At 40.7% G+C, this 72,089-nt stretch overlaps 3 protein-coding genes across 3 annotated transcripts; all 3 read left to right on the top strand.

Annotated features, from left to right (window-relative positions):
- The first annotated feature begins 16,704 nt into the window (after window positions 1–16,704).
- On the top strand, window positions 16,705–19,205 carry LOC104111602 (uncharacterized). The gene is made up of 2 exons (XM_009621336.4): window positions 16,705–17,306; window positions 18,506–19,205. The coding sequence occupies exons 1-2, from the start codon at window positions 16,838–16,840 to the stop codon at window positions 18,994–18,996; spliced, it is 960 nt and encodes a 319-aa protein (XP_009619631.1). The 5' UTR covers window positions 16,705–16,837; the 3' UTR covers window positions 18,997–19,205.
- A 17,266-nt stretch (window positions 19,206–36,471) lies between these two features.
- Window positions 36,472–36,897, top strand: LOC138894754 (uncharacterized). Its single transcript, XM_070179481.1, has one exon. The coding sequence runs from the start codon at window positions 36,472–36,474 to the stop codon at window positions 36,895–36,897; it is 426 nt and encodes a 141-aa protein (XP_070035582.1).
- Window positions 36,898–52,499: 15,602 nt separating this feature from the next.
- Window positions 52,500–53,330, top strand: LOC138894753 (uncharacterized). Its single transcript, XM_070179480.1, has one exon. It carries the CDS (start codon window positions 52,500–52,502, stop codon window positions 53,328–53,330), a length of 831 nt encoding a protein of 276 aa, XP_070035581.1.
- The last annotated feature ends 18,759 nt before the right edge of the window (window positions 53,331–72,089 follow it).

The raw sequence follows: 72,089 nt of genomic DNA, 5'->3' as shown, positions 1-72,089 counted from the left end.
GATGCCCTCTACGAGTTCCATCAAGAGCGAGGACACAAAATCGAAGATTGCATTGCCCTAAGACAGGAGGTCGTAAACATGTTGCGACAGGGACACCTCAAAGAATTGTTGAGCGATCGGGGAAGGACCAACTTTTCCAAAGGATGTGAACAACATCAAGGGCCGCAAAAACTGCCCTCATAAGCCCGCACCATCCACATGATCATTGGTGGCGGGGACACCACCGCCATCAATAATGTGAAGTTTACCATAACCCACAAGCTCAAGCGGTCAAACACCCACGAACGGTATGATGAACTCGAAGAAAGTATCATCTTCGATAAGTTAGATACCAACGGTTTGGTTTTCCCTCACTATGACACTTTCGTTACTTTACGAATTTTATATACCGACGTAAGATGGATTATGGTAGATGATGGGAGCAGCGCGTGTATTATCCATCCTTGAGTACTTGTACAAATGAAACTCGAGGACAAGATAGTGCCACGCTGCATCACACTAACTAGCTTTAACAATACAGTTGAGCGAACATCTGGCGAGATCACACTCCCCGTCCTGGTAGGAGGCGTCACTCTGGAGACCATATTCCACATCATGGATCAGGACACGGCATACAACGCCATAATAGGGTGACCATGGATAGACACCATGAGAGCTATCCCCTCCAGCTTGTACCAAGTTATTAAATTCCCAACTCCATGGGGCATATTCAGTATACGGGGGGAGCAACGCACATCCCAGGAGTTATACCGCATCGCCCTCGACTGCACGGCCACCCAACAATCAAAGGATAAAGAAAAAAAGGCATAGCAATCAACCAGGTCAAGGTCGGTATGTGATGACAGCGAGGACGTCATCAGGGACCTCGATATGGTCGAGGCCGCAGGATCGACCATAGAGGACCTAGAGCCCGTTCAATTAGACAGCAACAACCACAGCAAGAAAGCTTACATCGGTTGCAAACTTCAGGAACTGGGTAAGTTTCGTGAATTTTTAACTGCTAATGCGGACTTGTTTGCTTTTAGCCACGCATAAATTCCAGGTATCCCAAAGGAGATTGCCATGATACAAATTGAACGTCGACCCACTCTACCCCCTAGTGAGGCAGGTTAGGCGTAAGTTCAACTCCGTAATTAATGACGCAGTGCGCGAAGAAGTGGAAAATTGTTGGAAAATGGCTCCGTCAGAGAGTCGAAGTACCCCCAATAGGTCGCCAACGTAGTCATGGTGAAAAAGAAGAACGGCAAGTGGTGGATGTGCCTAGATTTCACTGACCTGAACAAAGCTTGCCTCAAGGATTCATTTCAATTACCTCATATTGACCAACGCATCGACGCAACGGTCGGACATGAGCTACTAAGTTTCTTGGATGCCTATTCGGGCTATAATCATATCCTCATGGAGAAGGAGGACCAGGAAAAGACCACTTTCATCACACACCAAGGGACATACTGCTACAGGGTCATGCCTTTCAGACTGAAAAATGCGGGGGCAACTTACCAAAGGTTGGTGACGAAGATGTTCAAAGAACAACTCGAAAAAATGATGAAAGTCTACATCGACGACATGTTGGTCAAATCCAAAAGGAAAGAAGATCACATCGACCAACTGAGAAAAGCTTTCGGCATACTCAGGCAATATGGCATGAAACTGAACCCCAAAAACTGCGCACTCGGCGTGGCCTCAGGAACATTCTTGGGTTTCCTAGTGTCGCAACGAGGTATAGAGATCAATCCCGACCAAATCAAGTCCATCGAAGGGATACCAGAGCACTTGACTACCAAAAAGCAGGTTCAGAGGTTGATTGGCCGTATCGTCGCCCTTTCGAGGTTCATCTCACGATCCTCTTATAGGTGCCATAAGTTCTTCGGCGTTCTCAAAAAATAGAGCGGTCTCCAATGGACCCCCTAAGTATGTCCAAGCCCTGAAGGAGTTAAAGGTGTACCTTTCCTCGCCACCGTTGCTCTCAAAACCATAACCGGGACAACCCCTCCTCGTCTACCTCACCGTGTTGAAGTAGCTGTGAGTGCAGTCCTGGTCCAAGAAAATAAAGGTACGCAATCCCCCATCTATTACATTAGCAAAACACTAGTCGATGCCGAGACAAGATACCCCCATCTTTAAAAACTGGCTCTGGCCTAAGTCGTAGCTTCACGAAAGCTTAGACTGTATTTCAATGCCACCCCATCTCGGTCGTCATAACCTTTCCCTTAAGGAGCATTTTACATAAACCCGAGCTATCATACAGGTTAGCCAAATGGGCCATCGAACTAAGCAAGCATGACATTACATATCGACCGCGAACGGCGATAAAGTCATCGGTCCTCGCAGACTTCGTCACCGACTTCAGTGCAAAAATAATGCCCGAAGTAAAAAAAGAGGTTGTCCACGCTTCTCCCCAAACACGAGACCTCTGGGTCCTGTACAGGCGAAGCGATTCACCAGTCCATAAGATGCCCGTACACGACTAACAATGAGGCCGAGTATGAGGCAGTAATTGCAGGACTAAAATTAGCACTCAAATACGGGGCGAAGCGGCTAGATTGCGTTGCGATTCTCAATTCATGGTCAACCAAGTCAAAGGGGCTTTCCAAATTAAGAATCAAAGGTTACAAAAGTACCAGACCGAAATCTGCAAGCTGCTACCCGAATTAGACGAATATCAGCTCGACCAGATCCCCTGAGCACAGAACACCGAGGCGGACGACCTCACCAAGTTAGCTGCAGCCATAAAGAACATTACAACCGGAAAAAGAAATGTGGTCCACCTCCTCAACTCGTCGATAGACCAAATCAAGGTAAGAACCATAAACCTGACTTGGGATTGGTGCAACCATATTATTACATATTTGCAAGACGACATACTCCCCAATGATAAAAAAAGAGGCCAAAAAGCTGTGAATGCAAACAGCCAGATCATCCACAACAACCTATACAAAATGACATACGGCGGCCCTATAGCAAAATGCTAGGCCCAAATCAGATGTGGCACGTCCTTGAAGAAGTACACAAAGGCCACTGCGGAGCTCACTCCGGCTATCGAGCTCTAGTCAGATGCCTCATACGGGCAGGGTATTACGTGCCCACCATGAAAAAGGAGGCCAAGGACTTCGTGAAAAAATGCGAGCAATGCCAGAAGTACGCCCTAATGATCCACCAAGCAGGCGAACACCTACACTCAGTAATTTCCCCTTGGCCGTTCATCAAACGGGGATGGATATCATGGGTCCCCTCCCGGCAGGACAAGGTAACGTACAATTTCTCTTGGTTTTATTTGACTATTTCTCTAAATGGGTGGAACCAGGAGTATTCGCCCAAATACGCGAACAGGAAGTGATCACCTTCATATGGAAAAACATCAAATGTTGTTTTGGTCTCCCCAAAGAAATCAGTTGCGATAACGGACCCCAATTTGCAAGAAAGAAGGTCGTCGACCTTTTAGAAAAATGGCACATTAAAAGGATTCTCTCAACTCCTTACCACCCCGCGGGCAACGGGCAAGTGGAATCCTCCAACAAGTCAATACTGAATATCATGAAGAAGAAACTCGAAGACGCCAAGGGACTGTGGCCGAAAATATTACCAGAAGTACTTTGGGCCTACCGAACAACGCCAAAGACGAGCACAAGAGAAATACCATACTCTTTAGTCTATGGGACTGCTATAGTAATACCGGTCGAGGTCGGGGAGCCCAGCCTAAGATAATCCCGCGAAAGCGGACCCCAGAACAATGACAGTAGAATGCAGGAACTCGACGAACTCAAGGAACGAAGAGATATGGCCTACATGAGAATGGTCGCTCAAAAGCAACAAGCAGAACGCTACTATAACAAAAAGGCAAAGATTAGACCACTCAAAGTCGGGGACTACGTGCTTAAAGCCAAAACACAAGTAAGCAAAGACCCGCGGGAAGGCAAACTAGGAACAAACTGGGATGGCCCCTACAAAATCACGGCAGAAGCAAACAAAGGGTCGTTCACACTAGAAACAATGGAAGGAAAGAGACTACCAAACAACTGGAATATTATACACCTCAAGTACTTCAACTTTTAAAGGATGAGGTCCTCAAAGCTGCACTCTTTTTCCCTCACTCAAATTTTGTCCCAATTGGGTTTTCTCGGGGAGGTTTTTAATGAGGCTATGACGGGGATACTTCAAGATTGAAGTACGCACAGACGAAAGCACTGGATGGGCTAGTTCATTGCTCGATCTCTCACTATTTTTCCAGTTCGACCAATGAAGGGACTAGATAGACCGGGACTGGGACTGAACTGCCAGCAAGCGCCCGAAAAATATGTAAATCTCTCCAAGTATATGAACAAAGCATAAATACATGAAGTTTATTATTGCTCTCCCCAAGCACAGGTTACATTCGACCCCGTTCGAATTAACACCTACTCGGCCCACGGCCTTAACTAAATGAAAGTTACATTCGACCTCGTTCGAATTAACACCTACTCGGCCCACGGCCTTAACTAAATGAAGGTTACATGTGACCTCATTCGAATTAACACCTACTCAGCCCACGTCCTTAACTAAATGAAGGTTACATTCGACCTCGCTCGAATTAACATCTACTCGGCCCACGACCTTAAATAAACATGCGATGTGTTCAACCTCATTCTAACCAACACCTACTGGCCCTCGTCCACAATCAAATCTAGGCTTTGTTTCCACCTCGTTCAACCTACTCGAACAAAGTTGTTATGACCAAGGCAACCAGGCACCAAAATCAAAAAAGCATACAAACCCGAACAGAAAAAAAAAAAGAATCAGGTATGAATAACATAACTAATATTTCATACTTAGAATATTTTTTACAAAGGCTCAAATACACGCCTAAAGAAATACACACAAATCTACAACCAAACAAAATAAGAGAAGGAAAAGCAACTAATCGCTGCCTGGCCCAGCAGCACCACCATCTTGATTGCCCAGGCCATCTCTATCTACCTCTTTTCCATCGCCATAGTCAGTGGGATACTTATCCTCGTACCAGGCATCCTGGTCTATCCGATCCACGCCCACATCCTCTTCGTCATCACTGGCCTCTGGTGTAGCGGATCATAGCCACAAGCAAACCGAGCTTTATGTGCCTTAGCACGAGCATCCTTGAAGTCGGCCTCTGAAATAGCTCCCGCCCCTATCAGATCCCTAAATATATCCATATGGGCCTCGAAGTGAATCCATTACTCATACAAATCCCGTGGAACATCAGGAAAAATAGAAGTACGGGAAGAGGACAGTTGAGCCGATAACTGTGCCTTCTCTGAGCCTGGCCGTCTCCAAATCAATCTCCCGCTCAGAACAGAGAATGCGGATCATGAACTCCAAAGCCTTCGCTTTCCTCACAGCAGACAACTAGGCCAACTCCGCCTTCTCTAAACCTGCTGCCTTCTCAGCGACCTCGTCACTCAAAGCGTCCGCTTTGAGTTGATACTCCTCGAGCTCGGCGCGCAATGAGACCACTTGGGCTTGAAGGTCGGCACATTGGGCCTCGACCCCCATGCTCACCTCAAACTCCTCTTTTTCCCTTAATGCCCCTCAAGAATGCTACATTTTCCGATGACTCATACTAACTCGTCATTCTTCTCCTTCGAATCATCTCGAAGAGCCTGAAAGTTGTCGCTCTCACCGAACCGCCTGCAGATATCACGATGCTTGTTACGGTATTCGTGATATTTCCTCTCCATCTTCTAAAAAATAGCCTTACACCTCTCCTCTCGTCGTGGACTCTCAATCTCCAAAATCACAGTCTGAAAGAAAGAGAAACAGAAAACGAAGAGTAAGAACGAAACTTTGAACTCGCCATACAAAAACAAAGAGGAATCGAAATACTTACCCTAAGAAAGAGGCCGGCTATGCTCCTAGAAATAGTGGAATCCTTCAATGTTTCGAGGGTTTTGCCCTCCTCATCAGAACAAAGGGGACCAAGAGAAGGGACTACGTCCTCCGTGTCTACCAGCAAATCCTGATCCATGGGGATCATAATAGTCCGTGTGGTCCTCTCCAACCTCACCTATAGTCGAGTAATTCCTTCCCAATCATCCTCACCTCCTCGATATCCATGTCGGAGCCCGTCTCGTAACCTTCCTCGGCTACGCATTTTCCTTTTAAGTCAGTTCTCGAAGAAAGATCCTCGATCGGTCGCGAGGCCGATGGCTCGTCCTACCGCAAGTCGTTAGGGACTCTCACCGATGGACCTTCAAATCCCATCACGGTCTCACAGAGAGATGTACCCACTTCGGATTCAGATGATGGCAGAATCATAGGCGGTAATTCGGCGTCATCTTCAAGCTCTATGGTCGCCGTCTCTCGAATGACGAAATCCTTCATCACTGATCTCCTCTTGCGGGGAAGCAAGTTACCTCCACTCGGTGATGATTCCCCTTCATCGTCCTTGTATATTAGATGATGGAAAGGGGCAGTTGGAAGTCATGTTGTAGGTGTACTCGATGACCGGGCAGACCTAGCCGCGGCAGAGGAATGAACAAAAGCAGACAATCGGGCGGGTCTGGTCGTGGTCATAATGGGAACAGACCCCGAAGAAGAAGTTGCCTTCCTCTTATGAAATGCAGGAGGAGGGGATTTTGGTCTATTCGAAGGTTATCAGGATGGAAAAGGAAAGAATAAAAGATTGTCACTTACTACATAAAACTACAACGAGCAAGTGACCGTGAGGTCAAAACAGTATAGATGAAATAATGCATAGGTGAACTCACCGGTCGCGGAAGGCGCGGGCCCGAACTTCTTGAGAAAGGTCGGCCATTCACGAACCCCCACTGTGTAAGGCAGAATCTAGCTGACCCAGTCATGAATGTCCCCGACCAAAGGAGGGGGCTTAGTCTCGGTTGCATGAATAAGGGACGGAATGTTATACCATGACTAAAACAAGCAAAACAAACGCTCGACTAAGAAAGAGATACTTATGGGCGTAATTCTAAGTCTCAGGGAATCTGCGTCCTCGGTTTTGATAAATAAGTAGTTAAGCCAGAACTAGCGATTTGCCTTATCGTCCATCTTCACCACCAGGCATTTACTTCCTCGGTGGCGAAGATACAGCATCGTCCCCCTATAGAAACTAGGGGGAAGAGATGCATCAGGTGGCGAAGTGTGAACTCGACCCCGGCCAGTTCTGCGAATTTTGTTAACATGCGGATGAGCTTGTAGATGTATGGAGAAAGTTGGGCCGGGCAAACACCGTAAAAATGAAAAACTTCCTCCGCCAATGAGAGAAGAGGAAAGGAATAGCCAACATAGAAAGGATACGCGTAGAACGCGGGGTGGTGTACTTATACCATATCGCGCTCTACTAGGATCAGATCGATATGGGTAGGAATCTTGAACCTCACCCTAAACTCAGCAAGATCGATCTCTTTCATCGTTGATTCTGGGACCTCAGGGTCGTCCTCGGGCATCTTCAAAAATTCGGACCTAATTTTTTCACTACGAGGGATTATTTCCTCCACCGTAGGGAAATTCTCATCTTTAATGGCAACAGAAACGCCATCATCATGAGGAGGCATATGCATCGCCAACAGGATAGGGTCAGATGCCGCGCCGGAACCAGAAGGTACGTTAACCATACTTTCGAGAAAAGATGTTTTAAGTACGAAAGGGTTAGGAGCAACTGGAATCACCAAAATCAGGGGAGTGGATACGCAACAACGAAGCAGAGAGAAAACAGGGATACAATGTGAAGAATAGAGAAGAAGACACAGGGATTCGATATTAAGAGTATGCAAAACACAAACGAGCGATCTCGCATCCTTATTTATAAGAGTTCAAGCGCCAGGACCGAGAAATCAGGCCATCATTACCCAGCGCATGTATCAAAATGGCAGAGGCACGAGAAACAATGCAAAGCATTGGGAAAATGCGCCATAGTGACTCATGATCTCATGATGTCATTCTGAAATGATGCGACCCTAAAGGTTGTGGCTCACAAAAGGTCATATCGTCACCTCGTCTGAAACGCCACTAGACTTGCTCGCCCGATTTTACCAACCATGATAAGCAGAGTCCGCTCATCAAGGCCACCTGGGATTGGCCTTAATAAGTAGAGGGACTAACTGTATAGGCCAAAATCTGCGCTAAGGATATTTAGCGTAATATGGCATTAAGGAAAGAGTCGGTCGAGGTGTACCAGGATGCAGTAAAGCCACTGGCCGAGGTGTCAACCCCGAGCTATAGTCGAGATATCGACAAGAGCCATAATATAGATGTCGATAAGGGTCGAGGTCGAGGCTGAATATTGATGATAGGAGTTGTAACGGCTAGTTTGTCATGGTAGGATATTAAAATAAAATATTCTAGTGGATATTCTCTGTACTTGTACTATTAGGGTTTCTTTGGAAAATATCTCATATATATAGAGAGAAGAGATAATAATAGGGGCATGTAAGATTCATTTGATAAGAACACTTTTCAGTAGAAGATTCTCTCCCACATATAAAAATACAAAGATTGTCTTTTGACAAAGATTTTTGCTCATATCCCACATCTTCCCACCAGATCCGAGGATTGTTCAAACAAATCTTGGACCTTTTTGTCACTCATCAGTGTTAGGAGAAATATTCGCTCAATCCATCTATTATTGGATGAATCATTCTCCTTATTTACTTGAATGTCATTTATTGCTATTTATTGTCAGTTACATCTCCTTTATTGCTCATAAAGAGTTGCGCGAGATGGTTTATATACTATTATTTTCTTTGCAACTAATGTTGTGACTATGTTTCTTATAAGGGGGTCTATTAATAGTATCTCTACCTTTATAAGGTAGGGCAAAAACTGCATACACACTTAGGAGTGTTCACAAAAACCCGAAAAATCGAACCAAACCGAAAAATCAATCAAACCGATCAAAAAAACCCAACACTTTTTTGGTTTGGTTTGGTTTTAAATTTTAAAATTATTATCGGTGTGTTGTCGATCACATGTATAATTAGGATGCTACATGGGCATTTAGGAATAATACCCTTCTTTCATGTTCTTGATCGTGCGATAAAGATTGTTCCTCCTTTAACTCCTGAGTTGCTCTAATTTTCAGTACATGGCACCTAAGAAGAAGGCAAGAACTAGCCAAAGAGCCAATGTCACCCCAGGAGTGACAGTTGATCGTATAATTGATGATGCGGGTGAGCACCTGAGGAGTGAGAATATTCCTCCAGTTACTACACTGCCTGACTCTAATACAACTGATCAGACCGCACATGTCCCTACACCTACTGAAGGTGCAACAGTTCCTCCAACTGATATACCAGTTCCACCTCCAGTACCAGCTTCCGATTCTGGTGTTTCTGATGTTGATCTTAGGGGAGCCATACAGATGTTGGCTCAAATAGTGGCTTCCCAGACCCAGAGGTCAAATGTTGCACCCACTCCTTCCAGTCAGCTAGGGGATTCTATTGGTTCCAGGGTGAACAGGTTTCTCCAATTAGATCCTCCAGTGTTTACGGGAACTAACCCAGAGGAAGATCCCCAGGATTTCATTGATGAGATGCACAAGACTCTCCGAGTCATGCGTTCTACTGAGACAGAGGCAGTGAAATTGTCCTCCTACCGCCTAAAAGAGGTGGCATATTCTTGGTTTGAACTATGGGAGGAGTCCCGTGGAGAAGGGAGCTCTCCGGCGAGGTGGGATGAGTTTGTCGATGCCTTCATTGATCATTTCTTACCTGCCGAGACTAAGGCAGCCCGTGTTGCTGAGTTTGAGAACCTAAGGCAAGGTAGCCTGAGTGTGTGGGATTACCATATGAGATTCATGTACCTGTCTAAATATGCTATTTACATGTTGCCCACTATGGAAGCTAGAGTTAGCCGATTTGTACAGGGCCTTAGTCCCTTGGTAATTAATAAGGCTGCTACAGCTGCCTTGAATTCTGATATGAACTATGGAAAGATTGTGGCATTCGCTCATTCAGGATGGCTTAGATTTTGCACTGCAAGGAAATGAGAAGATGCCGGATAAAATGACGGACGAGGAGTTTGCCCAGTCAGGGCAACAGGGGATCCAATCAGTAGGGTCATCATGGTGGTAGAATCCAGTAGCAGAGGAAGCCCCCATGCCCTAGGTGTGGAAAGATACACCTAGGAATATGCTACATAGACTTACCCATATGCTACGGATGCAGATTGAGGGGTCACATTCAGAGGGATTGTCGTTCGTCCCGCCAGGGTACGGGTAGGGGCATAGCACAGCCATCTAATTCTGCAGCTACTACATCCGCAGCACCTCCTCCAACTCGAGGCACTCCAACACCCCCAGGGCGTGGTGCAGCTAGGGGTGGAGCACAGAGTTTGGGAGGATCTGGCCGTTTCTATGCTATGAGGGGTCGCCAGAATTTAGAGACTTCTCCAGATATTGTCACAAGTGTATTGACTGTCCAATCTCATGAAGTATATGCTCTTATTGATCCCGGTTCCACTTTGTCATATGTCACGCCTTATGTTGCTATGAAATTTGGGATAGAACCAGAATAGCTTTATTAGCCGTTCTCCGTATCTACTCCGGTTGGTAAGTCTATTTTAGCCACACGGGTTTATAGGGATTGTGTTGTTACGTTTTGTGGTCGGGGCACCGTGGCCGATCTTATTGAATTGAGAATGGTCGATTTTGATGTGATAATGGGGATGGATTGGCTTTATTCATGTTTTGCCAAGCTTGATTGCCGAACCAAAACTGTTAGGTTCGAATTTCCATGAGCCAGTTATTGAGTGGAAAGGTGATGATGTAGTGCCGAAGGGTAGGTTTATTTCTTACCTCAAGGCCACGAAAATGATCAACAAGGGATGTATTTACCATTTGGTCCGGGTTACGGACATCGATACTGAGGCACCTACACTTGAGTCTGTGCCTGTTGTGAATGAATTTCTGGGAGTCTTTCCGGATGAACTCCCTGGGATCCCACCAGACAGGGAGATTGATTTTGGGATTGATGTGATGCCAGACACACATCCTATATCTATTCCACCCTACAGAATGGCACCGGCAGAATTGAAGGAGCTAAAGGAACAGCTGAGAGATTTGTTAGAAAAGGGTTTTATCCGGCCAAGTGTGTCGCCTTGGGGCGCGCCGATCCTTTTTGTAATAAAGAAAGATGGGTCACTGAGAATGTGTATTGACTATCGGCAACTTAATAAGGTCACAATCAAGAATAAGTACCCACTGTCAAGGATAGATGACTTGTTTGATCAATTGCAAGGTGCCGGGTACTTCTCCAAGATTGATTTAAGATCCGGGTATCACCAATTGAAGATCAGGGAGCGGGATATTCCGAAAACATCTTTTAGGACCCGGTATAGGCATTTTGAATTTCTAGTGATGTATTTTGGGCTAAAAAAAATACCCCAGCAGCCTTCATGGATCTTATGAATCGAGTTTTTAAGCCATTCCTCGACGCTTTTATGATAGTGTTTATTGACGATATTCTTGTATATTCACGAAGTCGAGAAGACCATGTCGATCATCCTAGGGTAGTTCTGCAAACCCTACATCAGCATCAGTTATATGCAAAGTTTTCAAAGTGTGAATTTTGGCTTGAATCAGTCATATTCTTGGGTCATGTAGTTTCTAGTGAGGGAATTAAGGTTGATCCTCAGAAAATTTCAGCTGTGAAGAATTGGTCGAGGCTTATAACTCCAACAGAAATTCGCAGTTTCTTAGGCTTAGCTAGATATTACAGAAAGTTTGTTGAGCTATTTTCTACTCTTGCCTCTCCATTGACTCAATTGACGCAGAAGGCAATTAAATTCCAATGGTCAGATTGACTACGGCGCCGGTGTTGATTCTACCAGAGGGTATAGATGATTTGTAGTACATTGTGATGCTTCAAGAATCGGGCTTAGGTGTATATTAATGCAACATGGGAAAGTTATAGCTTATGCTTCTAGGCAACTAAAGAATCATGAAAAAAACTATCCAACACATGATTTAGAACTTGCGGCAGTGGTATTTACATTAAAAATTTGGCGTCATTATTTATATGGGGTCCATGTTGATATATTCACGGACCATAAGAGCCTTCAATATATTTTTAAGCAGAAGGAATTGAATCTGAGGCAGAGAAGATGGCTTGAGTTACTCAAGGACTATGATATTGATATTCTATATCATCCGGGAAAGGCCAATGTTGTGGCTGATGCTATTAGCCGGAAATCTATGGGTAGTTTGGCTCACTTAGAGGCATATCAGAGGCCATTAGCCAAGGAAGTTCACCGATTGGCTAGTTTGGGAGTTCGTCTTGTGGACTCTAGTGAAGGAGGGTAATTGTGCAAAATAGGGCTGAATCATCGCTTGTTGTGGAAGTCAAAGAGAAGCACTACAACGGTCCATTGTTGGTGCAGTTAAAAGAGGGGATTCATAAACATAAGACCATGGCCTTTTCTCTTGGCATGGATGATGGTACACTAAGGTACCAAGGGCGACTATGTGTTCCAAATGTGGATGGTCTTCGGGAAAGAATTATGACTGAAGCTCACACTTCTAGGTATTCCGTGCGCCCAGGTTCTACGAAAATGTATCATGATCTTAAGGAAGTCTATTGGTGGAATGATATGAAGAGGAATGTGGCGAATTTTGTGGCAAGATGTCCAAATTGTCAGCAAGTGAAGACCGAACACCAAAGGCCCGGTGGGTTGGCACAGAACATAAAAATTCCAATGTGGAAGTGAAAAATGATTAATATGGACTTTGTGGTAGGATTCTCACGCACTCCGCACAAGTTTGACTCAATTTGGGTGATTATGGATCGACTCACGAAATCAGCACACTTTTTGTCGGTTAAGTTTACCGACACAGCAGAGTAGTATGCTCAGTTGTATATCAAAGAAATAGTCAGGTTACATGGCACCCCAATTTTTATCATTTCTGATCGGGGAGCACAATTCACTGCTAATTTTTGGAAGAAATTTCAGCAAGGTTTGGGTACTCAAGTGAATCTTAGTACAGCCTTTCACCCGCAGACTAACGGGCAGGTAGAGCTGACTATTCAGATGCTTGAGGATATGTTGTGTGCTTGTGTTCTAGACTTCAAAGGTAGCTGGGATGATCATTTACCACTCATAGAATTTGTATATAACAATATCTATCATGCTAGCATTCAAATGGCACCATTCGAGGCTTTATATGGTAGGAGATGCAGATCTCCCATTGGGTGGTTCGAAATTTGGGAAGAAGATTTGATAGGGCTAAACCTTGTGCATCAGGCTATGGAAAAAGTTAAAGTCATTAAGGAGCGGTTGAAGACTTCTCAGAGTCGTCAGAAATCCTATTCGGATGTTCGTCGTAGGGATTTGGAGTTCAAAGAAGATAATTGGGTGTTCTTGAAAATTTCCCCCATGAAGGGTGTAATGCGGTTTGGTAAGAAAGGAAAATTGAGTCCGAGGTATGTCGGACCATACAAAATCATTCAGAGGATCGGTGAGGTGGCGTACAAGCTTGAGCTACCACCTAATATGTCATTAGTACACCCGATGTTTCATGTGTCTATGTTGAAGAAAGTAGTTGGAGATCTGACACTCATTGTTCCGGTCGCAACTATTGAGGTAAATGAGAGATTGACTTACGAAGAGATTCTGATTTCTATTATTGATCGGCAAGTCCGAAAATTGAGAAACAAAGAAATTGCCTCAGTGAAAGTGTTGTAGCAAAACCAACAGGTTGAAGAGGCTACTTGGGAGGGCGAGGAAGAAATGAAGAAAAAGTATCCTTATTTGTTTGAATGACCATGTATTTATAAAGTTGTGATCTATGAAAAATTCTAAGATTTGCTTTCTATAAATTATGTATGATTTGTACATTTGATGTTAAGGGTGTACCGTGCTGGTAATATAATTGCTTGTGAGGCCACAGTTGGTGTTGTTTTGTATTATGTTACGTCGTTGGCATACGTATATGTTGTTAGGATATATTTTTGGGGCTCTCTGACAGGTGGATAGGTCTAGTTATAAGGAAAACTCTGGCGAAATTTTTGAAAATCTTGGGAGTTAGTCAAATTTGGGGCTGCTCGAATGTGGTATGAAATAAACTGAGTTGCATAAGATGCTAATGACGGATTTTTACCCTCATTCGAGGACGAATGATCCTAAGCGGGGGAGAATGTAACACCCCGAAAAATTTCGAAGTACTTAAGTGTAAAGCCCGGTAAAATATGCAAAGAAAATAATATTTTATGGTGCCGGACTAGACTTATGTGTTTGAGGATTGTAGAAATTCTTAGCGGCGAGCTTGCGAGCAGCGGCTCGGACTTTTTGGGTTGAAAAATGCACCGAAAAGTAAAAGAAAATTTTTGGCCAAAATGTGCATTTCTGCGGTCCATTATGCGACCGCAGAATCACTCTATGGACCGCATAATGACCGCAGAGTGAGGCAGTTAATTGGGTCAGTTGGAAGTATTTATGCAGTCGACTATAAGACCGCATAAATGTTATGCGGTGCATTATGCGATCGCATAATAGTTATGCGGACCGCATAGTCACCGCATACACAGACAGCTTTTTTGATCATTTTATCAGTAATTATGCGACCGATATGCGGTCCGCATATCCATTATGCGGTCGCATATGCGACCGCAGAACTGTTCCGGAGCTCCATTTTTAGTTTTTTCAAACCCGATCCTATTTCGTTAAATACACTTTTTGGGCCATTTTTGAGACATAATATGATATTTTAGAGTGAGAGAGAGTGTCCTAGAGTGAGAAAGTATTCTTCAATAATTTTTCTTCAATTCTTGCTCAAGTTTTGGAAGATTAAGAAGGGAAGCTCACTAGGTCTTCATCCTAGAGGTAAGATTCTACACCTTAAACCCTAATTTCGAAATCATCTGAAAATGGATAATTAGCAAGATAATATTTGGGCATGAGAGCTGATTATTTTACATACATGTGATATCAAAGGGTGTAGAAAGATTGTTGAGCTAAAAATGGTAAATATTGGGTTGTGGGATGATGAAATCCTCCATAAAAGAACCTTGAAACCTTAATGCACATCTAGTGTTTGATAAAATGCACAAATGAGCTCGAACCATGATCATCTTCTTAATTTTGATTCAATTTGTTATATTTCTAAAATAGATTGAAGTTCCTAAGAATTCCGGAACATTTAGAGTGTAAGGAAGCTCAAGTGAGGTGTGTTGGCTAAACTCTTCTCTTAGAATTGAATCCCACGATATTCATGTAAATTATGTAAGTCCCGAGTGGTTCATTATAAAACTGGCTATTTCGAGTAAGATTGGGTTGAAAGATATATGTTCAACAAGCATCCCAAATGCTTTATTCATGTTATGTTACTAAGTGAGGATGTGTTAAAAATACGGGTTGTGCATTAATAATATTTCGACTTTAAGTCAAGTTCAAATGAAGGCTATTATGTCAAATTTTGTGAAATATCTCTATGTGCCTTAGACTCTAAATTGCTCACATGTGTATTACACACCTTGATTTGAATTGTATTTATTGTTGATGATGATAATGATATTTGAAATTGATAAGGTGAGCATGAAATACTGAATATGGTCAACGTGCCAAGAATGATCTTATAATTATGGTCATTAGTTCCAATAAAATGAAAAGATATGAAAGTAATATGAAATGCGATGATTGATATAAAAAGGTTTATGTCTCAAATAAGACGGCCTAACCGGTCAGGTCACGATCGGATACCATGCCGCACATATGGTGGTGATTGTGCTGGAAATTGTAATAGAAATGATAATTGTGGTTAATGTCCCTAATGGATAACATAAATCCGTGCTAAAGACAGTGGTATTGATATTGAGAGAAATTATGGTTGATGTCTCTAATGAGATGGCCTAGCCGATCGGGTCGTGATCGAACTCCGTGCTAAGAGTACGGTGGTACCGGTTTTGTGAATAATGGTATTGTGGACAATGGTATATCGATACTAAAAATCTCCCAATGTGAGATATGAAAATTAATTTTAACACTGTCTTGATCCTAAATTGAGGTTTGATGTTGATTAAGGCTTTCATTCATATTATGATAATTTTGTTTGTATTATTTGCCATTCTATTGAGAGGCTATTTAGTTATATATACTAGTGCTATTCGACAGTACTAACGTCCCTTTGTCGGGGGCGCTGCATCTTTCAATGGATGCAGGTGGTTCCACAGCAGGAGATATTGGTCAGTGATAGCAGTGCACCTTCTTCCCAGCTGACTTGGTGAGCCCCACTTCATTCCGGGGTCATGAATTTTTTGTACTTTGTGTATTCTGTTTGAGGTATAGTCGGGGCCTTGTTGCTGGCATTATCATTGTACTCTTCTTTATCTATAGAGGCTCTGTAGACATAGTGTGGGTTGTGTATTGGTACTGGGAAGGACAAACTATGCTATGTTGTGGTTGTATTACTTGTCCATTTGAGACTTTAAAAATGGTGAAACTTATGGTAAAAAATTGGTAATTGCAGACATGACCACTTTATTGTTTAATTAAGGAAAACATATATTCTCTTTATTCATAAATGATTTTGGGTAGAAAAAATCTAATAGACTTGCTCGGTCGGGTTCACTCGATTGAGCGCCGATCGCGCTCCTCGGTTTTAGGGTTTGACAACTTGGTATCGATCAAATTTGGATATCTTATTTATGACGAGACCGAATTTGATATTCATTGATCGCCTTTAGTACCTTTTCTTTTCTCTTTGTATAAAATTTTAGAGCTTTACATTTATATACAATCGTGTAACCGACTAGTCAAAACTCAAAAGCTCTAGACTCATAAACTAAACAAGCATCATTATAAAATCGAACTAACAAAATGGGTAACACTTGCTGCGAGTCATTCATCAATCTTCCGGAATTTTGAAGTTTGTAGAATGGAAATTAAAGGCACAGATGGGTCCAAAACCCTACTGAAACCCGGTTCGACGAGAGAGTTCGGTAGAGGGCTTGGGTTTACCGCCGACGACCGAACCGTTTCTCGCCGTCAAATCTCGTTCCAACTCCAAACCTCTTCAGACCAAGAAGATAAAACTAAGGTTAGTTTTGAAGTTGTCGGAAGGAACCCCATTTGGGTATACAGCAACAAGGATGGTAAAGTTAGAACCTTTAGGAATTTTGAAAGAGGCGAAATGGAGAACGGTAACATGTTCTGTGTATCGGCAAACAAACCCATTTGGTTCACCTTGAAAAGAATCGATTTTGACAATGAAGATCAAAGGGTTATTAAGAAAGAGTTGGAAATGGAGACCCAATTGGCTGAAAGCCTTCAGAGTAGTTCATGTCCTGTAGGGGTTGAATTAGACATCGAGAATATTGATATTTCGGGCATTGACCCTGTTCAAGGTTTGATTTTCCCGCTATTTGTTCCTTTGCCTCTGCAATTCCAATGCTCCATTGATTTTCCAGTTGCTTCACTTTTATCGTAATCCATTTAATTCTTTTTACCGACAAACCTGTGCCAACAGAACAGAAGAAAAGAAGAGATTTCAAGTTTTTAGTGAATTGAAAATATTCAATCAATTCAATTAACTACCATCAATCTGTAACTAGTTGGCTATTCGATGAATCATCTGCATCCATTTTGTTCCGTTGATTTAGTCAGAGCCTTATCTTAGTAGATAGGCGGGAGTGTCTCCTTTACATGTCGGGAGCATTAGTATTAGTCTTGTATTTTCGTACCTTCTTATCCGTAGATTTCTTTTACTATATATCGGTCATTTCGCTTCGATTATTCTATCACCTTGTCACGTTATCACCTTATCTTGCTATTGTTACTACTTATTGTGTCTGCCTCTTTTTAATTTTTTCCTTGAACCGGGGCTCTATCGAAAACAGTCTCTCGGGTAAGGTCTGTGTACGCTCTACCCAGACCCCAGTTTGTAGGATTACACTAGGTTTGTTGTTGTTGTTGATTTAGTCTGAGCCTTAGAGGATTCATTGTAATTTAATTATTTGGCTGAATAGAAATTTTTATAGTTGATTTTACAAACCCAATTTGTTCGTCTTGAAAAGAATTTTTTTATGGCGCCTAAGATAAACGTGGTACGAAGTATGAGTTGGTAATAGAGACCCATTTTGCTGAAACCTTCAGAGTAGTTGCCGTCCAATAGAGAATTGGATTTGAGTTCCACCTTGTTGAAATTTCTGTCGTTTACCCTGTTCTTGTGCATTGGTCAATCCCACTCAGGGGCGTAGCTACCTTTGGTGAAGGGGTTCAATTGAATCCCGGTAAAAACAGAAATTTTTTGTATATATAAACCGTTGAGTCTCCTTGACATACTTTCATCTCTTATTTATGACATTCTTAGATTTTTTTGAATCCCTTTATTCAAAATTCAGACTCCACCACTGACTGTTGTTGTGTGCATCATCTGTGCTCATTCTGCTCTTTTGATTCAGTCAGAGAGATTCATTGTAAATTAACTATATTTACATTGTCTGGTTGACTACTTAATATAATTCTCTTGTTTTTGACTTAAGCTAGATTTTACTATCTTCGGAGGAATCTCCTGCTTTCTAAGCTTGTATTTTGCTAAATGCAGAGTTTGGTTTTCTGGTGATGGGGCATGAATTTGATGGTTATCCGAAGAGAATGATTCGGGAGATAAAGAACTGGGATTGGCTTATCGAGGAGGAAGGAGCAGAGAGCGATGCTGATGAGGGGTCTGATAGAAAAGGCGGAAAGGGTGCAAGGAGAAAACGGAAGAAAAAAGGCGAGGGAGACGATGAAGAGTGGACTGGCGAAAGTGAAGATGAGAAAGAGCTGCTCACGAGATCTAAGAAGCTTCAGGGACCTAAATACGTGACAAGGTCCAAGGACAAGTCTAATGCGAAAAAGAAGAAACGTTCTCCACAACAGAAAACTAGACCTTCGGAGGAAGAATATGAGGAAGAAGAAGAAGAAGAAGATGAGGAAGATGAAACTCTGGGGGGTTTCATTGTAGACGATGTAGAAGAAGAGGCGGAAGTTGGTGATGAAAAAGAAGAGGAGGAATTTGATGCCGATGAAGATGATGAAGAGTTAGAAGATTGATGTTCCTCGCAAAACGAATTATACCCTTGATGGTTTTTGCTAGCAATTGTATGTAGTGTACGTTGTAATTATCGTTTGGAGGGTCAATCATTTGTCAAATCTTGAATTCTACTTGTAGTTTTACATTTATTGTCATTGTACACGATAATGTAGTTCTTGAAGCAGAATTTTGCTAGTTCTCTCTACTGAACCTACTGTTGTTGCTACTACACTCTTCTGAGTCTTTTAATTGCGGTGCTCTCTAAGAAACTTAGGTATATGACTAGGGGTGACAAACTGACGGGTCGGATATGAGCGGGTTGAAAATGGATAATATGAAAAAGGATAAAATATTCGACCTGGTCCATGTTTAATACGGATAGAAAATGAGTTAACCGACGGATAATATGGATCGATGACTTCTTGAATATGATCACTTTTGGGAGAATTTTTAGTGTCTCAAACTTGAGTTGATTATTCATTTTTAAGTGAATAATATGGACTTTACCCATATTTGACCCACTTTTAAAAATTCATTATTCAACTCATTTTTATTGGATAATATACACGGATTTTTTTAAAGTCATTTTGCCACCAATGTATATGACTATAAATCACAACTTGTTGGTAGATGAAATGTCATTAATATTTCTTAAACGGAAAAGGTCCAAATATGTCTTTGTACTATACGAAATTGAGCACATTTGCCATTCGTTAATACTTTAGCTCAAGAATGCCCTTACCGTCACATAGTTGGTTCATATATGCCCTTAGAGTCACACAGTTGGCCCATATATGCCCTTTTCGAAAAGGAATCCACCCAAACTAATTAACTCTTTTGTTCATTGTATTAAAGTGTATTACAAACAATATTTCATTTTTATTAGTATATATTTTTCTTTACCTTTCTCTTTTCTTTCTTCTTTTTTCTTTTCTTCTCTTTTTTTTTTCTTTTTCTTTCTCCCTTATCCGATGTCCTGCATTGTTGATGTCTTTTTCATTCTCGTCACCAATTTCACTTGACAAAACTCATGAATTCCAATTACTAAGAAAATTCTCTCATAAGGTAATCAAGTTCCAATTTCAATGGTCCTCTAAATAAACGAAATTAAATTGTTTCAAAAATTATGATTTAAACTTTAAAATAATAAAAACATCTCAACCTTTAACAATACTCAAAAGACCAAAATATTTAAATTATTTTCAGAAAGATAATTTAATGATTAAAAGCCCATAGTTCAAGTTCTAGTATTATAAATTTGAGTTGTTAGTCTTTTTCATCTTTTTCCAGCTGGACATTTTCTATTTTTTTTATTAACTATGTAAATTAGGGGTGTACATGGACCGGGTTGGTTCGGTTTTTATCCAAACCAAATCAAATCAATTATATCGATTTGGATTGGTTCAGTTTTATTGGATATTTCGGGTTTTTTGTTACATAAATATTATTTCAATCTTACTTTGTTAAATTTTTTATAATTAAATATATGTTTAGTAAAAATTAAAAAATTGACAAACATATGATCTATTAAAATATTCTTATGGGAGAATTTTCTTATTAATTGGAATTCATGAGTTTTGTCAAGCGAAATTGGTGACGAAAATGGAGAAGACATCAACAATGGAGGAAATCGGATAAGGGAGAAAGAAAAGGGGGGGAAAAAAGAAGAGAAAAGTAAAGAAAAAAATGTACTAATAAAAAGGAAATAGTGTTTGTAATACACTTTAATACAATTAACGAAAGAGCTAATTAGTTTGGGTAGATTCCGTTTCGAAAAGGGCATATATAGGCCAACTGTGTAACTATAAGGGCATATATGGACCAACTATGTGACGGTAAGGGCATTCTTGAACTAAAGTATTAACGAAGGGCAAATGTGCTCAATTTATATAGTACAAGGACATATTTGGACCTTTTCTGTTTTTTAAATGTTTTGTGGTATTGGTGTTCAAGATTACTGGATAGATCGGTGCACTAAGCTCCCACTATGCGCAGGGTCCGGGGAAGGGCCGAACCACAAGGGTCTATCGTACGCAGTCTTAACTTGCATTTCTGCAAGAGGTTGTTTCCACGGCTCGAACCCGTGACTTCCTAGTCTCATGACAGCAACTTTACCAGTTACGCCAAGACTTCCCTTCCATATTCCAGATTACTACTACTATATATTAATTCATAGTATCAACCTATCAGTGAGTTAATTCTCATAATATGGAGTCAGAGAATTTTTGCTGGCAAAAGGCATCTTGTTTTCATCTCTCTAAATCACTTAATCATTACTAATTGATATATTTTGGTGGAAAGTCCCACTATGGATAAGTTTTCACCAACTAAATTTGTCTGAAAAACAAAAAAGAGAACTCATCCGGTTACTTTTACTGCTTGTTTGGATAGTAGTTATTAATTGTATTGTATCGTATTATTACTTTAAATATAATATTTATTTTGATTGTTACTTAAATTTTATTATAACGTATCATTAAATCCATCATTACATAACGACGAAATGTGTCACTTTATGTAACGACCGATTTGGTGTAGACACATCGTTACCTTATCTTTTTTTTCTCAATTTCACCCTTCATTATTATTAAACTAGTGAAGTAGCCTGCGCTTCGCGCTGTTGTAAAAGATATTAGTAATTAATTAGTCATTGATATTGCTATAACTATATTTGAGATGGAATATATGAAAATTTTCATGATATGTTAATTAATTTTATATAATTTATTATGTTACAAATACTAATATTTTTATTAGATATAGAACTTAGATGTACCCGCATTTCTCATTAGCATATTTTAAAAAAAAGATAAAATAAAAAGAATGTGTGCCTACGTATGTGCAACTTTAATACATGAATCTTATTGTACTTGTTATTAACTATATGTGTATAGGTATTTTGATATATTTGCTTCATTTAGATTAGATGATAGAACTTTTGGCTTTTCTAAAATAGTTCTATTCAAATAACATGAAATGAAATGGGAAGCAAAAATATCTAAAACTGAAAGAACAGCAATCAAAAGAAATAAGTGGCTAGTGGGACGCAAGGAGCGGTGTCGCTCCATTGAATTGCATTTATGTCACCTGTCCCTTTTCTTTCGCTTTTTCCTGTTTGTTCTTTTTTGTTTTATGACCTTTCCTATTTCTTAGTTAAACATTTCTTGTTAATACTTCCAACCACCAATCGGAAACGGGGTTAATTTCATAGAATTTTATCAATATATCATTTATTTCACAAAAGTAACTTATTTATTTTTTATCACTTAAAAGTCACTCAACTTTATCTTTGTAACTTAAAAGTCATTCTAGTTCAAAACCTATAAAATATCCAATAAAAAATATGACATGGTATTACATTTAATTAAAAAATCTAACAATAATGCCACATAAACTTAAATAGACCATATCTAAGTTAGACTCATTTTTTCATCAACCAGATTTGACCTATAACCAAAATGGGTTATTAATATTTGAACAATTAACTGGACTAACACTTTGATTTTGTGGTTAATTTGTAGAAAAAAAGTCTAAGAAATTTAAGAAAAATTAGGTCTTTTGAATTTATCTTTAAGTTTTGGTTGTACATTTACGGTCAATGACATAATACGTTGTCTTTTTCTTTTATCCAAACTATCGTTATAGGCTGTCTACGATTGCGGTGTGCAGTGACAACTTCTACTATGCAATTTCATTGTGGGTGTTTCTTACTGAGCAGTATTTTTGTTTGTTAGTATTGCTTAATAAGCAATATTTTGACTTTAATGAAATAGTAATTTGTGAAAATAAGTTCTTATTAGCTTGTTGTTCTTGTATGTTAGTGGTACATTTATATGTTATGTGAGATTGATATGGTACTATTTTTTAACTTCATGAAAAATTATAAAATGATATGAAGGATGCAAAAACTAGTTATGTGCTAGTTCTGTTCATATTTTTAATGAAATTATAGGTGGTGGCATTAAGGTTATTACGTAACAAATAAAGTAAGATATTTTTAGCACAAAATAATCGTTCTCTTCTTTTCTTTCTAATGTTCAAATATTAATAACCCATTTTGGTTATAGGTCAAATCGAGCTGATGAAGAAATGAGTCTAACTTAAATATGGTCTATTTAAGCTTATGTGGCATTATTATTAGATTTTTTAATTAAATATAATGTCATGTCATATTTTTTATTGGATATTTTATAGGTTTTGAACTAGAATGACTTTTAAGTTACAAAGGTAAAGTTGAGTGACTTTAAGTGATGAAAAATAGATAAGTGACTTTTGTGAAATAAATGATAAGTTGGATGACCATCAGTGAAATTAACCCTCGGAACCGGTATAAAGTAGTGATACTTGTTTACCCGAAAAAAGGATAGAGTTGAATTTATACGCAGTTCCGAGGATATGTGGCGTAACTTGATACAAAATGCAAGGATAAATAAAATGTAAATGTAGATTAGAGAGAATGCAATCTAGATAAGGTTATCAAGAACAATGAACCTTAGGATTCGACAAATAGAATCAATCTAAGAGCGATTCTTTACTATAGAAGAATATAGTACTTTTATTACAATGTAAGTCTCAGAAAACTTGTCCTACAGAAATGATAACCAAGTCCTTTTGTAGTGGAGGAATTCGGCTCCAAGCATAATAAAATAAACATTCAGTGGGAGACCCATGATAAGTCAGCTTTTTCATAATTTCTGCCAAGATTCTCTAGTGGGATTGCAACGGCTTTTGTCTGCGAGCTCGATCTTGCTTAGAATCCTCGATTTTGGTTTGAGCTTGATTTCAGCTCGAACTTGTGATCTTGGTTCGAGCCCGATCCTGGTTCGAGCCCTCAAATTGATTCCAGGTCAATGTTGGTTGGTCTCTGGATTATCAGCACGATAGGTCTACCCTGCATCATGGTTCGATTCTTATTCGAGTTTGATTATGATATCGATCTCGACATGGACCGGCTTCCCCGGATTCGAGGTTAGTTTGTCCCCCCTTCGGGATCTTACTTCGATACATCACCCTTCGAACTCTATCGGACATGCCAAGGCTGAAATCTATTTCGACCGTATACAGATAGTCCCCTCGTTTCTCAGAAAGAATATGGCGAGAAACGATATGATTTTCAATAGCTCGATCGGATTATATCTTGTCGTTTCCATCGGGTTCGACCATGACGCATCTGGTAGCTGTCCCGTCGGTTTAGTCTTTCAAGGCATTTAATGCATGTTAGGCGGTGGTCGGCCACTGTTGATACTAAACCGCCATCGCTTGAACCTATAAATAACCCTTTCTTTTATCTTTTACCATTTTTACATCTTCTATCTTCCAAAATTTCCTAAGTTCTTCTTCGTACTCTCCAACTTACCAGTAAAGCTGTGATTTCTTTCCGCAAAAACCCCTCTTCAATTCTACCAAATCTCTGTCACTTTCTTCTATTCCTTACTTTTGAATTCAAAAATGGCGAAAACATCGCAAACCATTCCTCAGAAAAAGAAGGCTTTATCTTCACAGTGTGTCGCCGATGAGACACCGGCAGAACCACGGCCTGAGGAGTGTGTTCCCGGAGCGTGCGTCCTTACTTCAGATTTTAAGGTTGATAAAGGTTCATCGGTCCCTGGCCGGTGTGAGCCGGTATCGAGGTACATGTGTTCGATAATCGAGAAGCACCTCGATCTGTTAAAGAAGGATTGCAATTGGAGTGAAAAAGAAGTAATAATACCTACCCCTAACGAAGATATCACTTCTTACGTGAAAGGGTTTTTAAATGTATATACTTACCCTTTCACTTTGGGTCCCCTCGATTCCGTCATTATTGACTTTTGTCGACAATATCAGGTAACCCTAGGCCAAGTCCATCCTTCTTTGTGGAGGATCGTTATCCTGATCCGATATTTTGTGAGCAAAATTGAGGGGATGTCATTCACCCTCGATCATCTTATCCGGTTGTACCGTCCCCGACTTTTTGGAGGAGAGTTAATAAAACTCCAGCGTCGGGCTACCAAGGCCCTGTTCTCGAGTATTGACGAGGACAGGGACCGGGGTTGGATGGGCAGGTTCGTTCGAGTAAGGACTTCGGACCTGATTCCGACTGAAAAGATGCCCTTTCCCGAGGAGTGGAATATGAAACGTAAGTGTGATCTTGCTGTTGCTTCTATTTTGTTCTTCCATTTATTCTCTTATCGACACTCCTCCTTTTGTGATGTAGCTGTTCCCTGGATGCCCAGAGCGGTTCCCGATCTCAAGAACTGGGTACGATCTCTTGTTTCGACCTCCATATACATCGAGCGCTCATGGCGTGATTTGTCAAAGGGTTGGTGGGAGGCCAAAAATCACGGTAAGCTCATTTCTCGGACTCTGATGATCTGAACGAGGCATTTCTCAAAATATGTTTTATAAGGTTTCCCATATGCAAGTTTGGGTAAAGACGCGGTCTTGAGGCCCCTATCCAATGAGGAGGATGTTTCGACTTCTGTCCCAAAGCCGGTGAAGGAAAATAAAAGGAAGAGAGCCTCGGTTCCCGAATATCCAAAACCGAAGAAGAGGACGACTCGTAACCCGAACAAGAATGTCATTCCTTTGACCGTGGAATCCGTTCTGCGTCTAAGGGATGAAGATGAAGAAGAAGAAGAAGAAGAGAACAATGAGTCCGCGCTGGCGGTCCGAACGAAGAGAGCCACCGATGCCTCATTGCCGGCTGGATCGATGATGCTCTATGAGGCTCCGCCGCGAACTAAAGATATACCGGAGAAAGATTTAGGTAGAGTCCCCAAACTATCGGATGTCGAAGATGCCTCTCATCGGAGTCAACCGGCAGGAGATACGATCGAAGAGCCCCTCGAACCCCTCCGAGCCGAGGGGAACGCTCCAAGCGAGTCATTTGGGGCAGCAACGATCGAGGATTCGCCTACCTTTCCTGCTTTTTCCGCAGGGGTGATTCGGGAAGCTCAAGATCTGAGAGCCCTCGATCTAGACATGCCTCACGATGAAGAAGATCCGTTTCGTGACCTGTTTACCGGTATTGAGGACGTTGCCGGTGCCGGTGATGAATCGGATCTTTTTCACAGATTGCGGCAGGCTTTGAATCAGGTGAGCCTTTAAAATTATTTTGTCGGTACTATCTTTATGTTCGTTTTTCGTTAACTTCGCTTCTTGTTTCTTTATAGGCAGTGGTAGTCCATCGAGAACAATGTTCTCGTTCCCAGAATGAGCTGCATAGATACGCGGCCGACCTACACCGTGCTACTGACGAGAGGAACTCCCTTAGACTTTCCTTAGGGCAGAGAGAAGAGGAAATAAAAGACCTCCGAGCTGAGCTGGCCAGGGTTTATCGAGATCAGAATGATTTGTCTGAGTAGGTAATGATGCTTTTGAAAGCCTACAATACGTTCCATATTTGGTGACAAATGAAGTCTTTTCCTAGTCTTTTAGGTTCATTTGGATTTGATTATACCCGAAATAGGCATCGAGAAAAGTGAGGATCTCGTGGCCGGCCATGGCATCGATCATGCGATCGATATTGGGCAGCGAAAAGGAATCTTTGGGGCATGCTTTGTTCAAATCCTTATAGTCCACGCACATTCTAAGTTAGTTCCCTTTTTTAGGTACTACAACTATGTTGGCTAACCATTCGGGATATTTCACCTCCTGAATGGACCCTACTTTGAGAAGCTTGGTTACCTCGTCCTTTATGAATACGTACTTTCTATCGGACTGGGGTCTTCTCTTTTACTTCACCGGTCTGAACCTGGGGTCCAAACTTAGCTGATGCATCGTTATGTCAGACGGGATACCTGTTACATCTAAATGGGACCAGGCAAAACAATCGATGTTATCGATAAGAAATTGAACGAGTTTCTTCCTGAGTTCAGGGCTCAACCCCGTTCCCAAGTATACCTTTCGCTCGGGCCAGTGCTCGATTAATATGACTTGCTCTAGCTCCTCGATCGTCGATTTTGTGGCGTCGGAGTCATCGGGAATCACGAAAGATCGAGGGACCCTTTGATCACCATCCTCTTCGATTTTCTGGTTGTCTGGCTGGGTTGAAGCCGATGTCTGTGATTGCTATTTGGTGTCCCGTTCTCCTTTTGGGCCTGATCCTTTTATCGGCAAAAGTGAGGACACTGGTTTAGCTTCGTCGACGGCGAACATTTCTTTCGCGGCTGGTTGTTCTCCGTACACCGTTTTGACACCTCCCGACGTCGGGAATTTGAGGGCCTGGTATAGGGTCGAAGGCACAACTCTCATGTTGTGGATCCATGGCCTTCCGAAAAGGGCGTTATATCTCATATCTCCTTCGATCACGTGAAACTTTATTTCCTGGATGGTTCCGGCCACGTTTATTGGTAGGACTATCTCACCTTTGGTGGTTTTCGCATGCCATATTGAACCCGTTTAGGACCAGAGTTGCGGGTACGATCTGATCCTGTAGGCCGAGCTGCTCCACTACCTTCAATCGGATGATGTTGGCCGAGCTACCTGGATCGATTAACACACGCTTAATTTTAGTTTTATTCACGAGTACGGATATTACCAATGCGTCATTGTGAGATTGAATGACCCCCTCTGCATCTTCTTCATCAAAGGACAGAGTCCCCATGGGTGCGTAATCTTGAGTCCGAGATCGCTTTTCCCTCACCATCGATGTTTTAGTGCGTTTAAGCATTGGTCCTTGAGGGGTATCGATTTCGCCGATGATCATGTGGATGACGTGCTGCGGTTCTTCTTGCTCGTTTTGCTTGCTGAAATCCCTACTTCTAAAATGGCTCTTTCCCTATCACTCAGAAACTCCCGAAGGTGCCCTTTGTTAAATAAGCGAGTTATTTCCTCTCTTAGTTGCTTGCAATCTTCCGTTCTGTGGCCATGGGTACCATGATATTCGCACGTTTGATTGGGATTTCTTCGGGCAGGATCGGTCTGCATTGGTCGAAGCCATTTAGTGTCTTTGATGCGTCCGATGGCTGACACGAGAGCGGATGCACCAATGCTGAAGTTATATTCTGACAATCGAGGTGCTTCTATAGGATCGGCATATTTATCGAAGCCGCTCTTACTCATAAGCCCCTGAGAATTTTATCCTCGATCAATCCTTCGATTGTTCCGAACTGCGTTGCGTGCTGAACCGTTGTTCACCCGATCTGCGACGTACGGTCGATATCAGTGTTTGTTTGACCTTTGTTCTCTATCGATCTGCTTTTGATTAATAACTGTCCTATTATGATGAACGGGTCCGTACGGGCTCCCGACTGATCATCCTCGACCCTAATTTTCGATTGATATCGGTTGTGCACATCTGCCCAAGTTACCGCTGGATACTCGATCAAATTTTGTTTCAGCCGATGTGATGCTGTGACCGGGGGTAATTCCATGTGTTCCATTTGAAATCGGGATACGAATTTCCTCAGCATTTCATCCTGTCTTTGCTTTACTTTGAAGAGGTCTGATTTCCTCGTTGCAACCTTTATGGCACCAGCATGTGCCTTTACGAATGAATCTGCTAACATGGCAAAAAAATCGATGGAATTCGGCGGTAAATTGTGGTACCAGATCATAGCTCCTTTCAAGAGGGTCTCCCCGAACTTTTTTAACAGCACGGATTCGATCTCATCGTCTTCCAAATCGTTGCCTTTTATGGCACATGTGTAAGAGGTGACATGTTCGTTAGGATCGGTCGTACCGTTATATTTGGGAATTTCGGGCATACAGAATTTTTTGGGGATTGGCTTCGGTGCCGCACTCGACAGAAAAGGCTTTTGTATGAACTTTTTCGAATCAAGCCTTTTTATCATTGGTGGAGCCCCCAGGATTTGGTCGACCTTGGCATTTTATATTTTCACCCTCTTGTCGTTGGCTTCGACTCATTTTGTCAGTTTTTCGAGCAATTTAGTAATTCCGGGAGTAGTCCCCGATTCTTGCTCGTTAGATTTCACTATGGCAGGCTCTGTTCTGGGGGTGACTTCTCGAAGTGGATTGGAAACCGGCCTGCTTTGTGCGCGAGTTTGGCTCTATAGCTGAGCTATAGCTACTTGTTGGGCTTGCAGCATCTCGAAGATCATACGTAAGCTGGCCCCGATTTCCCTTGGGTTTTGGGTGTCTCGGGCTACGGATCGAGTACCGCCCTGAATGCTTCTTTCCGGTTCAGAACGCTGGTTCGCCTCCAAAGCTATTTGTGAATTGACATCCAATGGTATTTCGACTCGAATTTCGGGTACTTCGATTCGAGCCTCGAGTGCCAAGTTGTTGGTTTCATCTTGAAGGCCGACTTCGTAATCGATCGGTGAAGCCATTCGATCAGTGATTATTCGTAGCTGACCCGAAATTCAAGATATTTTCGGAAATAAGTGCAAAGCACAATGGCGTGTTTTTTCAGATTTGTATCAAATGACCACTGTTATCCTCGGCCCCATGGTGGGCACCAAACTGTTTACCCAAAAAATGGATAGAGTTGAATTTATACGTAGTTCCGAGGATATGTGGCATAACTTGATACAAAATGCAAGGATAAATAAAATATAAATATAGATTGGAGAGAATGCAATCTAGATAAGGTTATCAAGAACAATGAAACTTAGGATTCGACAAATAGAATCAATCTAAGAAACTGAAAGAGCGCTTCTTTACTGTAGAAGAATATAGTACTTTTATTACAATGTAAGTCTCAGAAAACTTGTCCTGCAGAAATGATAACCAAGCCCTTTTGTAGTGGAGGGATTCGGCTCCAAGCATAATAAAATAAACATTCAGTGGGAGACCCATGATAAGTCATCTTTTCCATAATTTCTGCCAAGATTCTCTCTAGTGGGATTGCAACGGCTTTTGTCTGCGAGCTCGATCTTGCTTAGAATCCTCGATTTTGGTTTGAGCTTGATTTTGGCTCGAACTTGTGATCTTGGTTCGAACCCGATCCTGGTTCGAGCCCTCGAATTGATTCCAGGTCAATGTTGGTTGGTCTCTGGATTATCAGCACAATAGGTCTACCATGCATCATGGTTCGATTCTTATTCGAGTTTGATTATGATATCGATCTCGACACGGACCGGCCTCCCCGGGTTCGAGGTTAGTTCGTCCCCCCTTCGGAATTTTACTTCGATACATCACCCTTCGAACTCTATCGGACATGCCAAGGCTGAAATCTATTTCGACCGTATACAATACTAAAATGGCAATTAAAATGCCACCGTTGAATTTAAATCACCTATCAAGAGTGAATGTAGGTTAATCATGATATATCAAGTGCTATATTCGCGCACCAAGCAAATTAAGATAATTAAGATAAATATTAAAAATAATGGGTATGATAGCAAACATATTAAGGTTGCTACACGAGATCACTCACCATGTAAGATACTTTTGCTAGTCTCAACAGATCTAAGGAATTACTTTTGCCACTAAATCAGGTCATAATTCAAAAATTCAAACTTTGTAGCTATTTTGTTAGTTTATTGTGGGCATAGGAAGGTGCCACATCATCTTTCATATTCCCATCTCTATATAGATATATGTAATTATGGCCAATATTTTGGCTAATGGAGTCTATCTCACAAAAGCATAAATATTTTTGCCATGTATAGTCTTTGTTGACAATATTCTTTGGGACCCAAAAATATTGCATTGTGTGGTGGACATCATTTGCACAAGTTGTATCTCTTCTTTTACACCTAAGAGGCCAAGACTTTTTTGCCTATAAAAGGGAAGACCATTAGTTCATTTTAGACACACCAACAAGACTTGAGTCTTCATTTCTTTTTTCTTCCTTTCCTCCTTTATTAAGAGTATTTTGTAGGAGAGTTAAGTATTGGGAAGCACTTGTGTGAACTCTTTCTTTGGAGTGATATTGTGAGGTTATTCTCTTAGGGTATTTGGGATTAATTAGAGTATTTACTCTAATTTTGTACTCTCTTTTGTACTCTTATTGGTATAGTAAAATTGCTCCTCTCCGCTTGTGGACGTAGGTCACTTTGACCAAACCACGTTAAATTTGTGTCTTCTTTATATGTTTTAATTGCCGTTGTTATCAACTTCCATTGTCTTTGTTATTTTCATTATACCGTTGTTTGGCTAAATTTTGCACTACCCAATTTCCCGATCCTACCAAATTTGTATCAGAGCTGGATCTAACCGGGTTAGTTTCAATAGCCAAAATGACTCTAACAAAGACCTATGTCGAGAATTTTGACTGAAGTGCAAACTTCGGAATGTGGCAATTAAAGATGGAAGCTATCCTAATTCAGGATGGCTTATACTTGGCGTTGCAAGGAAAGGAGAAGAAGCCAGATAAAATGATGGATGAGGATTTTGTCGTCATAGACAAAAGGGCAAAAGCAGGTATCATTTCAAATCTCTCAAATGAGGTTTTACGTGAAGTTTCTGTAGAAACCACAACCAAAGGCATATGGAAAAAATTGAAAACCTTATATATGAAGAGGAGGGTGAAAAATAGACTTTACCTGAAGCAGAAACTTTATACAATTCGTATGGGTGAAGGTACCTCTATTCTCTCTCATCTTGACACCTTTGATTCCATTCTTATGGATTTGAGTAATATAGATGTTGAAATTAAAGATGAGGTTCAGGCCATATTCTTGCTTTGTTCTCTACCCACGTCTTTTAAGCATATAAGAGATACTATGCTTTATGCAAAGGATAATATCTCTTATAAGGATATTAAATCTATCTTAAAATCAAAAGAACATATAGATAGTGATATTACTGGGAAAGCTAGTGGAACTCAAGCGGAAGTTGGTTTGTTTGTTAGGGGCAAATCCGACTCCATATCTAGATACAATAATTTAGAGTGTCACTATTGTCATAAGAAATGTCACATTATCTCCGAATGCTATAAGCTGAAAAATAAAGAAAAGCATAAGGAAAGAAAAAATGAGCACAAAAATACTGACACTGCCGAAGCAAGTGTAGCTGCTGATGAGACTGAGGGAACTATTTTTTTAGCAACTAATAATAGTTTTAAATCTAACAATGAGTGGATTTTAGATTCGGGTTATTCTTATCATATGTGTCCCAATCAAAATTTATTTACCACATATGAATCTATTGGAGGTGGAGTTGTCTTGATGGGCAACAAAGCTGCCTGTAAAATTTTTGAAAAAGGTACAGTCCGAATCAAAATGCACGATAGTGCGGTGATTTCTCACTGATGTTAGACATGTTCCTGACTTGAAGAAAAATCCCATCTTTTTAGGCACTCTAGAATCTCTTGGGTGCAAGTACACAGGTGAAGGTGAAGTTCTGAAAGTTTCTCATGGTGCTCTTGTGATCATGAAAGCACACAGATCTAGTTCGTTGTATGCTTTATTGGACTCCACTGTTATAGGCCCTACTACAGTTTTGGTATCAGACAACTTGTCTGATTTTGATGGCATTAAATTTTGACATATGCCCATTGGGGCTTTTGCGGAGAAGTTGGAGCATTTTTATAATATCAGCCAAAATTAGGCCAAGGTGGAGATTTGTAATTATGGCCAATATTTTGGCTAATGGAGTCCATCTCACATAAGCATAAATATCTTTGCCAAGTGTAGACTTTGTTGGCAATATTCTTTGGGACCCAAAAATATTGTATTGTGTGGCGGACATCATTTGCACAAGTTGTATCTCTTATTTTACACCTAAGAGGCCAAGACTTTTTTTGCCTATAAAAGGGAAGACTATTAGTTCATTTTAGACACACCAACAAGACTTGAGTCTTCATTTCTTTTTTCTTCCTTTCCTCCTTTATTAAGAGTGTTTTGTATGAGAGTTAAGTATTGGGAAGCACTTGTGTGAACCCTTTCTTTGGAGTGATCTTGTGAGGTTATTCTCTTAGGGTATTTGGGATTAATTAGAGTATTTACTCTAATTTTGTACTCTTATTGGTATAGTGAAATTGCTCCTCTCCGCTTGTGGACGTAGGTCACTTTGACTGAACCACGTTAAATTTATGTCTTCTTTATATGCTTTAATTGCCGTTGTTATAAACTTTCTTTGTCTTTGTTATTGTCATTATACCGTTGTTTGGCTAAATTTCGCACTACCCGGGTTCCCGATCCTAACAATATATATAGATTTTATTTTCCTACTGGAATAGTGAGCTTAGGAAGATGAAGGTCCTTGTAAAATCTGTTACAAAAGATATTTAAAGTGTAAATATTTGGGAATTAAAGAGACAACCTTTGACATTCTAACGTATCACATTAATGGGGGAAAAAAGGAAAAGGGGTAAAGAATAGGGATTAATCTGTTAACAAACTTAAGTAGTTGTTTACCCAAAAAATGGATAGAGTTGAATTTATATGCAGTTCCGAGGATATGTGGCGTAACTTAACACAAAATGTAAGGATCAATAGAAATGTAAATATAGATTGCAGAGAATACAAAATAGATAAGGTTGTCAGGAACAATGAATCTTAGGATTCAACAAATAGAATCAATGTAAGAAATCTAAAAGAACAATTCTTTACTGTAGAAGAATACAGCACTTTTATAACAATGTAAGCCTTAGAAAAACTTGTCCTACAGAAATAGTAACCAAGCCATTTTATAGTGGAGGGATTTGGCTCTAAGCGTAATAAAATAAATATTCAGTGGGATACCCATGATAAGTCATCTTTTCCATAATTTATGCCAAGATTCTCTCTAGTGGGATTGCAATGACTTTTGTCTGCGAGCTCGATCTTGCTTAGAACCCTCGATTTTGGTTTGAGCTTGATTTTGGTTCGAACTCGTGATCTTGGTTCGAGCCCGATCCTGGCTCAAGCCCTCGAATTGATTTGAGGTCAATGTTGGTTGGTCTCTGGATTATCAGCATGATAGATCTACTCTGCATCATGGTTCGATTTTGATTCGAGCTCGATAATGATATCGAACTCGACACGGATCGGCCTCCCCATGTTCGAGGTTAGTTTGTTCCACCTCCGGGATCTTACTTTGATAAATCATCGTTCGAATTCGATCGGACGTGCTAAGACCGAAATCTATTTCGACCGTATATAGATAGTCCCTTCGTTTCTCAGAAAGAATGTGGCAAGAAACGATATGATTTTTTAACAACTCGATCAGATTATATCCTGTCATTTCCATCGGGTTCGACCATGACGCATCTGGTAGTTGTCCCATCGGTTTAGCCTTTCAAGGCATTTAATGCATGTCAGGCGGTGATCGGCCACTGTTGATACTGAACCGCCATCGCTTGAACCTATAAATAACCCTTTCTTTTATCTTTTACCATTTTTACATCTTCTATCTTCCAAATTTCCCAAGTTCTTCTTCGTACTCTCCAACTTACCAGTAAATCTGTGATTTCTTTAGGCAAAATCCCTCTTCAATTCTACCAAATCTTTGTCACTTTCTTCTACTCCTCACCTTTGAATTCAAAAATGGCAAAAACATCGCAAACCATTCCTCAGAAAGAGAAGGCTTCATCTTCACAGTATGCCGCCGATGAGACACCGGCAGAACCACGGCTTGAGGAGTGTGTTCCCAGGGCGTGTGTACTTACTTCAGATTTTAAGGTCGATAAAGGTTCATCGGTCCCTAGCCGATGTGAGTCGGTATCGAGGTACATGTGTTCGATAACCGAGAAGCACCTCGAACAGCTAAAGAAGGATTGTAATTGGGGTGAGAAAGAAACAATAATTCCTACGTCCGACGAAGATATCACTTCTTACGTGAAAGGGTTTTTGCATGTGTATACTTACCCTTTCACTTTGGGTCCCCTTGATTCCGTTATTATTGACTTCTGTCGACAATACCAGGTAACCCTAGGCCAGGTCCATCCTTCTTTGTGGCGGATCGTTATCCTGATTCGATATTTTGTGAGCAAGATCGAGGGGATGTCGTTCACCCTCGATCATCTTATCCGATTGTACCATCCTTGACTTTTTCGAGGAGGGTTAATAAAACTCCAGTGTCGGGCTACCAAGGCTCTGTTCTCGAGTATTGACGAGGACAGGGACCGCGGTTGGATGGGCAGGTTCGTTCGAGTAATGACTTCAGACCTGATTCCGACTGAAAAGATGCCCTTTTCCTGAGGAGTGGAATATGAAACGTAAGTGTGATCTTGCTGTCACTTCTATTTTCTTCTTTCATTTATTCTCTCATCGACACTCCTTTTTATTTTTGATGTAGCAGTTACCTGGATGCCCGGAGCGATTCTCGATCTCAAGAATTGGGTACGAGCCCTTGTTTCGACCTCCACATATGCCAAGCGCTCATGGCGTGATTTGTCAAAGGGTCGGTGGGAGGCCAAAAATTACGGTAAGCTCATTTCTCGGACTCTTTGATGATCCGAACGAGGTGGTTTTCAAAATATTTTATTAAGGTTTTCCATATGCAGGTTTGGGTAAAGATGCGGTTTTGAGGCCCTTGTCCAATGAGGAGGAAATTTGGGCCTCTATCCCAAAGCCGGTGAAGGAAAATAAAAGAAAAAGAGCCTCGGTTCCCAAAGATCTAAAATCGAAGAAGAGGACAGCTCGTAAGCCGAACAAGAATGTCATCCATTTGACCGTGGAATCCATTCTGTGTCTAAGGGATGAAGATGAAGAAGAATAAGAAGAAGAAGAAGAAGAAGAGAACGATGAGTCCGCGCTGGCGGTCCGAACGAAGAGAACCACCGATGCCTCATCGCCGGCTGGATCGATGATGCTCCATGAGGCTCTGCCTCGAACTGAAGATATACCGGAGAAAGATTCGGGTAGAGTCCCCGAACTATCGTATATCGAAGACGCATCTCATCGGAGTCAACCGGCAGGGGATATGACCAAAGAGTCCCTCGAACCCCTTCGAACCGAGGAGAACGCTCTAGGCGATTCATTTGGGGCAGCAGCAATCGAGGATTCACCTACCTTTCCCGTTTTTTACGCAGGGGTGATTCAGGAAGCTCAAGCTCTGGGAGCCCTCGATCTAGACAGGCCTCACGATGAAGAAGATCCCTTTCGTGACTTGTTTACCGGTATTGAGGACGTTGTCGGTGCTGGTGATGAATTAGATCTTTTTCACGGATTGCGGCAGGCTTTGAATCAGGTGAGCTTTTAAAATTATTTTCTCGGTACTATCTTTATGTTCGTTTTTCATTAACTCCGCTTCTTGTTTCTTTGTAGGCAATAGCAGTTCATCGAGATCAATGTTCTTGATCCCAGAATGAGCTGCATCGATACGCGGCCGACCTACAATGGGCTACTGACAAGAGGAACTCCCTTAGACTTTCCCTAGGGCAGAGAGAAGAGGAAATAAAAGACATCCGAGCTGAGCTGGCCAAGGCTTATCGAGATCAGACCGATTTGTCTGAGCAGGTAATGATGCTTATGAAAGCCTATGGGCTTGATACCGGAATGATAGCTAACATTTTGGTCTCACAGCTGCAGCAAAAAATCGAGATGATCGGGAAGCTTCGTAAGGAGGTCGACGTGATAAGAACGGAGTCTTTACGGTGGGAAGAAGGTATGGACCGCTTTGCTACAGAAAAAGAGACTGCTCAAGCCTAGTTATCATCGTCCGAAACCCAACTTCAGAAAATGAAGGAAAAAGGCCTGGTTCAAGTAAGAAGAATTGAGGATCTTGAGGCTCGGTTGGCCTCTGTACTTGCCAAGGCTAAATCCGATGCCGAAAAGGCAAAGGCCGATGCGGATGCGCTCGTGGCCGTCTATCGGGCCGATGCTGAAGCTGCCCAAGTCCAGGCAAGAGAGGCAGCTGAGTCCGCCGATATTCGAGCGTATTGGGTTACCGAACTTGCTAAATGCCGATCCAGAAGGGAAACACTCGAGGAGATCCATGCTCATGGCTTCGATCTCGCTGAAGAGATAAAAAGGGCCAAAGAACTCGAAGCCAACGCTGAAGCTCTGGTTTCTGATGGCGATGACGATAACGATGGGAGCAAGAGCGGATCCAAAAATGGGGGGGAGCCTGATAAAGAAGAGACCGCTCTTGACCGAGAAATTTAGTTCTTAGTTTTTACGTTTGTAATCACCCATGCAGATAAATTTGTATATAGACATATCCCCATTTTTGCCGACTTGCTTCTGTTTTTGTTTCCTGTCTTGTGAGGACTTTATTCACGCCTTATGAATGTTTTCACAATGATTTAAACAACTTAATCAAATTTGGACTCTGTAGCCTCTGTAACCGAGCGAGCGCTTACTCAAACTTGGAGCGATGTAGCCCTTAGGCTTATTAGTTGTCAATGGTTCGATCTTGAAGAAATATAGCCCGTAGGCGTAATGGTCGAGTGAGTGCTTGCTCAAACTTGAAATAAAAGTAGCCCGTAGGCTTAATCGAATGAATGATTCGAACTCGAAGTAATGTAGCCCGTAGGCGTAATGGTCGAGTGAATATTTGCTCGAACTCGAAATAAAAGTAGCCTGCAGGCTTAGTCGAGTGATTGATTCAAACTCGAAGTAATGTAGCCCGTAGGCGTAGTGGTCGAGTGAGTGTTTGCTCGAACTCAAAATAAAAATAGCCCGTAGGCGTAATGGTCGAGTGAGTGTTTGCTCGAACTCAAAATAAAAATAGCCCGTAGGCTTAGTCGAGTGAATGATTCAAACTCGAAGTAGTGTAGCCCGTAGGCGTAATGGTCGAGTGAGTGTTTGCTCGAACTCGAAATAAAAATAGCTCGTAGGCTTAATGGTCGAGTGAGTGTTTGCTCGAACTCGAAATAAAAATAGCCCGTAGGCTTAGTCGAGTGAATGATTCAAACTCGAAGTAGTGTAGCCCGTAGGCGTAATGGTCGAGTGAGTGTTTGCTCGAACTCGAAATAAAAGTAGCTCGTAGGCTTAGTGGTCGAGTTTGTCTTAATTCTGATTGCATAATAAATCTCAAAATAGAGGAATTTTCCTAGGATATAAGAAGCCGATAAAGAAGAGAACTTTCTTCGCACGTTATTACACGCCTGGGTTCGGGCCAATCTATATGAGCATGGTTCGCTTCGACCATTTGGCTTTTACAATTTTTCCTATTGGAACCCTGTTGTTATGAAATAACTTTCTTACGAGGCCTCGGATATTATTGTAAATGCTGCACGATCAATGGTTGCCTCATTAAAAATCTTGCTGAAAAACCCATTTGGGATAAAACCGGTCTAAGGGAAAAAGAGTGCAACGCGTGCTTTCAAGAGAGAGAGCCATCTTAGCCCTTGTTCGGACTTCTGCAAGGGTCAGTTTTGAGATATAAACGAATATGGAAAGGTTGTACCTTAGCAATAGTACCGTTTTAGATGTGATACATTCCAGCTGCTTGATAGTTGTTTGCCGTTTATAATGCCGAGCATGTACGATCCCTTTCCGATGTTCTCGAGCACCTGATATGGTCTTTCCCAATTCGGTCCTAGTTTTCCTTCGTTCGGATTTCGGGTATTGATGGTAAATTTTCTTAACACTAAGTCCCCAGGCTTGAAATGGCGGAGCTTGGTTCTTCGGTTATAATATCTTTCGATTCGCTGCTTTTGGGCGGCCAATTGGACGAGAGTAGCTTCTCGTCTTTCGTCTGATAGTTTGATGCTGGTATTCATGGCTTCGTTATTTGATTCTTCCATCGCGAATCGAAATCTGGCACTGGGTTCACCAACTTCGACTGGTATCAATGCTTCGGACCCATATACTAAGGAGAATGGGGTCGCCCCCGTACTGGATTTTGACGTCATCCGATATGCCCAAAGGACTTCGGGCAGGATTTCTCTCCATTTCCCTTTAGCGTCGTTCAACCTCTTCTTTAAGTTTTGAATGATAGTTTTGTTAGTTGATTCGGCATGTCCATTCCCACTGGGGTGGTATGGCGTCTATAGTATCCTTTTTATCTTGTGATCTTCGAGGAATCTTGTTACTTTGTTGCCAACGAATTATTTTCCATTGTCACACACTATTTCGGCGGGTATCCCGAATCGGCATATGATATGATCCCAAATAAAGTCTATAGCTTCTTTCTCTCTTATTTTTTCAAACGCCTGCGCTTCAACCCATTTAGAAAAATAATCAGTCATAAATAAAATGAATTTGGCTTTACCTGGGGTCGATGGCAGAGGGCCGACGATATCCATTCCCCACTTCATGAACGACTATGGGGATAGGACTGAGTGGAGTTTCTCTCCGGGTTGGTGGATCATCGGTGCAAACCTTTGACATTTGTCACATTTATGAACAAATTCCTTCGCATCTTTGTCCATATCGATCCAATAATACCCTGCTCTGATTATTTTTCAAACTAATGTATCGGCTCCAGAGTGATTCCCGCAAGTACCCTCGTGCACTTCCCGTAGGATGTAATCGGTATCTCCCGGACCCAAGCATACTGCCAACGGTCCATCGAACGTTCTTCGGTATAGAGTTCCGTCCGAAGCCAACGTGAATCGAGCAGCTTTAGTCCGTAGGGTTCTGGAATCTTTAGGGTCCGATGGGAGTTTTCCGCTCTTCAAGTATTCAATATACTTGTTTCTCCAATCCCAGGTTAAGCTTGTAGAATTTATTTCTGCGTGACCTTCTTCGATTACCGATCTCGAAAGTTGAACAACATTCCCCGAGCCCGAATCATCTACCTCGACCGACAACCCCAAATTCGCAAGCGCATCGGCCTCATTATTCTGTTCCCTTGGTACATGCCGTAAAGTCCATTGTTTGAAATGGTGCAAAGTGACAAGCAGTTTATCTAAATACCTTTGCATTCTATATTCTCAAACTTCGAAAGTTTTGTTTACTTGACTCACCACCAGCAAGGAGTCGCAATTGGCTTCAACGACTTCTGCTCCCAAGTTTCTAGCTAGCTCGAGACCTGTAATCATGGTTTCATACTCGGCCTCGTTGTTAGTCAACTTGATAGTTTTAATAGACTGCCTAATAGTGCTACCCGTGGGTGGTTTCAAAACTATGCCCAGCCCGGACCCTTTTACGTTCGAAGCCCCATCCGTAAAAAGGATCCATACCCCCGATGATGTACCTGATTTCAACAGTTCTTTTTCGACTTGGGGTACGAGGGTTGGCGTGAAATCGGCCACGAAGTCTGCTAAAATTTGAGACTTGATGGCAGTGCGGGGTTAATATTTGATATCGTACCCACTGAGTTCGACGGCCCATTTGGCCAGTCGGCCTGATAACTCGGGTTTGTGCAAAATATTACAAAGCGGGTAAGTGAAAAATACACATATGGGATGACATTGAAAGTACGGCCTTAACTTTCTTGAGGCGCTTATTAGTGCAAGTGCCAATATTTCTAGGAGCGGATATCTAGTTTCCGCCTCTCCTAAGGTTCGACTCGTATAATAAACGAGGAATTGCATACCTTGCTCTTCTCGAACTAGGACACCGCTTACGGTGACTTCCGATACTGCCAAGTACAAACAAAGTTCCTCGTCTATTTTTGGAGTGTGAAGTAGTGGTGGGCTTGATAGATATCGCTTTAGTTCTTCTAATGCTTGTTGGCACTCCGGGGTCCAAGAAAAATCGTTCTTCTTTTTGAGTAGAGAGAAAAATTTATGACTTCGATCAGATGATCTTGAGATGAACCGGCTTAAGGCGGCAATCCGACCCGTTAGCCTTTGTACGGCCTTCATGCTGTCCATAACGACGATGTCTTCGATGGCCTTGATTTTATCGGGGTTAATCTCTATTCCCCGATGTGACACTATGAAGCCGAGGAACTTGCCCGAACCGACCCCGAAAGCACATTTCTCGGGGTTGAGCTTTATGTTGTATTCCCTTAAAATCTCGAACGTTTCCTGCAAATGAGTTAAATGGTCCTCTGCGCGCAGGGACTTAACTAACATATCATCAATATAAACTTTCATTGATTTTCCTATTTGTTCTTAGAACATTTTATTTACTAGGCGTTGGTAAGTAGCCCCTGCGTTTTTTAGCCCGAAGGGCATCACATTATAACAATACGTTCCATATTTGGTGACAAATGAAGTCTTTTCCTGGTCCTTCGGATTCATTTGGATTTGATTATACCCAGAATAGGCATCGAGAAAAGTGAGGATCTCGTGGCCGGCCGTGGCATCGATCATGCGATCGATATTAGGCAGCGGAAAGGAATCTTTGGGGCATGCTTTGTTCAAATCCTTATAGTCCACGCACATTCTAAGTTAGTTCCCTTTTTTAGGGACTACAACTACGTTGGCTAACCATTCAGGATATTTCACCTCCCGAATGGACCCTACTTTGAGAAGCTTGGTTACCTCGCCCTTTATGAATGCGTGCTTTCTATCGGACTGGGGTCTTCTCTTTTGCTACACCGGTCTGAACCTGGGGTCCAAACTTAGCTGATGCTTATGTCCCGTGGGATCCCTGTTATATCTAAATGGGACCAGGAAAAACAATCCCTGGGGGTGACTTCTCGAAGTGGATTGGAATCCGGCCTGCTTTGTGCGCGAGTTTGGCTCTGTAGCTGAGCTATCGCTACTTGTTGGGCTTGTAGCATCTCGAAGATCATACATAAGCTGGCCCCAATTTCTCCTGCGTTTTGGGTGTCTCGGGCTACGGATGTACCGCCCTGAATGCTTCTTTTCGGTTCGGAGCGCTGATTCGCCTCCAAAGCTATTTGTGAATTGACATCCAATAGTATTTCGGCTAGAATTTCGGGTACTTCGATTCAAGCCTCGGTGCCATCGTTAATTGGCCTTCCGGCCCCGGGTGCCAAGTTGTTGGTTTCATCTTGAAGGCCGGCTTCGTAATCGATCGGTAAAGCCATTTGATTGGTGGTTATTCGTAGCTGATCCGAAATTCAAGATGTTTTCAGAAATAAGTGCAAAGCACAATGGCGTGTTTTTTCATATTTGTATCAAATAACCACTGTTATCCTCGGCCCCACGGTGGGAGCCAAACTGTTTACCCGAAAAATGGATAGAGTTGAATTTATATGCAGTTCCGAGGATATATGGCGTAATTTAACACAAAATGTAAGGATCAATAGAAATGTAAATATAGATTGCAGAGAATGCAAAATAGATAAGGTTGTCAAGAACAATGAATCTTAGGATTCAACAAATAGAATCAATGTAAGAAATCTGAAAGAACAATTCTTTACTGTAGAAGAATATAGCACTTTTATTACAATGTAAGCCTGAGAAAAATTTGTCCTACGGAAATAGTAACCAAGCCCTTTTATAGTAGAGGGATTTGACTTTAAGCATAATAAAATAAACATTCAGTGGGAGATCCATGATAAGTCAGTTTTTCCATAATTTCTGCCAACATTCTCTCTAGTGGGATTACAACGGCTTTTGTCTGCGAGCTCGATCTTGCTTAGAACCCTCGATTTTGGTTTGAGCTTGATTTTGGTTCGAACTCGTGATCTTGGTTCGAGCTCGATCCTGGCTCGAGCCCTCGAATTGATTCGAGGTCAATGTTAGTTGGTCTCTGGATTAGCAGCATGATAGATCTATTCTGCATCATGGTTCGATTTTGATTCGAGCTCGATAATGATATCGAACTCGACACGGATCGGCCTCCCCAGGTTCGAGGTTAGTTTGTTCCACCTTCGGGATCTTACTTTGATAAATCATCGTTCGAACTCGATCGAACGTGCTAAGGCCGAAATCTATTTCGACCGTATAGAGTAGTTGCAAAACTCCATATTGGACAGGGATGGAAGATGCACCCATGAAACCTTTTTCAACTTTAAAATAAGCAACGTAACATACATGCAGAGAAGCCTACTATATTTAATTTCTTTCAAAATTTCATAGCAGCTCTTAAATTTACCAACTCAAGAGTGCGAGAGTACTTCAAGGTTGCCTCTTTTGTATGTAAAGACATGCCGGATCACTGTGGTGTATTTCCAATTATAGATAACCTACAAAAACAAATCCAAAATTAAGCACAAATTAAAATCTACTAATTTTCAATAATTACAGAAGAGAACCTAAACTGGATTGAATTTCAACACCTAGAATCAGCGGATACTCCTAACCCAATACGCATTATTGTGTCGTCGTTGAGAATCAGAAGGAGCCATAACTATAGGAATGTGATGAGGCTTTTGGTTTCGGGCTTTACAGTTACAAAGGAACGGTTGTCTATTGGGATTTTGTAATAAAATCAAACAGTTGGTAATTGTTTAATTGCAACTCTTCACAGAGATGTCCGTTGGAAAATATTCAATAAAGCTTTTATTAGAGTCAATAAAGACAAATGTATGGGATAAAAAAAAAAGGTCAAAAACACAGGTAAAAAGATAAATGCCATTCTTGGCCTATGAGAGGTCATCTTGTCTATGCCCTCTTTTATATAAATATTTTATTTTATCATTTACTCTACTTTTTTATATAATAATTTTATCCTGTATTATAATTTTTTTATAATATTATAAATTTATTCTTCATATTGCTGGTGCGTGATATCATAAAACGATGGCAAACGACACAATCTATCCAAACATTATATTATCAAACGATACAGTACAATACCATACATTATGAAACGCTAGTACCAGCCATCCACACAATCTAAGATGCCCACTGGTTTAAAGGACAGAATTTGGATAGTAGTCTCAAAAAAGACTACAGGGTGCAAATAATGCCTTTTTCTTTTCCCTTCCACGGTCTCCAAATATAATAAAATATTTAAAATTTTAAATGCAATTCCACTTGACTTTTAGCCTGTTTGGCAAGCTTCTCCAATTTTAGAAATTTTTTTTTTTCACAAAAAAAGTATTTTTTTTCAAAGTTGAAGTGTTTGGCTTAACTTTTGAAAAAAATGTACTTTTGAGGAGAAGCAAAAGCAGTTAATTTTGGAGAAACAGAAAAAAAAAATAACTTTTCTTTAAAAGTACTTTTTTGAAAAGAACTTTTGAGAAAATACACATAGAAGTAGTTTTTAAAAGTTTGGCCAAACACTAATTGCTACTCAGAAGTGCTTTTCAAATTAATTATTAGTCAAACACAAACTACTTCTCGCCAGAAAAGTACTTTTGAGAAAAAAACACTTCTCAAAATAAGCTGATTTTTGCAGCTTGGCCAAACATGCTATTTAATAGATTATTTGGACCTTTGGATGGTTATTACCTATTGCATTGTATTTATCGTTACTTTAAATATAGTTTTTACTTTGATTGTTACTTATCACACCTCCTTTTTCCCGAAGGAATAGGAGATATGGAGTTTTTTCAATTAAAGTGACATTATTCGAAATGAGATTATTTATTTAATCAGAGTCGCCACTTGGAATAATTATTATGGTATCCCAAGTCACTGGTTTATTTTAGAATCCCGAATCGAGGAAATTGACTCTATTTATGGTCCGCGAACACAGAAAAACAGGTGAGGAATCCTGTAAATCCGAGAGAAGATGTGAGGCACTCCCGAGTTTCGTAGTTTTAGAACGGTCGCTTAACAATTAATACTTGGCCTAATTATCTGATTTATTACATGTTTTAGACCTATTGTGCATTTTACTCTTTACCGCTTTTAATTATTTATTTAACCGCTTTTTAGTATTTATGGAGTTATTTTTTTAACAAGCTACGATGTCGTATACTTATCGTTTTGGTACATATTACGAATCACGCCACGTGAAACGTACCTGTGGTTTGCAACATGTTTATTTTATTATTTTTGAAGTTATGGTCAAGTCGCGTGAAATGCGCACTTGAGTTGGGATTTACGTATCGTGACCATGTCACGGGAACCGTACTCATAGTCACAGTGATTTATTAATCGCACCTATAGCAACTAGCATGTGTTCATAATTTATTTTTCCTTACGAGTTTGAGATCTTTGTAAGTTCAAGAGCTATGGAAATCAATTGTGGAAAATGGATCAGCTTTTGCTCTTACTAAATTGGGCCTGACATGAACTATTTTGGCCCAGATAAATTAAAATTGATCGTAGTACAATTGGCCCTTTAAAACCAACTAAAAAGTAGGCTCAATTACTAGTTCACCAAGCTACTCCATTAGTCCATTGCCCATTAGCCATTTTCAGTAGTACATACTTCATTAAACAAACCCAACTCCCTTTAAATCTAATTAACACTTATGACCCAACTATACAAAATGTGTTGACCAAAATATTTTTGCTTTAACATGTACAAATTATTCTATCTCAAATTTAAACAAAGAATACTTGCCTTCCTACTACTACACATGACTTTAGATTCATATAAATCAAAAATAAATATACCTTTAACCCCAAAATGCTCAACAATCAAACCAACTGATAATGAAAATTAAAACACCAACTAATCATGGATAACAACTAAAGGCAGAATATTATAATAAAAATTTATGCCAAATAAAGTCAACAAAGAACTACAATTCAAAGAGATATGACTCGAGCATGGCAATAAATATTACTGAATTGGAAAAGAAACATACCTTTGAGGTGAAAAACTTTCTTCACTATATTGATAAAAAAAAATCTTCAAGTTTGAATTACAGAAGGAAAGTGCCGGCTACAACTCAAAGGAGAACAGGACGTCGAACGGAATTCGAACAGCCTCGATGGAACCGGATTCGGATGAACGAGAACCTCACTAAAAATGGACCTCGAACAGGACCTCTTAAACCTCACGCAAACGGGAGAGCGAGGTTGGGAGTTGGCTGAATTTTTATAGGTTTCAGGGTGGTTTTTGGTTGGTGAAGCTGCTGTATTATTTTTCGAAAGAAAGAATGACACGAATAGAAACTCGCTTACTATAGAAAAAGCAAAAACATTTCTCTCAAATACCTCCCCTCTATTTTTTTTCTCTCACCTCTCCTTCTCCTCACATTTCTCTTCTATTTATAGAAAAAAAAATTGGAATTTTTTCAAATTTTGTTTTTATTTTTTTTTAATTAAAAAGATTCCCACTTCCCATTTTTCTTCTTTTCTAAAATAAAAAACAAATCCCCACTTTAGTTTACTTTTATTTTTTAATTTCTCACTTTTTACTTTTATTATATTTAAATTTCCGCTTTTTTTTTACTTTACTTTTTTTTATTTTTCACTTATTTTGCTTTTATTTTTTTCTAATTTTCACTTTCTTTTACTTTTTTTAAAAGAAATTCACCTACATTTACTTTTATTTTTTAATTTCAACTTTCTTTTACTTTTTATTTTTAAATTTCCACATTCTTTTATTTTTATTTTTTTAATTTTCCACTTTCTTTTACTTTTTTTATTAAACAATTTCCACATACTCTTACTTTTACTTTTTAATTTCATACTTCTACTTTAATTATTTTTTTTATTCCCATTCGAAAATTTAAAAAAATATTTATTTTTTTTGGTTTTTTAATTTATTTTATTTTAAAATAAAGATAAAAATAACAATAAAAATAATATTAATAGTAATAATTGAACTTTTAAATTATTTTTAATTTTTACACTATATATAAAAAAAATATAACAAAACTAAAAAATATATATTAAATTTTTAAAAATATTTACACAGTAGAAGGTGATAAAAATTCAAATATAGTAAAAAATTATGTGCTCATAGCTGCCCCTCTTTGCTTGAAAATATGAAGAGTTTTCAGGCAAAGACTAGGTGAGCCATGTGACTAATTTTTGACCAAACCATTATTCAAAAGGAAAAGAAATAAAAGATATGGTGCAACCGAGTCCTGGTTTTGGACAGCCTACATATCCCGGGTTATAGGGGAATCAGGTCGCGTGTAGTTCAAGAAAAATGGTAGAATGATGAGTTGAGGAGTCGAGTGAGGTTCCGTCGAGGCTCTGGTCCGCGGTCCCGCTATTATATCAAAATAAAAAAGAAACTAAACAAGTCTATCAGTTATGAGTTACAAGATTCTTATCTATGAGTCTTCTGAAACTTGATCTTGAGTCTTGACTGGTTCTTCATACAGACTCTAATCTAAATCTTGATGCTCGCTAGTTATAGGTGCTAGTTCATTGTTCTATAGCTTCTTCTAATCAAAACGGGACTCCAATACTCGTGGCTTCAGTCATGTCTTGAGCATTCCACATCTTTTTAACTGCTTTTGCATTTTGGATTCACTTATTTTTTCTTTTCTTTTATTCTGAATCGAGACTTTCTTTTTTGGCCATCTCGAACCCTGTGCCTCGAGGTAAAACCTACCCAGACACTAAAACAAACAAACAAACAAAATTTTTCTGTCCTAGTTTACACTAGAAAAATTTCGTGAGTTATTGTAACAAAATTCTAAACTACTTCTTCATTAAAAGCAATAAAAGGTCGGGAATAGTGTACCCCGAAAAAGTCATGCTGGTTTTTTTTTTTGGATGGTGTTCCTTTATTGTCAAAACTATGTCTCAACTAAGGATTGGTGTACCTTATGTTGGAAAAATGTGGCCAGGTGGCGTGGTGTATCCTGAATTTAAGATCAAATCAACTAGGGAGTGGAAAAACCTATGTTGGAAATGGGACTAGAGAGTGGAGACCCTATGTCTAAAATAAAATCAACTAGGGAGTGGAGACCCTATGTTGGAAAAGAGACTAGGGAGTGGAAACCATATGTCTAAAATAAAATCAACTAACCCTATGTTGGAAAAGATACTAGGGAGTGGAGACCCTATGTCTAAAATAAAATCAACTAGGGAGTGGAGACCCTATATTGGAAAGGGCGACTAGGGAGTGGAGACCCTATATCTAAAATAAAATCAACTAGGGAGTGGAGACCCTATGTTGGAAAAGAGACTAGGGAGTAGAGACCCTATGTCTAAAATAAAATCAACTAGGGAGTGGAGACCCTATGTTGAAAAAGAAACTAGGTAGTGGAGACACTATGTTGAAAAAGGCAACTAGGGAGTGGAGACCCTATGTCTAAAATAAAATCAACTAGGGAGTGGAGACGTTATGTTGGAAAAGAGACTAGGGAGTGGAGACCCTATGTCTAAAATAACTTCAACTAGGGAGTGGAGACCCTATGTTGGAAAAGAGACTAGGGAGTAGAGTCCCTATGTCTAAAATAAAATCAACTAGGGAGTGAAAACCCTATGTTGGAAAGGATACTAGGGAGTGGAGACCCTATGTCTAAAATAACATCAACTAGGGAGTAGAGAACCTATGTTGGAAAGGAGAATAGGGAGTGGAGATCCTATGTCTAAAATAAAATCAACTAGGGAGTGGAGACCCTATGTTGGAAAAGAGACTAGGGAGTGAAGATCCTATGTCTAAAATAAAATCAACTAGGGAGTGAGACCCTATGTTGGAAAGGAGACTAGGGAATGGAGACCCTATGTCTAAAATAAAATCAACTAGGGATAGAGACCTTATGTTGGAAAAGAGACTTGGGAGTGGAGACCCTATGTCTAAAATAAAATCAACTAGGGAGTGGAGACCCTATGTTGGAAAGGAGACTAGGGAGTGGAGACCCTATGTCTAAAATAACATCAATTAGGGAGTGGATAACCTATGTTGGAAAGGAGACTAGGGAATGGAGACCCTATGTCTAAAATAAAATCAACTAGGGAGTGAAGACCCTATGTTGGAAAAGAGACTAGGGAGTGGAGACTCTATGTCTAAAATAACATCAACTAGGGAGTGGAAACCCTATGTTGAAAAGGAGACTAGGGAGTGGAGGCCCTATGTCTAAAATAAAATTAACTAGGGAGTGGAGACCCTATGTTGGAAAAGAGACTAGGGAGTGGAGACCCTATGTCTAAAATAAAATCAACTAGGGAGTGGAGACCCTATGTTGGAAAAGGCGACTAGGGAATGGAGACCCTATGTCTAAAATAAAATCAACTAGGGAGTGGATACCCTATGTTGGAAAAGAGACCAAGGAGTGGAGACCCTATGTCTAAAATAACTTCAACTAGGGAGTTGAGACCCTATGTTGGAAAGGAGACTAGGGAGTGGAGACCCTATATCTAAAATAAAATTAGTTAGGGAGTGGAGACTCTATGTTGAAAAAGAGACTAGAGAGTAGAGACCCTATGTCTAAAATAATATCAACTAGGGAGTGGAGACCCTATGTTGGAAAAGAGACTAGGGTGTGGAGACCCTATTTCTAAAATAACATCAACTAGGGAGTGGAGACCTTATGTCTAAAATAAAATCAACTAGGGAGTGGAGACCCTATGTCGAAAAAGAGACTAGGGAATAGAGACCCTATGTCTAAAATAACATCAACTAGAGAGTGGAGACCCTATGTTGGAAAAGAGACTAGGGAGTGGAGACCCTATGTCTAAAATAAAATCAACTATGGAGTGGAGACCCTTTATTGGAAAAGAGACTAGGGAGTGGAGACCCTATGTCTAAAATAAAAGCAACTAGGGAGTGGAGACCCTATGTTGGAAAAGAGACTAGGAAGTGGAGATCCTATGTCTAAAAATAAAATCAACTAGGTGATGGTAGGTTATAATTGTGTATTTTGGCCACTAATTGCACTCTAATTCGCTGCACTTTACTAATATTTGAGCTTTAAATGGTATTAATTTGCACTGGCTGTGTATTTTATGCTTTGCAGGAGCGATTCCGGGCTGCAATGAGGTTAGGGAGCGTTTTTGAGTTACTATGGAGCTTTGAAGGCTAAGTAAAAGCTTATGGAGTAATTTGGGATTATGTTCGAGGATCAAAGGATGCTAGCACACTTAAAATGAAGAACGAAGAACATAGTAGAAAGTTACCCACGTGCGCGGCCGCGAACTGGGCGCGCATGACAAGTAGAAACTGGCCAACGTGCGCGGCCATATGCACGGTCACCTGCCCAGGTGCACGGCCGCGCACGTCTGTCCGGAAAAAAATTCTCCCAAGGCTAATTTTGTAATTTCGGAGGCGACTTCCCTTGACCTATATAAATCCCATCTCGTCTAAAAAGAGGGCATCATGGATTTTGAGAGCAACTTTAGAGGGAGAAGAAGAACGGAAGCAACAGGAAAGCAATATACTTGATCCAATTCACTCAATACGAAAGTTTGTTTGAATTTAGGAATTGTAATGTCTCCTTGTTCTTCTAATACCCTTGCTATGAATATTTTCTTCGTTATGGAGTAATTCTCCTTAGGGTTGTTGACGGATGTTGTGAATTGACTATTGTTTTGGGTTTTACTCTATATTAAATGCTCGACTTTACTGAATGAGTTATTAATTGAATTGCAAGGTTTATCGTAGTTTTACTTTAATCGAAAGAGAAGTTTGATGCTATTTACTTTGTACCATCTTAACTGGGTTGATTTTACGCCCATTCTAGGTAATCGAAAGAGCTTAAGGAGTTATCAATTTACCCAGTTCAGGAGAATAACCGAGAGGTGTTCTTCGAAAGATCGTTCAATCACTATTTTAGTGCATATATTCATAGGACCTGTTATTAGGTAAGCCAAAGGAATCAAATTTATTCGGAAGAAGAATTGGAATCCCTGAAGTAGTCTAAACATCTGTTGAAATCGAAAGAATCAATAGAAGTTAAGATTAAATTTAGCACAGAGTTACCCGGAACAATAGTTGATCACATATCTTGTCATCACCCTTACCTCTCGCAATGATATTCCATTGTTGTTACTAATCATTCGGGTATTATCAGTTTCTTACAGTTGAAAATCTTAGTTTATTTGTAGTCAATAATAACATAAATCAAAAGGTTTATTATCCTGGATAGTGTGGAGCTAAAGAATTAATAGAGCATTGTTGAAACCAATCCCTGTGGAGACGATTTAATACTATACTATCGTTGACTAGCGAGCATAATTTTGTGTTGTGTTTTTAGCTCGTCAAATTTTGGCGTCGTTGCCGGGGATTGGCGATTAATAGTGTTTAAATTAATTTTCAGTTCTAATTCAAGAACAACTTTATTTTATTTTATTTTTTTACGCCCTTCTCATTTGTGTACAGGCAATAGGTTAAGTTCAGCGGTGTATGACTCGATCCTCTTCAAAGGACTTGGTGCCATACGACCCAGAGTTAGACAAACATCTGAGGAAATTGAAAAGAGAGAAAGTATTGAGTGGATTGTTGTGGGGTCAGCCTTCAACTCAGAATAAAATGGTGAACAACGAAGAGATAGCAGACCTAGCTACCAGAGAGGCGGCTCAGCAACAAAAAGCACGGTTAGCGACTAAAGCAGCCCGCAGAATTGCAGATGAAATGGTTGATGGAGATCGAAGACTCAATCCCAATCGAATTATCGAGGACGCATTTGAAAATGCAGGTCTTAGGCCTGGGAGATCACTGGGAGATTATGCTAGACCGGTGTACAACCAACAACAGTCTAGTGTGAGGCCCTCACCCATCGATGCTAACAATTTTGAACTCAAACAGGGAGTCATCAAGACCATTCAGAATAATTGCATTTTCAAAGACAAACCCAATAAAGATCCCAACAACCATCTGATGAACTTTGATGAAATTAAGAACACATTCCGCTATAATGGAGCATCACATGATGCTATATACCTCAGAGCATTCCCGTTCTCGCTGAAGGATGATGCAAAGCAGTGGTTGAGAAGTTTTCCCACAAGGTCAATCTGTACGTGGAAGGAGATGACTACCAAGTTTTTAGAAAATACTTCTCGGCTGCTAAGACTGGAATAATGAGGAAGGAGATTCACAATTTTAACCAAGGTAAAGGAGAGATAGTGTTCGAATCATGGGAAAGATTTAAGGAGCTGTTGCAGAGGTGCCCTCACAACGGAATAGAGCAATGGATACAACTTCAGGACTTTTGGGATGGTTTAAACCCGTCATCAAGGAGATTGATAAATAGTGCAGTTGCAGGCCCTATGATAAAGAAAACTCCGGAAGAGATTGTCACTCTTTTGAATGAACTATCTGAAGATGCAGATCAATGGTCCACAGACCAAGGGGATCGGAGAAAATCAGCAGGGGTGCACCAAGTAGAATCGTTTGTAGCAATGCACGCCCAAATTGCATCTATAGCTAAGGACATCAAGCAATTAACTATGGCTCAGGTGCAAACTTAACCACAGGTGGGTTGTGACATCTGTGGGATGGGACACCCTACACATGATTGTCAAGCTACAGCTGAGGAGGTCAACATTGTGGGGAACTTTAATAGAGAAAACTACCAAGGTGGGAACAACTTTAATGCTATAGGTCAAAGGCATCCATGTGTTTCTTGGAGTTCACCTAATGGGAGCTTGAACTCATGGCAGCAAAACAATCTCAGACCCCAGGGTCAGGGACCACCAGGTTTTCAAAACCAGCAGAGGTAGCAATACTAGCCACCAAAGGAAAATCAGTCAAATATGGAAGATCTCATGAAGGCATTCATTAACAAAACATATGAAAAATTCGAGACTCATGGCACGACTATCCAGAACTTAGAACGGCAAATGGAACAGATTACAATTTTTTTGTCTGAGAAGGCTCCTAGGACTCTTCCCTCCGACACTGAAAAGAACCCAAAGGAAACAATCAACGTTGTATCTCTGAGAAGTGGAAAAGCATTGACTGACCCAATAGTGCAGGCTAAATCAGAGGTGCTTAACAAGAAGACTGAGACAATGGTAGAGGAAAAGAATAAAGAGCAAAAGAGCCAGAATAGCGGGGTACAAAAGGAAATTGAAGAAAGTAGACATATGTCAACTCTACCATTCCCTCAAAAGATAAAGCGGGAGAAACTTGACAAATGTTTTGGGCGATTCTTAGAGATGCTCAAATAACTTTATGTGAACATTCCCTTTATGGAGGTACTCACTCAGATGCCTGCTTATACAAAGTTCCTGAAGAAAATCCTGTCTAGCAAGAGGAAATTAGAGGAGACAACAGTGGCCAAGCTGAATGCCCACTGCAGTGCCATATTGCAAAATAAAATTCCCCAAAAGTGTGGGGACCCAGGAAGCTTCACCATACCATGCTCATTGGGGAGTGAAAAATTCGACAAGGCCCTCTGTGATTCGGGTGCGTCTATAAATCTAATGCCTTTGTCTGTATTCAAGAAACTAGAAGGTAAACTTGGAGTGATCAAATCAATACCAGTGTCCCTACAACTGGCCGACCAGACCACCATTCTACCTCAGGGAATCATTGAAGATATTCTAGTGCGGGTGGACAAGTTTGTGTTCCCCGTAGACTTTATTGTGGTGGATATGGAGGTGAACAAGGAGGTGCCTTTAATTTCAGGGAGGCCATTTTTATGTACAGATAGAGCCATCCTTGATATCTATGAAGGGAATCTTATGCTCAAAGTGGGCAATGAGAAAGTAGTGTTCCAGATGAAGAGAATGATGAAATACCCCAGTAATGAGGCATCTGCCTACTCGTGTTTCAAGCTAGATGTCATTGGAAAGTTGGCTGAAAAGTACAAGTTTGACAAGCTTATGGGGGATACTCTAGAAAGGTGTATTACTCAGTCTAGCACAGTGGAGGATGAAGATCCTAAAATAAAGAAAGAGGCTGAAGCTCTTGAAACTGAAGATCAAGTGGTTGATGAGGAGGAACTAAAAGAGGGGGCTTCTAAGCCCAATGTGGAATTGAAAGTCCTCCCCACTCACTTGAAATATGCTTTTATCAAAACTAATAATTTCTTGTGATTATTAGAGTTGTTGTCAAAGCACAAGAAGGCCATTGGTTGGAGCATAGCTGATATTCAAGGAATCAGTCCAGCCATTTGCATGCACAAAATTCTGTTGGAAGAAAATAGCAAGCCAGTGGTGCAGCCTCAACGCAAGTTGAACAAAAACTTGGAGAAGGTAGTGCATAAGGAGATCATCAAATTACTAGATGCGGGAGTTATTTTTCCCATCACTGATAGCCGGTGGACTAGTCCAGTGCAAGTTATACCTAAAAGGGGGGCATGACAGTGGTGAAAAATGAAGATAATGAACTGATCCCCACAAGAACAGTCATCGGGTGGAGAATGTGCATTGATTATAGAAGGTTGAATGATGCAACAAGGAAAGACCACTTTCCACTCCCTTTTATTGATCAAATGCTCGAGAAGGTGGCTGGACACGGATGTTACTACTTCCTGGATGGATATTCAGGCTACAATCAGATACCCATTGCCCCAGAAGATGTTGATAAGACCATATTCACTTCCCCGTCAGGTATTTTTGCTTACAGGAGGATGTCGTTTGGGTTATGTAATGCACCTGCCACTTTTCAGAGGTACATGATGTCTATATTCTCTGATCTAAACGAGAAATGTCTCGAGGTGTTCATGGATGATTTCACCCTTTTTGGTGATGACTTTAAGGATTGCTTGATGAATTTGAAGCTCGTGTTTGAACGTTTTGAAGCAACTCACTTGGTTCTTAACTGGGAGAAATGTCATTTCATGGTAAAGGAGGGAATTGTCCTGGGCCATAAAGTAACTACGCATGGAATTGAATTTGACCGATCTAAGGTTGATGTTATTGCTAGGCTCCTTCCCCTAACTTCGGTGAAGAGCATAAGAAGTTTCTTGGGACATGTTGGGTTATATAGGAGGTTCATCAAAAACCTTTCCAGCATTACCAAGCTGTTGAACGATGCAAGCAGCACATTGAACGATGTTTTAGTCAATTATGCCATTACTGAGAAGGAATTTTTTGTTGTGGTCTTTGCTTTTGACAAGTTTAGATCATACCTGGTTAGAAGTAAGGTGATTGTACACACTGATCACTCAGTGTTAGAAATACCTGTTGAGTAAGAAGGAATCCAAGCCACGTCTGATGCGGTGGGTGTTGTTGCTCCAAGAGTTTGACTTGGAGATAAAAAATAGGAAGGGCATAGAAAATCAAGTCACAGATAATCTATCTCGACTTGAGAAACCTCTAGTTAAAACAGTCAAAAAAAGGGAAGAGTTCCCTGATGAGCAGATTTTTTCCATAGCAGCGGCCTCCGAAAAGTCGCCTTGGTATGCAGATGTAGACAACTTTTTGGCTAGGGATGGTTACCACGTGACCTCACTCGTGATCAAAGACGGAAGCTTCAAGGTGAGGTAAAAAGTTATTTTTGGGATGACCCTTTCTTGTTTAAACTGTGTTCAAATGATGTGATTCGAAGATGTGTGCCTGAAGGAGAAATGGCAAGCATTCTGTCTCATTGCCATGATGGAGCAGTTGGAGGACACTATGGTGGAAATTGCATTGCAGCAAAGGTCATGGAAGCCGGTTTCTTTTGGCCTACTCTGTACAAAGATGCAAGGGCGTATGTAGCTACATGTGACAAGTGTCAGTGAGCAGGTAATATGTAACGACCCGACCGGTCATTTTGAGTATTACAACCTTTCTTCCCCCTTTACTACTCAAATTATACTTTACAACTATTGTGTGACTTGCTGGGGCCAATGGTTTGGGTCCGGTGAGGTTTTGGAATGAATTGGAACACTTAGTTCCAAGGTTTAAAGCTTAAGTTAAAATAGTGATCGGATGTCGACTTATATGTAAACGACATCATAATTTTATTCTGATGATTCCAATAGCTCCGTATGGTGAGTTTGGACTTAAGAGCGTGTCCGAAAAATTATTTGGAAGTCCGTAGTGGAATTTGGCTTGAATTGCCGAAAGTTCAATTTTTGGGAAGTTTGACCGGGAGGTTGACTTTTTGATATCGAGGTCAGAATCCGATTCTAGAAATTGTAATAGGCCCGTAATGTGAAATGTGACTTGTGTGCAAAATTTGAGGTCAATCGGACGTGATTTGATAGGTTTCGGCGTCGTTTGTAGAATTTGAAAATTTGGAAATTTATTAGGCTTGAATCTGTGTGTAGTTCATATTTTTGAGGTTGTTAGGTAGGATTTGAGGCCTCGAGTAGGTCCGTATTATGTTATGAAACTTGTTGGTATGTTCGGACGGGGACCCGAGGGCCTTAGGTGAGTTTCGGATGGTTAACAGATTGATTTTTGAATTTGGAAGACTGCTGGAACTGAAGCCTGCTGCTGTAATCACACCTGCGGAAAAGTGGTCGCAGGTGTGAGCTCGCAAGTGCGAGCAGGGAAGTGCTGAAGCTAGGCGCGCAGGTGCGGAAGGAGCATCGCGGGTGCGGAATCGCACCTACGTAAGAAGGAGCGCAGATACGGGCAGAGGGCTGTGAGGCATTAGTCGCAGGTGCGAGGGAAATTCCGCACCTGCGTGAGCGCACATGCGGACGGAAGTGCGCAGAACCGGAAACTGGGCAGGCGAGAGGAGTCCGCAAATGCGACATTTTTCTCACACAAGGGGATGCGCAGGTGTGAAAAACTTGTCCGCAGATGCGTAAATCGCTGGGGCAGAGCCTTAAATTCGAGGGTTCGACATTTTCACCCATTTTCGGATTTTGGAGCTCGGTTTGGGCGATTGTGGAGAGGAAATTTTCCACTCAACTTGGGGTAAGTATTCTTAAATTCCTTGTGATTATATTCCATGAATTAATCTTCATTTTTGGTGTAAGATTATTGAATCTTCAAGAGAAATAGAAGAAAATTTCTATAATGTCACAAAACGAATTTTTCAAGTTTGAATACCGATTTGAAGTCGGATTTGAGTGAAATTAGTATGGTTGAACTTATAATTGTATGGGTTGTCGTATTTTGTGAGTTTTGTCAGATTTCGAGACGTGGGCCTCACAGGTGATTTTTGGGGCGTAATTTCGGATTTTGTGAAAATATTAGTATTTTGATATGGAATTAATTCCTATAAATTTTGTAGGCTGAATAAAATTAATTGTGACTAGATTCGAGCTGTTTGAAATTTGATACGCACATAATGGAATTTCTGGAGCATTGTTTAGCTTGCTGGACATTGGATTCAGCTTGTTCGAGGTAAGTAACTCTTCTAATCTTGGAATTGAGGGTATGAACCCTGAATATATGTATTTTGTGAATTGTTGGGAGGTGACGCACATGATAGGTGACGGGCGTGTGGGCGTGCACTATAGAAATTGTGACATAATTGTTTCTGTGGAATTTTATAGTTAAATAATCTTGGCATTTTCTATGCGATTTTATGTGTCAAAGAAATTGAGCTGAAAAGCATATTACAAATTATATTGAGGCTATGTGCCACTATTATTGGGACCCACAGAGGTCATATTGCTGTGAATTATTATGTTAAATTGAAAATTCATACTCAGTCATATTCATTTCATTGCATATCATAACTCAGTTTTATGACTCTATTTTGATGCATACAAATGTTTTGGGCCGAATGCCCTATTTTACTGAGATGCCTGAGTGGCTTGAGAGGTTTATGACTGAGTGAGGCCGAGGGCCTGATTTTATGCTGCATATTATATGGGATCGGGCTGCACGCCGCAGCATGTTGCATATTTATGGGATCGGGCTGCACGTCGTAGCACGTTGCATATTTATGGGATCGGGTTGCACGCCGCAGCATGCTTGATATCGGTCGAGAGCCTGATTTTTGAGGATGAGTGTGGAATGGGGCTGCCCGCCTGCAGCATACCTGAGTGAGGCCGAGGGCCTGAATTGTGAGGATGAGTGTGGATCGGGGCTGCCCGCCTGCAGCATACCTGAGTGAGGCCGAGGGCCAGAATTGTGAGGATGAGTGTGGATCGGGGCTGCCCGCCTGTAGCATACTTTATTATTATCACACGTGAGTTGTCCGTGCTGATTATAGCGCTTGGGCTGAAGGAGCCCCTCCGAAGTCTGTACACACCCCCAGTGAACGCAGGTACCTACTAAGTGCGAGTGCCGAGTGCTGAGTGACTGGGAGGCATGAGTAATTATGAGGTATGCCCGAGTGGCAAGAGTGATTGTGAGGTATGCCCGAGTGGGAAGAGTGATTGTAAGGTATGCCCGAGTGGCACGAGTGACTGTGAGGTTGCCCGAGGGGCTGTATATGAGTGATGTTCTGCCCGAGGGGCTGTTTATGATTTTATCATTGAGTTGCATTGCATTGGCATGCACACATGAAATACATGCATAGAGATGTATTTTTTCTCATGCTGTACAACATCACATTATTCATGATTTCTTACATATTTTTCACAGATGGGCATAGTGATGCATTTGTTTTACACGGGTTATCCGGAAGGAAAATGAAACATCTTATTTATTATTGACAAGATTTTGGGAGAAATTTATTATTTTAAAACTATTTATATTATTGGAAACTTCGGTAAACGATTTGGGTTTTCACTAAGATATTTGAAAGGAAGAACTATTATTTTTAAAATCATTATTTGGCTGAGTATTTTATCCCTGAGTTATTTTTGGTATTATTTGCTTTATGTTGTTATGGATTATTGTGGACTACTGGTTTTGGACCCGACTTGGTGAAAGCTCGTCACTACTTTCAACCTACAGCTAGGTTTGTTACTTACTCAGTACATGGGATCAGTTGTACTGATACTACACTTCTGCACATTGCGTGCAGATATTGGCTGATGTTGTTGCTGTGCTCGATGGTTGCGGGACTTGAAGATTTACCTGCGTTCCTGTTGTAGCTGCCTTTTGTTCAGGGTAGCCTTAGATTTATAAAAGCTCTATTTATGTATTATTCAAACAGACTATGTATTTATTTCATTTCCGCTTTGTATACTCTATTCTTAGAAGCTCATAATTTGTACTACCAGTTCTTGGGGATTGTATACGATTAAGACCTTTATTCACTTAAATTGCTTTAATAATTATTATTGAAATTGGATAGTTAATAATCGGCTTACCTAACGGGTTGGGTTAGGTGCCATCACGACTAGTTGAATTTTGGGTCGTGACAAGGTGGTATCAGAGCACTAGGTTCATAAGTTCTACAAATCATGAGCAAGTGTCTAGTAGAGTCTTGTGGATCGGTATGATGACGTCCATACTTATCTTCGAGAAGTTACAAGGCATTTAGAATATATACTTCCCATTTTTCTTTCCTTATCGTGCGAGATTGATTCAACTTGAGGTATAAACTCTTTGAATTCCTTCCACGTATTCGTATGCGCATATGAGCGCTCGGTATCAGCTGTGCATCGCCGTCTTGTGATTTTATGAATGAGGTTCAAGAGGTGTATTTTGTGTTTTGGTAATGGGCCAGTCTGGAGGACTTGAGGCCAAATTTAGACCGCATCTTAGGCTTGGTAGCTTCAGTTGTAACCTGTACATTTGGATTCATATGTCCGGTAATATCCCTACGAGTGGAAGTTGTGGCTCGATGAGTGGCGGAATGGCTTTGTGATGAGTATGATGTAAATGCGGGATGTAGTAAGACGATTTGAATATGACAAGAAGTGTTCCCTTGAAATGTAAAGAAATGGCCATTGGGTGCTTGATTTTCGTTTTACTGTAACATACAGTCTTGAGTATGAATGTTTGAAGGATCTTTCATATTGTTAAACTTTTGGGGTAAATTAAATTCTCATGTCTAGGTAATGAGTTTGGACGCAGATTGACTAAGTGATTGCATAGTAATTGTGACTGCGACAAGATATAACAAGATATCATATTGAGGCTAAGCAGGTGGATTATCCCCTGCAGAGTAATCTATGTAGGAGTATTTCTTATGATGTGAGTGGAGAGTTTCTTTTCTGCCGACGGGGTGTATGGGTGGAGATTTGAATCTAAATCTAGTTGAGAAAGTTGACTTGTGTGTTAAGAGGATGAATACGAGCTTAGCGGATGATTGAGGTATTTTTATGGTTGGCGTTGTATGAACTTGGGAAGAAGTTTCGTTAGACTGACTGTGGCATTATGGCAGTAAGAGAGTATTGGTATTGTGAGTTATGGAATGTTTTAATCTATGGCTTTGAGCCAAGTGGGGGAGTCTGCTATTGACCATTTGATTTCATGGTTAGGTGTTAAATTTTAATTTTGGTCGGAGGCATACTTGTGCGTTAGCTATGACTTGCAGAAGTTGAGATCGAGGATGACTCGAATAAGGAAATTTCTGGTTAAGGATTGTATTTCACGTATGAGTAAATGAAATTCGCGGGATGAGTGAGTTGTTATTGGTGAATGATGTAGTGCGCACGGAGTATGAATTTGATATGTAGTGTTAAAGTAGGGTTACTTCTTTAAGTGTTGTGGTGCTAATGGGGCACGTGTCTTTTGGCCCATTTGGGCGGTGCAATTAGATTTGAGCAAAGTGGGTGACTCCCGAGAAAATTTCAGTGGGTTTGAGAATTATATATAGCAACTGAGAATGTTTTCGGACTTATGTAAATCCGAGATTTGCGTTTGATGGTTTCTACCGGTGTGGAGAACGTTTGTGTATTGTGATTTTCTCCTGGAAAGAAGCAAGAGAAATGTTTCTAACTAAAATGGTATGTAAATTATTGGTGACTCAAAGTTGATAATAAGATTCTTGTGCTCTTCACATGATGGTAATATAGATATTATGTGTTGTACGAAAGCTAGATTTTCATGTACAAGGTGGCAGTACAATCTTGAAGAGAAGGTAACGAATGTTGGACAACATGGACGATTTCAAATAACTAGATGAATACTATTACTACTTGGTGTTGTATGAGAAAGGGGTGGACTTCAGAAGGCGCATTGTATTTTACTTACGGATGTATAAATTAGTATTGCGGTACTCACATGGTTGATAGACTGTTGATATTCAAACTTTTGTCAAGTGGCACGGAAGAACTTTTAAAGTATTTCTCGTGGGATGATCATGTATAAGAGAGGTGTTAGGCATTCGGGCGGTGGAGATGGAATCAAATATAGTGATTCGCGTGTTTTATGGATTCAGAGATTGGGAGTTCCCAGGAGCAGATTATTTCATGGTTGTGGACTGTGAAGTTGTGGCCGGAGCTAGCCATATGATAGAATGTGTTATGATTCGGTCATTATGGATTTTCGAAAGAAATATTTATCTATTTGTGGGTAACCCTAGTTGATTTGGGAGTCCATAGGTAGGCCCAATTAAGATGTGTATTCTACACTGAGCCGAAATGGTTGGCTCCATACTGCTATTATTGAGGGATATGTCATTTGGTTGATGTTGAACTTATTCGTGTTCTCAAGTGATCTATGAGTTATTCCTTTATGTTATGAGGAGTTGTGATTCATTGGTTATGTTCACAGATGGTGCGGTTCTATTTGAGCTTTATAGCAGAATTTGAGTGTGATGAGTAATTGGGTATTGCATGATCAATAGCATAATGATTATGTCCTTTCAGGTTTTTGTGTGGTATTTTTGTCATTTGCCTCTCCATCGTTATTAAATTGGAGCAGGGTGGCTTGGAGTATATAATATGAACCTTGTGTTAGAATCGGGTGATGGTTCTACGGTGTATGATGAATTTTCAGTGTTTTGTTGTGGAAGTACTTGTTAATCTGGTGGGGCAGTTCTCTCATTTGAGTCATTTTCCATGACTGGGTACATTTGAATTGTTGCGTATTAGTGCACGGATGGCACGAGTTGTGGCTCCGAGTTATATTGGTGCGGTATGTCTGTGGAGCAGTTATGTTTAGTAATATAAGGTCATTGGACCTGGAATGGGTACTATCAGGTTTAATTTCGGTATATTCAGGAGTATAATATTGAAAGTCGGCTCAAAAAGTGATTATGGCACCGGTTAGGGCGAGAGACCTTCATGACTTGTTGGTCTGATAAAGGGTTATGAGATTCTGCGTGTTTCTTTTATTATCAACAGTGTACGAAGGTTTTGGGATGAGGTTTGGTTCGATATGGGTTTAATACTAGTATGCAGTTGGTTTTGGAGTAGTCACTGCGATCAGGAATGGTGCTACGAGCATGCGAGTTGTGTAATATGTTGTGTGATTATATCCGTGGTTATAGTTATAGCTCGATGCAGCTTATTCGGACTTATACAGTGTGTAAATGTAAGATTCATGTCTTGAAAGAAAATTTAAAAGTTGGAAATTAAACTCCAAGGTTTATGGGCTAAGGTTAAATTAATGATTTTCAGTTGCATTGTGTAGTCAAGCCTATGTGGGATAGGGTGACGTGGGTTCACCCCCGGGTACGTGTGTGGTAAGATGGAACGGTGATTTAATGGCTTGGAAACAACTCTAGGCACGTTCGAGGACGAACGTATGTTTAAGTGGGGGAGAATGTAACAACCCGACCGGTCATTTTGACTATTACAACCTTGCTTCCCCCTTTACTGCTCAAATTGTACTTTAAAGCTGTTGTGTGACTTGCCGGGGCAAATGGTTCGGGTCCGGTGAGGTTTTGGAATGAATTGGAACACTTAGTTTCAAGGTTTAAAGCTTAAGTTAAAATAGTGATCGGATGTCGACTTATATGTAAACGACCTCGGAATTTAATTCTAATGATTCCAATAGCTCTGTATGGTAATTTTGGACTTAGGAGTGTGTCCGGAAAATTATTTAGAAGTCCGTAGTGGAATTTGGCTTGAATTGCCGAAAGTTGAATTTTTGGGAAGTTTGACCCGGGGGTTAACTTTTTGATATCGAGGTCGGAATCCGATTTTGGAAATTAGAATAGGCCTGTAATGTGAAATGTGGCTTGTGTGCAAATTTTGAGGTCAGTCGGACGTGATTTGATAGGTTTCAGCGTCGTTTATAGAATTTAGAAATTTATTAGGCTTGAATTTGTGTGTAGTTCGTATTTTTGAGGTTGTTAGGTAGGATTTGAGGCCTCGAGTAGGTCTGTGTTATGTTATGAAACTTGTTGGTATGTTCGGACGGGGACCCGAGTGCCTCAGGTGAGTTTCGGATGGTTAACAGATTGATTTTTGAATTTGGATACTACTGGAACTGAAGACTTCTACTGTAATCGCACCTGCGGAAAAGTGGTCATAGGTGCGAGCAGAGGAGCGCTAAAGTGAGGCGCGCAGGTGCGGAAGGAGCTTCGCAGGTGCGGAATCACACCTGCGCAAGAAGGAGCGCAGATGCGGGCAGAGGGCTGTGAGGCATTGGTCGCAGGTGCGAGGGAAATTTCGCACCTGCGTAAGCGCAGATGTGGACGAAAGCGCGCAGAAGCGGAAACTGGGCAGGCGAGAGAAGTCCGCAAATGCGACATTTTTCTCGCACAAGTAGATGCGCAGGTGCGAAAAACTTGTCCGCAGATGCGGAAATCGCTGGGGCAGAACCTTAAATTCGAGGGTTCGACATTTTCACCCATTTTCGGATTTTGGAGCTCGGTTTGGGCGATTTTGGAGAGGAAATTTTCCACTCAACTTGGGGTAAGTGTTATTAACTTACTTGTGATTATATTCCATGAATTAATCTTCATTTGTTGTGTAAGATTATTGAATCTTCAAGAGAAATAGAAGGAAATTTCTATAATGTCACAAAACAAATTTTTCAAGTTTGAATATCGATTTGGAGTCCGATTTGAGTGAAATTAGTATGGTTGAATTTGTAATTGTATGGGTTGTCGTATTTTGTGAGTTTTATCGGATTTCGAGACGTGGGCTTCACGAGTAATTTTTGGGGCGTAATTTCGGATTTTGTAAAAATATTAGTATTTTGATATGGAATTAATTCCTATAAATTTTGTGGGCTAAATAAAATTAATTGTGACTAGATTCGAGCCGTTTGGAAGTTGATACGCACATAATGGGATTTCTGGAGCATTGTTTAGCTTGCTCGAAATTGGATTCAGCTTGTTCGAGATAAGTAACTCTTCTAATCTTGGAGTTGAGGGTATGAACCCTGAATATATGTATTTTGTGAATTGTTGGGAGGTGACGCACATGCTAGGTGACAGGCGTGTGGGCATGCACTATAGAAATTGTGACATAATTATTTCTGTGGAATTTTATAGTTAAATAATCTTGGCATTTTCCATGCGATTTTATGTGTCAAAGAAATTGAGCTGAAAAGCATATTAAAAATTATGTTGAGGCTATGTGCCAGTATTATTGGGACCCACAGAGGTCATATTGCTGTGAATTATTGTGTTAAATTGAAAATTCATACTCAGTCATATTCATTTCATTGCATATCATAACTCAGTTTTATGACTCTATTTTGTTGCATACAAATGTTTTGAGCCGAATGCCCTGTTTTACTGAGATGCCCGAGTGTCTTGAGAGGTTTATGACTGAGTAAGGCCGAGGGCCTGATTTTATGTTGCATATTTATGGGATCGGGCTGCACGCCGCAGCATGTTATATATTTATGGGATCGGGATGCACGCCGCAGCATGTTGCATATTTATGGGATCGGGCTGCACGCCCGTTACATGTTTGATATCGGCTGAGGGTTTGATTTGTGAGGATGAGTGTGGATCGGTGCTGCCCGCCTGCAGCATACCTGAGTGAGGCCGAGGGCCTGAATTGTGAGGATGAGTGTGGATCGGGGCTGCCGCCTGCAGCATACCTGAGTGAGGTCGATGGCCTAAATTGTGAGGATGAGTGTGGATCGGGGTTGCCCTCCTGCAGCATACTTTATTATTATCGCACGTGAGTTGTCCGTGCTGATTATAGCGCTTGGGCTAAAGGAGCCCCTCCGGAGTCTGTACACACCCCCAATGAGCGCAGGTACCTACTGAGTGCGAGTGCCGAGTGCTGAGTGACTGGGAGGCATGAGTGATTGTGAGGCATCCTCGAGTGGCAAGAGTGATTGTGAGGTATGCCCGAGTGGCAAGAGTGATTGTGAGGTATGCCCGAGTGGCACGAGTGACTGTGAGATTGCCCGAGGGGCTGTATATGAGTGATGTTCTGCCCGAGGGACTGTTTATGATTTTATCATTGAGTTACATTGCATTGGCATGCACACATGACATACATGCATAGAGATGTATTTTTCCTCATGTTGTACAACATCACATCATTCATGATTTCTCACATATTTTTGACAGATGGGCATAGTGATACATTTGTTTTACACGGGTTATCCGGAAGGAAAACGAAACATCTTATTTATTATTGATAAGATTTTGGGAGAAATTTATTATTTTCAAACTATTTATATTATTGGAAACTTCGGCAAACGATTTGGGTTTTCACTAAGATATTTGAAAGGAAGAACTATAATTTTTGAAATCATTATTTGGCTGAGTATTTTATCCCTGAGTTATTTCTGGTATTATTTGCTTTATGTTGTTATGGATTGTTATGGACTATTGGTTTGGGACCCGACTTGGTGGAAGCTCGTCACTACTTTCAACCTACGGCTAGGTTCGTTACTTACTCAGTACATGGGGTCGGTTGTACTGACACTACACTTCTGCACATTGCGTGCAGATGTTGGCTGTTGTTGTTGCTATGCTCGATGGTTGCGGGACTTGAAGATGTACCTGCATTCCTGTTGTAGCTGCCTTTTGTTCAGGGTAGCCTTAGATTTATAAAAGCTCTGTTTATGTATTATTCAAACAGACTATGTATTTATTTCATTTCCGCTTTGTATACTCTATTCTTAGAAGCTAATGATTTGTACTACCAGTTCTTGGGGATTATACACGATTAAGACCTTTATTCACTTAAATTGCTTTAATAATTATTATTGAAATTGGATAGTTAGTAATCGGCTTACCTAACGGGTTGAGTTAGGTGCCATCACGACTAGTTGGATTTTGGGTCGTGACATAATAATAGCAAGATGGATGAAATGCCTCTCAACTCCATTCTGGTATGTGAAATATTTGACGTTTGGGACATTGACTTCATAGGTCTGTTCCCAATGTCACATTCTCATGAGTATATCCTAGTAACCGTTGACTACGTCTCTAAATGGGTCGAAGCAATCCCTACTAGGACCAATGATGCTCGGTGGTGTGTGAGTTTTTGCGGAAAAACATCTTTACCCATTTTGGGACACCTCGAGTGATTATCAGTGACAATGGGTCACACTTTATGAATAAGCATTTCGCTGCACTGATGTCCAAGTATCGGGTCACACACAAAACAGGAACCCCGTACCATGCCCAAACTAGTGGGCAAGTCGAAGTGGCCAACCGGGAATTAAAACGAATTCTTGAAAAGACAGTTAGTGTTTCTCGTAAATATTGGTCTGACAAGTTGGATGAAGCACTATGGACATATAGAATTGCGTTCAAAACAACCATAGGGACTTCGCCATTCAAATTAGTGTATGGTAAGTCATGTCACCTACCTGTTGAGATAGAACATAAGGCTTATTGGGCAATTAAGGCGCTTAATCTTGATCTTAGTCTTGCAGGTGATCACATGTTGGAGCAGATGAATGAATTGGAAGAGTTCAGACTGGACGGATATGAAAGTGCGCGGATCTTCAAGTAAAAGACTAAAAGGTGGCATAATCGTCTGATTAAGCCAAAGGAGTTTCATGAAGGGGACAGAGTCTTACTCCATAATAGTAGACTCAAATTATTTCCCGGAAAATTCAAGTCTAGATGGACGGGACCATATATGGTGAAACATGTATCACCATACGGGGCAATTGAGATCCAGAACCAAGACGGAATAGAAAGTTTCAAAGTAGGCACCGACTAAAACCGTATCTTGTTGGGGGATTTGCACAACAATCCTCAAGCATCAGAATCAACTAGGATGCCCGGTTGAGTCAAGCTGATGACTATAATTCAGAACTACCTCTAACCCTTCTGCTAGTTAGATTTTCTTTTTTCTGCTTCACATTTGTTCACATCATAGAATAAATAGAAATTAGTGTATACTATGATGTAGTAGGTACAGGAAGGCACATACTGTGAAAGGTAGAAAGTTTCAAAAAATAAAAATAAAAAATAAAATAAAATAAACGTGCGCGGCCGCACACTGACCGCGCATATGGCCGCGCATTTTCAGACCTTCACTGTCAAACTTGCGTGGCCGCGCATTTTCAGACCTTCACTGTCAAACATGCGCGGCCGCGCACCGGTCGCGCACAGGTAAGCATTTTTTTTAGTTAATTTTGGACCCCTCCCCCCTCTTCTTCTAAACAACTCTAATTTCGGACCCTCCCCCCCCTCCTAAATACCCCCAATTTCAAAATCCCCCCTTTTCCCCTTCTTCTAAACAACCCTGACCCTACCCCCTTCTCTCATCTCTTCTCTGAAACATCCAATCCCACCATCAATTGGCAGTGCCATCTTTCCTCTTCTCCTCCCCCCACATCCTCACGAGTTTCCCCTCAAGTAAGTGAGATGTTTTCCCCCTCTTAGTTTAGTCTATTTTCTTTTCTTTTCTTTTTCTTGAGTTGTAGCAAAGTTTTGTTAGTGCTTTCTTTCTAGTTATAATCGTTCTCTTATGAGGTGGTGGTTGAATTTCACCATTATGGGCTAGGTGTGACATTGGTGTATCTTTCGTCGAATTTGGGGCTAAAAATTATTGTGTGAGGGTTCGGTAGAATTGTGCATATCAGGTGTTCGTATAAATGCCACAAAGAGTTTGAGAGTGTAATTTTGTGACCAAGTGGGCTGGTGAAGTCTGAGTAACCGCTCTTGGTTCACCCATTGTGCCTTTAGCTGATATTTGGTGTTTGTTACATGTATTATGACGTCGTCCAAGAAACGAAGAACCACAAGTGCCTCCTCAAGCGCGCTGGCTCATCCGGGCTGTGAGTTTCTGCTAGTGCTCGCCCGTATGATAATAACAAGTTCGTCTCCAGTGTAGCCCAGGATTGCTTCAGTAATAAGGCACGCAAGAAGCCCATACCGGAGAGGGGAATTGATATGGGGTCCCTCCAAAATGACTGCCCTAATATGTATCGTGAATTGGTCTGGCGAGGGCTAGGGATATTTTTTGAAGAACCTGACGAAGCCAACTTAATGGTTGTTTGGGAGTTTTATGCGAACTGCCCGAAACATGTTAACCATGTCTACACAGTTCGAAAGAAGAGTGTCAACGCATCCACAGAGGCTGTTCGAAGGGCCTACCATTTTCCAGTCTTTGGAAAAAATCCTGAAGCAGAAGACTACTATGACATGTATAGCAAAGAACCACCCGTGTGGTAATTGTTCTTTAGAAAAATTTGTGTTCCCAACAAGGAGATAGTGTGGGTCACGTCGGGGCGAAAGTTTCATTTGGCATCGTTATCCTTTGAAGGGAAGTGTTAGAGCTACATTATAAATAATCGCATGCTGCCTTCCTCAAACACCACTGAGGTGAATGGTCCCCGGGCTACACTAATCTGGTGCTTTATCAATGGCCATGATTTTGATGTGGCTAAGGTTATTCACAGCGAGATGTTCATTCGCTATCCTGTGTAGAGGTATGGGTTATTCTTTCCATCCTTAATCACTAGGTTATGTCGTGAGCCACGTGTGCCGGAAAACAAGAACATGGATGGGAATGTCAAAAAGGAACAAAAATTATGGGTTGATAAAGTAGTAATTGGGAAGGACCCTGTTGGGCTTGTGGAGGCACATATCGATGAGTCTGATGCACCCGGCGATGGTAATTAGGTGCAAGCTGAGGATGAGGCTGCTTCCCCGCCGCACGAGCAGGTTGTATGGGGAACCTCAGCTGGCAGATGGGACACAAGAATGAGCGCCTTAGAGCAGGAGATGGCGGGGATGCGTACCTCTATCACAGACTTGGGAGCTCGAGTGGATTCCCTTGCTACACAAAATACCTAGTCTGAGAGAAAGGTCATGGCATGGCTGCGTGCACTAGGCCGGGCTTGGCATCTGGACCCCAGCACTGTCTCCGACACGGACTGACTCTTTCGGGGAAGTTTTATTTACCTTGCATTTGTCATTGTGTGACATGGAGGCATTCCACCATTTAAAGTGTGGGGGTGGGGGATATGTTGTATGTATGTATGATTGTATATTAGTTTTAGTTTTCTTTTGTTAGTTGAGTAGTAGAAATAACAAAAATAATAAAAATAAAATAAAAAACAACATAAAATTTTAAATTTTCGACTTTTCCCGACGATGGATATCATTCGACGGGTTTCTTGAGAGATTAAAGTCGAAAGAAAAAGACAAAAAGATTTTTTTTTGTTAGGTAGTGTATTAATTCCCCCTTGGTTTTTCTTTGTGTCGCGGTTCTTTTTCAAGATTTTTGTTTGAACCGGGTGTAGTTGGATTTTTGTTTTTATAAGGAGGAAAAGCTTGTGCTATGATTTGAAATGGAAGCAATATCTCTTGACTTGAACATGCCTTGAGAATAGTAAGTATTTTGTTTGTGACGCTTAGGCTCAATTTTTGACTCTTGTATAAGTGCCTTAAATGGTATAATCTTGACTTTGCTAAACTGCTTTGACTAGAGTGTCTTGATGATCCAATCTTGAGTGAGTCATGTGCCATGTGCGTATGAGGTTTGGTGTATTCTGTGCATTGAATTTGATGTCTAGAACTTGCCCTGTGTGTTTGCAAAGCGAAATAGTAGTTTTGTTCAGTCCTGAAAGTGATATAGGCGTTTCTTTGTTGAGCCAGATATATAGTTTGCCCACCAAATTGTTATGTAATCGTAGTCAACCCCATTGAGCCTATAATCCTGTTCTTTGGCAATCACATTACAAGTATTACCCATTTATTTGAATTGTCCATCTATTTGAACCTTGTACCTCTCATGAGCACTTGAATTTGTTATGAACTCTGTAAAAGTTGAAGTGTGGGGTGGTTGATTTGGCTTTTGAGTTGAACTAATGAAATAAGGAGAAAGGTGCACTGATTTGAAAAATCAAGAGCCACTTGAAATGAAAAAAATAAAAATAAAAAGACAAAAAAAATTAGTTATATTGTGTGCAGATATTCAGTGATAAGTGGTAACTCTTGATGTAATTGTACTTAAATAATTTGGGAGTTGATGTATATTGGTGTGAAGGTGGAGTTTTGGTTTGACATAAGTGTGGAGTTTTAATATTAAAGTTTATGTATTAAAGTGCTTAGGGAGGTGTAGTCACTCTTATTTCTAAATGTATCTTACCTATCCAACAACCTACATTACAACCATTTAAAGTCCTATTTGATCCTTGACTGAATGAGCTCGAATTAGTAGAGTAGTACACTACGGGCAAGCCTATGGTTCATCTTTTGTGGCATATGAATATTAGTTCTGAGAGTGAGTGAATTTTTTCTATCATGAGTTCCTAATCGTTCTTAACTTTTATTGTGTATGGAACTACTCTTTTTTGTTGTGTGAGGGCACTTGATTCATGAAGGAAAGGCAACGTTATTGACCTCTATGTTAGAGAAAGTGAGCTAGTTATAGATAATGCGTGGTGCTGTTGAGTCAAACTTTGAGGTTAAGATGTCACAATATTGTGCTTAATCTGTTTTAAAGAGTCTTGGTGTGATAAATCTTGAGTGTTGTTGAAAAAAGGCGTATTTAGAGGAAGTGTAATTGGATTGCTCGGGGATGAGCAATGGTTTAAGTGTGGGGTGTTGATGGTAGGCTATAATTGTGTATTTTGGTGGTGGGGCAAATATAGAAACAACAAGAGGAAGTATGGTGGGGGGAAAAGAGTAGCAAAGGGAAAGGGTGTGAGATGGCCCTAGGAAAGGGGCAGGATGGGGCAACCCCATTTCAATGGATAGAATTGGATTCTGGAATGCCAGGGGACTGAATAAACCACATAAACAAAAGGAAATGAACTTGTTTATGAAGAATCAAAGAGTGGGTTTATTTGGTCTTCTGGAAACAAAGATTAAGAGAGCTAAAGCACAACAAGTTGCTCTTAATCTATGCAATGGGTGGTCCTTTACCACGAATTTAGCAAAATATCCAGGAGGAAGAATATGGGTTGTATAGAAACCATAAGTATATGATGTTAATATAACAATGGTAACTGAGCAATTAATACATTGCATGGTTCAGCATAGAGGGACAAGGATACAGTTTAATGTCACAATAATATATGGCTTTAATAATCAGAGTTTGGGGAGGCAGCTATGGGAAGACATTAAAAGTATACATCAAATGGTGAATGGTCCTTGGGCAATAATGGGGGACTTCAACGGCATCCTGAACACAGAGGAAAGAGTAGGGAATTTAGTCACCATGATAGAGATTAGGGAATTTTAAAAGTGTATGGAGGAATGTTCTATGCAATACATGAGGTCCTCAGGAGCATACTATACATGGAGTAACAAACAACCAAAAGACAGTAGAGTAATGAGCAGAATAGATAGAGTTCTTGTCAATTATGAATAATGACAAAACTGCATGCATCGATTCATTATATGCAACCAGGATTGTATGATCATTCCCCAGGCATTACCAACTGGGAGGGGGATGGAAAACATGTGAGCAGAAGCTTCAAATACTTCAATATGTGGAGCATGGCCTGGGATTTCAAAGCAAGAACAAAAAAAAGATGGAGGACAAATAAGAAGGGGACACAAATGTACCAGTTGGTGGGGAAACTACATGGAATCAAAAGTACTCTTCAGAGAATCAACAAGGAAAGGTTCAGTAATATTGAAAAGAGAGCAGATGAAGCACTAGACATCCTTCAGCACTATCAAAACAGAGTACAGAAGGATCCAAAAAATGAAGCACTAATCAATGAAAGAAGTAAGACTATTTGAGGAGTGTAGCAAATGGAAGAAAGCACGAGATTTGTTCTTCCAGCAAAGGTCTAAGGTACAATGGCTCGCGCAAGGAGATCAAAATACCAAGTTCTTCCATGGAATGCTGAAAGCTCGAAGGAATAGCAATAGAATCTTTCACATCAAGGATATGAATGGAAATGACATAGATGATCCAGTACAGATACCTGATGCGTTTATAGAGATTTATGCAGAGATGCTGGGTAGGAAAATAGAGGATAGGACACATGTAAATAGCCAACTAATAAAGCAAGGGCCTACAGTGAGGGAGGAGCAAAGTAAGGAGGTAGAAGCAGAGTTCACATCAGCAAAGGTGAAGCAAGCTTTATGGGCAATTGCAGGAGATAAAGCCCCTGGACCTGATGGATTTGGAAGTCAATTCTATAAAGATTGCTGGGATATTGTGGGTAATGATGTAATAAGTGGGGTACTGGAGTTCTTTAGAACTGGCAGAATACTCAGGATTGTAAATAATACAGTGATAACTCTAATTCCCAAGAGTACACATGCTGATGCAGTAGGTGATTATAGACCAATTGCATGTTACAATACAATATATAAAGTGATCTCGAAGATGCTGTGCAATAGGCTAAAAAAGGTACTCCATGGTATAATCTATGATAACCAGAGTGCATTTGTGGCAGGAAGGAATATAGTACACAATATATTGATTTTCCAAGATTTGGTGAGACTATATAAAATTAAGAACACGACTAGGAGTTGTCTAATAAAAGTGGACCTACGAAAGGCATATGACACTGTGGAGTGGGGGTTTGTTAAAGAGATGTTGCATGCTCTTAACTTCTCTCAAAGGTTCATAAAATGGGTTATGGCTTGTATCACATCTACCCAATATATGACAGCAGTGAATGGTGGAGTTTATGGCAACATTAAGGGAAAACGTGGGCTAAGACAGGGGGATCCAATATCCCCACTCCTATTTGTGATTTGTATTGAATACCTATCTAGAATCATGAAATGGATAACTGAACAAAGAGGATTCCAGTATCATACAAAGT

This window comes from Nicotiana tomentosiformis, chromosome 6 (genome assembly GCF_000390325.3).
Source record: "Nicotiana tomentosiformis chromosome 6, ASM39032v3, whole genome shotgun sequence".
Taxonomy (NCBI): Eukaryota; Viridiplantae; Streptophyta; class Magnoliopsida; order Solanales; family Solanaceae; genus Nicotiana; species Nicotiana tomentosiformis.
Note: the sequence above shows the minus strand (reverse complement) of the source record. Positions and strands in the feature narration are given on the sequence as shown.

Coding starts and splice junctions, on each gene's coding strand:
- LOC138894754 (XM_070179481.1), top strand. CDS start 36,472: ATGAAGGAAAAAGGCCTGGTTCAAGTAAGAAGAATTGAGGATCTTGAG.
- LOC138894753 (XM_070179480.1), top strand. CDS start 52,500: ATGCCTGCTTATACAAAGTTCCTGAAGAAAATCCTGTCTAGCAAGAGG.
- LOC104111602 (XM_009621336.4), top strand. CDS start 16,838: ATGGAAATTAAAGGCACAGATGGGTCCAAAACCCTACTGAAACCCGGT. Junction 17,307..18,505: donor GGGCATTGACCCTGTTCAAG/GTTTGATTTTCC, acceptor TGCTAAATGCAG/AGTTTGGTTTTCTGGTGATG.